Source organism: Schistocerca piceifrons, chromosome 1 (assembly GCF_021461385.2).
Source record: "Schistocerca piceifrons isolate TAMUIC-IGC-003096 chromosome 1, iqSchPice1.1, whole genome shotgun sequence".
Classification (NCBI taxonomy): domain Eukaryota; kingdom Metazoa; phylum Arthropoda; class Insecta; order Orthoptera; family Acrididae; genus Schistocerca; species Schistocerca piceifrons.
In genome coordinates this window covers 388,080,363-388,152,451 of record NC_060138.1, presented here as the reverse complement: position 1 = coordinate 388,152,451, position 72,089 = coordinate 388,080,363, and the positions used below count along the sequence as shown (strand labels likewise).

Here is a 72,089-nt window from a genome sequence, read left to right as displayed (position 1 = left end):
ATACCCACAGCCTTCGTCCTTCCCATGTCCGGAGCGCGGACACCCTTTGTCCCTGAACACAACCTGCTTCAGGAGCTATTACATCTGGTGTTTAAGCAATTTGCGGAATATTGTCACATATATAACTTGAAGATGTCACAAGAACTAAATGTACCACTGCATGAGAGAGAGGGAGAGAGAGCTTTGCAGAAGATGCGAGAATATTTAAACAATTATATATTTTATTCAAGGGAGTACCACCACCACCACACTTCAATACTGAAAAAAAATTAAAGAAACATCGGGACACAATTACGAAATCTCCCCTGAGCACTTTTGTGGGAAGTAGCCTTTTCTTTGAGCACGAGCTAAATGCAACTGAATGTGTTTCTAAATACACTTTCAAAGGATCAATGCACAGTAGTTTACCCCAAGTTTTCGATGTATAGCGCCACACTTGAACACAGGTTCTGAAAATATCGAATAACATTTGTGAAAGCATCCCTGAGAGACTTCGCACGCTTTCGTGGGACATATCCTTGACTTCAAGCAAGATCTGCTTCAGGATGTACTAAATACAACTGAATATCATATACTGCCACACTTGAACACTGACTCTAAAAAGATCGCGGCACATTTGTGAAACCACACCTGAGACACTTAGCCCACTTTTGTGGGCATCAGATCCCGAAAGCGATATCAACTGCAATATCTGATTTTACACGCCAAAACAGTAATGTTTGGAATATCCCTGTAACTCTAAACAGGATGGTTACAACCTTTTTCGAGTTTTAGCTGCTTGTTTGAAGGCACTGCCAGAGACAGAAGGTTTCTGAATCCTGTAACTGCTATGGTGATCCTCACTTTACTGAAACGGTGAGTGGGCTTAATTTATATTTGCTGCTGCTGAAGTCAGGGACATTATTTTTCTCATTTCTCGAAGCACACACTGGTGTCCAAGCACAGATGGGAAAATCAGAACAATTCCACAAACAGAATTCGAAGGACTGTCTTTTTTTTGTCATCAGTCTTCGGACTGGTTCGATGCGGCCCACCACGAATTTCTCTCCTGTGCTAACCTCTTTATCCCAGTGTAGCACTTTCGACCTATGTCCTCAATTATTTGCTGCATTTATTCCAATCTCTGTCTTCCTCTACAGTTTTTGCCCTCTACAGCTCCCTCTAGTACCATGAAAGTCATTCCCTCATGTCTTAACAGGTCATCCAGTCCCTTCTCCTTATCAGTGTTTTCCACATGTTCCTTTCCTCTCTGATTCTGCGCAGAACTTCCTCATTCCTTACCTTATCAGTCCACCTAACATTCGTCTGTATCACCACTTGTCAAATGCTTCGATTCTCTTCTGTTTCGGTTTTCCCACAGTCCATGTTTCAGTACCATACAATGCTATACTCCAGACGTACATTCTCAGAAATGTCTCCCTCAATTTAAGACCGATATTTGATGTTAGTAGACTCCTCTTGGCCAGGAATGCTCTTTTTGCCATTGCTAGTCTGCTTTTGATATCCTCCTTGCTCTGTCCATCATTGGTTATTTTACTGTCTAGGTAGCAGAATTCCTTAACTTAATCTACTTAGTGACCATCCATCCTGATGTTAACTTTCTCTCTGTTCTCATTTCTGCTACATCTCATTACCTTCATCTTCCTTCGATTTACTCTCTGTACTCATTAGACTGTTCATTCCGTTCAGCACATCATGTAACTCTTTTTCACTTTCACTCAAGATAGCAGTGTCGTCGACGAATCGTATCATTGAAATCCATTCACCTTGAATTTTAATTCTACTCCTGAACCTTTTTTTTATTTCCGTCATTGCTTCCTCGAAGTACAGATCGAACATTAGGGTGAAAGGCCACATCCTTGTCTTACACCCTTTTCAGTACGAGCACTTCATTCTTGGTCGTCCACTCTTATTATTCCCTCTTGGCTGTTGTACATATTGTATATGACCCGTCTCTCTCTACAGGTTACCCCTACTTTTTTCAGAGTTTCGAATATCTTACATCATTTGACATTGTCAAACGCTTTTTTCCAGGTCGACAAATGCTATGCACGTATCTTACAGACGAGAAAGATGGTTGGAATTTTCCGTAGATTTTCGATGTCCTAAAGATGGTCTGAAGTCACAATGACTGATGAGGGACAGCATCGCGCCAGCCTTAACCAGAAGAGGATGGTCTGCTTAGAAGTGTCTCTGAATACTCAAATGTAGAAGACATCACAGACTCTCAGACGTCACTGAAACTTTCTGTAGATTCTTTGCCCCCCTCTTGTTCGCACCAGTCAGTAGAGGCTCCTGAGCCCCACACAACAGATGTCTTGTGACTCTGTGACGTCATGGAACTTCTTGTGAATGGAGGATTCTGATTGGTCGTTAACTGAGTTTACCCGCCAAACTGCTGTTGCTGTTGTTGTGGGAGCACTGCTCGCCATTTTCTGCAGACAGATAAATTACGATAGTTTCAGCGACAAAACTATTTTGTACAGATCGAAAAAAAAAAACACATACAGCAATCATATTGCACTGGTAGTTAAACCCTGCAAAAGTGGTATACACATCATAAAATACAGAAACTATCGCCAAAGACACTTCCTCAATTAGACTGCTCTGCTACTGTCCAGGAAAGCTTGAATTTTTCAGTGTGAATCCGATCTCCAGCCGGGATATATCACCAATACCATACCATTGTAGTAAAAACAATTTCTATCCTGCACCATACAAAATCATCACTTCTGCATCCTGCATGTAGCTATCGACCATCGGCCACCAGACACTTGTGCATATACTGTGAAGACAGGCAGATCCCCCACCACCACAAAAAAGCACATGCACCTTTCGTAGTCCTCACAGCACTAAATATTTCCCGCGAGGTCGGTCGATCATTCACTGCCCCTGATGTGCGATCAGAGCGGCCTCAGTGGACTGTGGTCACTCTCTGATCTGGTGTACAAAGGCTGGGGTGGTTCCCCTCAGCACAAAGGCGTTACTGTTTCTGGCGCCGACCTGCTTGCTAGGTTGCTGCCATGCTTTATACAGCAACCTCCATACATAGGGATTCCAAGAACATATATATTTTCACATGGTTCGCCAGAATATCACACCATTTACATGATAGGTTTCGATATCAAGCACACAGCAGTATTGCTTGCGTAGTAGTATCGCTTGCACAGTATAATTCTGAAGATAAACAGTGGAAATGATGTCTCTAGAAACCCGCAACTTTAGCGAGGTACAGCAATGTGGAACGTGCTGTGAACCACTGAGCAACTAGAAACTTATCTCGTCTGCAAAGATCTTTACGTGAAAATTCAAATATAGAGGAAATTGGTAATTTGATTCGTATTTTTTTAACGAATACCGATGATATAAAAGATTCCAAAACATTGTTCTACTTCACAAAGTCAACTAAGGTGTTTCTTATGTGTAGAGAACCAGCAAACGTATCTTCCACCTGTCTTTCACAATTTAGATGCATACAACACACATCACAATCGATGTACTCTGAATCAAATAATGACAGGGAATGTGTAGAAGCGGTCAACTAAACAATCTGCATGGGAGACAGAGGGAATAATTGTCCGGCGAAAACACATGCCCATGTAATCTTCTCAAATTTGCGTGAGGAACACATGCGATCACGAAGACTACCCAACACATAACGAGGTTTAGTTCGCTATTCACTCGCCTAGAGGGAGACACGGTTAGGTCAGCTACATTCCTGTAGCTCAGCAAGCTTCTCCAGTTACTGTGTTATAGGTGAGGGAGGATTATGGTTGACTGAGAATGGTCACATACAGTAGATGCTGTGCTATGCGACGAATCAGTTTTAAAAGATGCAACGCTATACTGATGTCATAAAAAAATGTACAGAATCCTATGACCAATACAGTGGCTTTTCAGATCTATCGTGTTACCCTTTCTGGTAGAAATATCGTCCGCGATTTGGAATCAAGTCTTTCCATTCAACCACATATCTGCACTGGATCCTATGGAGATGTCTTTTAACGATTACAGCCACTAGTGAATCATATTCATGGCACTCTCGTATCTTGAAACCAGTCACCTTTTTCGACCCTATCTGCTAAAGCGAAACTCCAATCTGGATTTAGACAGTGCCTATGCATCTTGTAACTGTTCCTCAGTCTTTACACCTTTCTCCATGCGATCACTCCAATTTAAGTCGGAACTCAGCAAAAGTTAGAGAGCGCTTTATCTACCACCTTCTGCAATCCATGTAGAGACAGGGCGAACTGAGTTAATGCGACAAGATCGTGTTTTGACCACTTGGTGGAAAATGGGAACACGTTGTCGTAGCTCCACCAAACGTGTACAATGCATAAGGTCAGTGCCAAATGGAACTTTCTCCTGCAACACGAGGTAGTAGTAGAAAAAGACAGTGAGAAGCCTTACAGGAACTGGGAGAAGGATGAGAATTTTGCTACTGCTTTGTGGTATGTCTCCAAACTACATACAAGTACTGCAGTCCAAAGGGGACCTGCATCTTTCAGGGAGCATTCACGCCTGTCATCCAAACATTCTTTGTATTATCCTTGTTTTGGACCATCCAACAGAGAATAAAAAACTACGAACTATAAAAACTCCACTAACGAGGTCTGGTAGAGAACTCGATAAGATATTACCGTGTCCCTGTCTTCCTATATATACATCAAAAACAAATGCCGTCTGCATGCTGTCTTCTAGTATATGCTCCAACCCCATTAAATACACACGTGTTGATCCACTCAATGATCAAAGTCGCTTCTACAGATCAGTGTAATGTGTTATCGGTTGTACTGTAGGAGGACCATATCTCACAGATATGCTCCCTGTGTCCCTGTGTAATAAATTGCTTTTTTTGCTGTAATACATTCAATCTTTGTACCCCGCCATACATTTTGTTTTCTTCCGCCACGACTCTGAGGTCTGTGTCAGGTTCTAAACTGACATTAACATGTTTTGATCCATTGGCTCTGACTGTAAGCTGGACATTGCACGGTGTAAATTATGTTACTGCTGCTCCCACAACACACACACACACACACACACACACACAACAAGAGACAGTCATAGCATATGGAAACTGGAAGGGATGCGACGATGTGGAGCGTTTCCAAGAGCTGCCAGAAAATGAATGACTACTTCTACTTTCAAACTCATGTTTCACAGTGGCGGGATAGCTGATGGCTCGGCGCTGCATTTCGAATGATTCCAGATTCCTCAAATTGCAGTCATGTACGCGATCACTGTTTTAGTGCTAGCCATTCCCGGAAGGTGCTGCCCCTCCACCAAGACTCATCCTCCATTTCAAACAAGCGGAGTCAGGCAATTATTATGTGGTAATCAACAGTGCATCAGTGGACGTATGGGATAGAAAAGACACCATCGATGTACTCTAACAAGCATCACAGTTGATATTGTGATCAATTTCAGAAATTTTTCCAAGACAGTGTCCTACATATTTCTAGTACTTCAGTCATTTACAATTACGACTGCCCATCTTTCCCAATGTGGATGGGAGTTACAGAGCATTCTTGCATTTTTAGAATAAAATTAGAGACTGAAAGAGATCTTCGCACTGTCTTTGACCAACCCTCCCTGCAACACTGTCGCTGATTCAATCTGCAGCTGACCAGAAATGACCGCTACATTCCATGACTTGTGAAGGAGCACAGCGAGCCGAGTCCGTAACTGCTGTTCTGCACCAGTCTTACTCACTGCGCACATCCAAGAGCACGAAACTCTCCAGATGCGCATAAGTCGAGGAGGTTAGCACTCTTTATCGGTGTATTGTAGATACAAAAGTGTAGTGTTGATAGAGCAGATGGTTAAGAAGAGGAAGAAATGTATGGTTTTTATGCATTATGGAGCTCTGGACGGACGGAGTTTGAAGAATTTTACGTAAATCAATTGCGCTATCAATCCTTAAGTATCGTTCTAGTGTCTGGGGTCAGTACGGAGAAGGTATTGGCAAGACAGACATAAACACATGCATTTCTAAGGCTGCACGGTTCTGCACTTAAAACACACTACAATGTTAGAGCGGTGTGGTTTCCGACCTATTAGTCATGTGGAATGCAACTCTATTAATATTCCAATGTAAGAAATTTTTTTCCAGAGCATGACATACATTCTCCTTGCGAGTTTCTCTACGATAAACTATGGTGATAAACTGCAAAATGAAACAACTACAGCCTTAAAGATGGTTCAAATGGCTCTAAGCACTATGGGACTTAACATCTGAGGTCATCAGTCCCCTAGACTTAGAACTACTTAAACCTAACTAATCTAAGGACATCACACACATCCATTCCCGAGGCAGCATTCGAACCTGCGACCGTGGCAGCAGCGAGGTTCCGGACTGAAGCGCCTAGAACCGCTCGGTCACAACGGCCGGCTGTCCTTAAATACATAGAGTCTTTGTGATACATGCACAACAGAGCTTTCCACAGGTGTACAGAACCCACTGTTCACATCCGATCATGCTTCAGAAATTATATTATGCTCGCATCAGTCCTATAAAATGATCGTTGGGAAAGAGACATACGCATTGATACCACAGAAGCTCTAACATGGCATTGGGATAGGATGTGTTACAAATGCGGAAGAGGTATCTAGCGACGGCATGAAGGTGTTGCAAATACTGGCTTCATACCACGTTCGTTAGCTGACTCACTATCTAAATTCGGTGATTTTATTAGGAACTTACACCGCCGGCGACGTTATGTACTACGAAAAAGAAAAGTAGAAACATCTGAAGATTCCGATCACCATTCAGCCGCAAAAACATCATCACATGTACAGGCAGAGCTTAGCACTTCGTCCAAAACTTCCACAATAAAGTAAATCGACTGATTGTTTTAACTGACAATTATTTGGAGACATTAGTGTCAGGAAATATTAGTGATGATATAAAACACACGCTTCTCACAGCTCCAAGGAAATCTGAAAAAGGTTATATCTTTCCTACTTCCGAGTACAACAAGAGGGGAAGTGTTGAACGCAGACAAGTGCAAGATAATCACTTTGAACAGTATCCATGGCTCGTGTTCTCACAAATTAAAAAGGGACTTCTTTGCATTAACTGTTTAATTTTTTTGAATAATAAAATGGTTGGAGGAAAGAAATCCATTATCGCCAAGAAACTCGTGACTGAACCACTAACACCGTTTACCAAACTTACTGGTAAAGATTGTAACTTTGTGACCCAATCTCAGCTCAAGTATCACGTTGAAGTGCCAAGAGATGAAAAATTATTTTTGGCGATACGAGACAACCGCGAACTTGAGGTCATAAATCAATTGTCAAGACAGAGAATGGAACGCATTAGGGAAAACAGAGACCGTCTTGTACCTACAATAAAAACAATCAATTTCATGGAAAGCAAAATATTCCTCTGCGAGGGCGTAGAGATATGGAAGTCTATTAGAAAACGAAAATGAAAGTGAAAGTATAGTGAGTAACGAGGGAAACTTCAGAGCTCTTCTACGATTTAGAACTGATCCTGGAGACTTGCAACTAAAACCACCTTGAGACCACTAAAGCGAACACCACTTACGTAAGTAAAACAACGTGTAACGAACTTATTTCATGCTGTGAAACAGTGATGTTATAGAGAATACAGGAAGAAATCAAAGATTCTCGTTATTACAGCATAATCGTCGATGAGACTACGGACATAGCGCACATCGCCCAGCTGAATTTAGCTGCAAGATATGTTGATGGTGACAGCAAATTAACGAAAGATTTTTGGGTTTCTTTGACATCCATAAAGACAATGATTGTAGTGGAGACATTGACGATGAACCTCAAGAGAGTCAAGATGAGGAGCGTAGCGTTACTGGTGAAGTATTAGGTACTACGATTCTAAGGAGAATGGAAAGCCTTTCTCTGTCACTGGAGAACTGTGTGGGTATAGGCTGTGATGGCTGCTCAGTTAATATGTCAGAATTGAAAGTAGCTGTCGCTACAATAAAAACTCACCGTGTCGAAGTCATCAGCACAACCTCGGTGTCTCTCACAGTTGAAAAGTTACAAGTGTGAGAAACTCACGTGGTACTATTAAAGAAGTAGTATCGTTCTTTACGTCCGCCCTCGTGGTCTCGCGGTAGCGTTCTCGCTTCCCGAGCACGGGGTCCCGGGTTCGATTCCCGGCGGGGTCAGGGATTTTTCCTGCCTCGAGATGACTGGGTGTTGTTGTGTTGTCTTCATCATCATCATTCATCCCCATTACGGTCAGAGGAAGGCAACGGCAAACCACCTCCATTAGGACCTTGCCTAGTAAGGCGGTGCGGGTCTCCCGCATCGTTCCCCTACGCTCTGTAAAGAAGCATGGGATTTCATTTCATCGTTCTTTACAGCGTCTAGTAAGCGGTTCGCAACACTGAAGTCACCTAAGACACTCGCTGCAGTCACATTGTCAAACGACATGGGTCGAGTGACATGATGCTGACATTCAGTTCGCAGCTGATCTCAGAAGTTTCCACAGTTCTTAAAGAAATACAGTGTTGGAGGTATGGAACAACGCCAACAGCTTTCTCTAATTGCGAATTTATTATCACACTGTTTACACAGAATGACATTATGAGCATTACATATCCAGTCAGCAAAATCTTACAGGACCCTAGCTTGGACGTCGCGATGGCAAAAGCAAAATTATATTCGACGCTCAAGGTGTACGACGGCATGAGAGCTAATACTGATAGCCACTTTGCTCGTATTTTTGAAGAGGCGAAGGCAGTTTGGAAGAGTTAGACGTGGAGATGAGTGTTCCTCGTCTTACAGGCAGACAAAGACATAGGGAAAACTGCGATAATAATGATGATGATGCTATTACATATTGGAAAAGAACTGTTTTTATTCCAACACTGGATCATGTTAGGGCTGACGTGGGAGAATGTTTTACTGAAGAAAATATTTATCATTTAAAATTCAACATACTTTTGCCCTCACAACTACTGACGGTAATGAATAAAAATTGGAAATTTGTGGTAAGGACTATGAGACCAAACTGCTGAGGTCATCGGTCCCTCGGCTTACAATAACTTACTCTAAGGACAACATATACCCGTGCCCGAGGGAGGAATCGAACCTCTGACGGGGGGCAGGGGGGAGGGGGGGGGGGGGAGCCGCGCGAACCGTGACAAGACGTCTTAAACCGCATGGCCTCCCAGGGCGGCGACGGTAATAATCTGGCACATAAATTGGATCAGTGTTTAACTGAACTACTGTTCGTTGAAGAAGAATCACTCTTTGTGATTAAAAGGAGACTAATGGGAGAGATTCTTCAATACAAGCAAACGAGCATAAACGTCCTTTAATGATCGTTATTCTGTTATGCAAGCGTTGTCTGTTTGTCCTAGATCTGACAATCCTACTTTGCACACTCTGTACAAAATATTTTCTTGTCTACCTGCATCTATTGATGCAGTTGAGAGAAGTTTTTCAACATTGCGGCGTACAAAGACATGGCTGAGGTCGACAATGAAGGAGGCTCGACCTAATGGCTTAGCCCTGTTGAACACTTACCCTGACATTGATTGTCCTGTTGACAATGTAATTAACCAATTTGCCCGGAAGAATAGGCGCATAGTATTCATAATTTAAGGAAGAGAACCACGACTGTAATTTTTTTATAGCATAGGATGGCAGTGTCTTGTATATGTGTATAATCAGTTTAAATAAAACTTTCTTAAACTTTGCATGCGACTTGATTATCTTTTATTGCGGTAAACGTAAAGGTAGCTCAAGATATCTTGAGTGCTCCCTCCTTGACGTTTTTCTGTATCCGCTACTGGTGAATACAGGGTACATATAATTTACACAGGGCAAGAAGGGACCTGTTTTATATGTATTGAGAGTGGACACCTCTGTACAAATTGCCCATGTCGTTCAAAAATGGCTCTGAGCACTATGGGACTTAACATCGGAGGTCATCAGTTCCCTAGAACTTAGAACTACTTAAACCTAACTAACCTAAGGACATCACACACATCCATGCCCGAGGCAGGATTCGAACCTGCGACCGTAGCGGTCGCACGGTTCCAGACTGAAGCGCCTAGAACCGCTCGGCCACACCGGCCGGCCCGTTGACTCGGCCTTGGACTGATAACGGTCATTTTTAAGTAATCAGCTGCATAGTTTTGGTAATCGATAGATGCGGGCCTACACCTTTCTTACCTTGACTATGAACGGTATTAGTTCCGAGCTTAGACTTGCGGCGTTGCGACAATTTATTCACGATTCAGGTGCCGGCGAGATATTTTTGCAAGAAGTGTTACTGAAAATTTTTCTGTACCGGCTTTTCTACTTTCTTCAATGTGGCTCCTAAACTATCTACTGGTACAGCGTTATTTTGCAGATGGGAAATAACAGTGACTGTTTTCGAAGTTCTTGATAACGGCCGAGGACTGGGCTGCAGTTTTTGTGACCTTATTTTGACTGTTCTTTATGTCCCTTCAGAACTTGGTCCTGCCACAGATAGTGCACGTTTTCATATGGAAGATATAGCTAATTTATTTCGTAAAACTTCGCAGAAATTTCTGTTAAGCGGAGATTTTAATTTGCTTTTCGTCCTCGAGATCAGATCCCTAATTTTGGTTTCAGTATGGAAGTAGACGATTTGGTGCGTTCTTCGAAAATACGAGATGTGTGGATTTGTCAATATCCTACTCTCGTCAGGTAACGCATTTTACAGCTACTTTCTGCAGCCGACTCGACCGCTTTTATCTTTCTGACTCTTTATACCAACAGCTGTTAGCGATAGGCGTGATACCCGCTTGTTTCACTGATCACTGTGCCATAGCTGTAACTGCAATGGCTCCCGTGGGTGTTGAACACATCCCTCTTAAAGGATCCTTCCCTCGAGATTATCGTTCGAGAGGTTGGGCCCGTTGCTTGCGTTTGGAGGACCGTTATCCATCTTTTATGGAATGGTGGTCGGGGCATGCCGAACCATTCCTCCGGGAAGCGTTAAAACGTTACGGCGCTGAGACGGCGAGAAATCTCCGTCGGACCCAGGAATTTTATTATTCCGTCTTGCGTCAACTTTGACGGTGCCAGACAAGCTCCCTTACGGATTATGAATGTCCATCATGTTAGTCGAAAGCAGTTAGAGAGGCAATAACTGGAAGGACTCAAGGTACGATCAAAATCCCACTCCTTTCCACAGGATGAACTGACCTCTTTACATCACCTTATCCGGTTGCAGACGCGTCGCAAACGATCTTGTATCACGCCCCTTACTCACACCGATGGTCACATCATGACATCCCAATGTGACATTTCCGCAGCGATCTATAATTACTTTACCGGACTTTGTGATGAACCTGCTACTGATGCCATTGTCCCTGATGGGTTTACTCCTCTCCTCGATTGAGTGGTTACTCTCGTATTAAATGATGACTTTTTAAGTGACTTTACTTGCAGTGATATCGACTTATTGTTGATTCGCCATCTTAAAAACTTCTGGACTCGACGCTATTCCTACGGAACTTTATATACATTTTTGGTCTCTTATATGTGATAACATTACATCACTGGTAAATAAGGTGATCCGGGGTGTTTGATTCCTGACCCCTTTGAGATTGGTAAAATCGTTCTAATTCCGAAGACGTCCAGACGTTGATCAATTCTGTCCGATCACGCAACTTAATTTCGATTACAAAACTGTCAACTTAATTTCGATTACAAAATTGTCGCCCGGGAGGTAAATAGCCGTTTGTCGATACTGCTACAGAAAATTCTTGCTATCCACTAGTGATGTTGTATCGTAGCAAATTATTACGAGTTGTCACCTTGCACTGAAAACGTAGCTTGCCGTGGAACCGGGAGGAGAGGAGATATTGGTTCTCACGCTCGCACAGCTCACGTCGGCTACTGGGCCGAGCGAACCGTTTACTTGCTTAACGCTGCGTGCAATACGTTACACATACACTCTATGAATCTGAAGAAGTACTGTTAAATATTAATCCATCTTTTTCATACTTAGTGTACCACATTCTACGAATAACAGAACCATATTGCTGAAATTTCAAATCAATAACTTCACTACCTTCGCAGATATAAATTTTTACCTAAAACACATAATAAACGTGCTGGCATTGTGAAACCAGTTTGGGAACTGTAATGTATTCATCTATAGAATCAATTGAAACTATAACCAAGAGGACAGGTTCATATAAGCTAATTTTCTGGTTTTTCTTCAGTTCCGTTGCCGCGGATTTCTGACGTAATTAACAGTACAATGGAAAATTACTATTTCATTGTGTTTTCGTTGTGTGTTTTGGAGAGACTGTGAGAGTGAATGGAGGACACAAGTAAAGTGAGACTGTGATATTTTATAAAAACTATGTATATATAAGCGTGAGAAAGTTGTGTAATATGTGAATATGTGACGTATGTCCGAGTGAGTTAGATTTTGTAAAGGGCAGCCGGAAGGGGCATTGAGTATTAAATGTATTAGTAATTTATTTTGTGGAAAGGAATAGCATCTTGTTTTCATTAAATTTTATCTAATTTCGGAATTACGAAATTTCTAGTCTAAATTACGTGTGGTAATTTGATTGACTGACATTAGTAATAACGCCAGCATAAAAGTGTTCGAGATAATCTGATTGGCTGCTTAACATACTAGCCAATAGGAATTCAGCATTTCCCGCGCGTTTTCCTTTAAGACAATAAAACAGCTCCTTTAAGACAACAAAACAACTCACAGGAAAGTTTAGACATTTTTAACACGAATCATGAAAGAATCCGAACGCCCGCTAGTTTAACCTACTTTCAGCTATTGCCGATTGACTGGATTTCTGTGGGCTTTGTGTGGTAGGTATTTATCTGACTCTTCATCTACGCTGCATTTATCGGCTAAACCAGTATCTACCAACGTAGAGTGAAGGGGCAGACAACTGAAACCTATCCAGGTAGGAGGACTAATTGTTTAAAGGATAGCGAGGGAGCAACCCTCCCAGCTGCACTGTGTGCTTGTTCGCTCGATTGAATTCTGTAGTCGAATGCCGCGACGTTGTCTCGGTTGCTGCAGCGATTTCTGCCTCTTGAGCCTTGCTTTTTATTGATTTTAATAAGGTATTTGATCGGGTCAGTCACGGTTTCTTAATGCAGATTCCCAAAGCAACCGGTTTCAATCATACTGCGTTTCAGGTATTATCCAGTATTTTTAGTGGTATTCAAGTATTTGTGGTAGTGAATGGACGGAGCTTACTGCACGGGAGCCCCCCTCTCCAAGTCGCTTTTTGTCTTGTACTTAGAACCCCTGCTTCGCTGTATTGCTGTTCAGTGGCTGGAAGATATTAGAAGAAAGTTTCTCGGTAGAAGCGTATGCAGATGATGTTACGGTGTTGCTACGTCATGTCGATGAAATAGTGTTGCTCCTATTGCTCCCTCTCTGGGCCCCGCATTAATGCACGGAAATGTATCCTAGTACCACTGAAGTGTTTTCAACACGTTGTCTTTCCTTGGGCAAAATCGCCACAAATCGTTGAGAATTCCTTAGATCGCCACCCGATGAAAATGGCTGCACTGAAATGGCGGGAGGTGACGGATCGAATTCAAGCGGCAATTCGTTAACAGACACCCCTCCTTCAGTCTTCTTCACAAAGTGCGAATCTCAGAATCCTACATTTTCAGCAAAGTGTACTATGTTGCACAAATATTCCTGCCGTCACGATGACGGCGAGCAAATTGATGCAGATGTCCGGTTGTTTCTTTTGGAAAAAATCATATTTTTCGACTTTAGGTATGAAGTGGTTGCAAATACCCGTCCGCTTGGAAGGTTGAGACTCCCCAAAACATAAAAAAATTAAAAATTAAAAAGAATAAAATAAACAAAGTGAAATAAAAACCACCCTATTACCATGTCCATGTGAGGGACAAGTACACTGACAGGCGGGTGGAGGCCTCGGGTTTCGACCTCTGCCCATCTTGTTTCCATCCTGCCTGAAGCTAACTGTTCAAATGGTTCAAATGGCTCTGAGCACTATGAGACTTAATTGCTGAGGTCATCAGTCCCCTAGAACTTAGAACTACTTAAACCTAACTAACCTAAGGACATCACACACATCCATGCCCGAGGCAGGATTCGAACCTGCGACCGTAGCGGTCGCGCGGTTCCAGACTGGCCAGACTGCAGCGCCTAGACCCGCTCGGCCACTCCGGCCGGCAAGCTAACTGTATCCGTTCACTTCTGTAGATAAAAAAAAAGTAGAAAAAAATAGTAGGGCGATAGTTTGCGATACAGAAAAAGGAGGTCAAGGCGACTGCTCACGTCATGTGGAAGATCCGGGTTCGAGTCCCGGCCTGGCACAAATTTTCATTGTCACTAATGCATAAAAGTTTAGCCATATTTGCAAATATGAATCTCGTATCTCCGAAATTTCGTAGGTGGAGTTCGGTTTCACCCTATGTATATTTTTACGATAGTGGTCAAAGCGTTCTACAGCGACCGCTACAAGAATAGCTCTGGTTTTTGCACCTCATTGGCGACTTATTCAAATTTTGTTTTAATCATGGAGTTAGCTATCTCAAAATTTATTCAAAATTTGTTTTAACTAGGGGGTTAGTTCCCTCAAAATTTTTGAGACACTGTCGTTTCTAGCGATAACCTGCAAAAAGGTAACATGATTTCGATGCAAATCCTACTCAGGATTCATAAACGCTTTCAAAGATTGACGTACTGCCATTTTATAGTATTGGATATGGTACGCTGTGCTAGGAGTAGCTGAAAAAAGGATTTTCATGTAGAAGTAGGAGACCTACCGAGATCCATTACGGACCTCAGCGTGTATAAGACTGGCGGAAGGAACTGTTTTGAATTTAAAAGAACTTCCACGGCACTGGTCTAGACTGTTGTAAGGAAGCTACAGAAAACGTAAATCACCATTAAGGCAGGGAGAATTAAAACTATGTCGAAAGGATAGAGTCTTAAAATTTTCTTCTTTTAGTACTCCGAATGAAACAGCCTGTCTTGATACCATCACCTTCGTCAAAAGTGTCGTCTTCTCTGTCACAATTTTCAATTTTTCATTGCGTATGCGGAGTACATACACTATTGCAGAAGTTTGTATCCTGCCGTTTATTCTCCTCTGACCACGCTGGGACTTCCTAGGTGTTTTCTCACACGAAACAAATGGTTAAAATGGCTCTGAGCACTATGGGACTCAACTGTTGTGGTCATCAGTCCCCTAGAACTTAGAACTACTTAAACCTAACTAACCTAAGGACATCACGTACACCCATGCCCGAGGCAGGATTCGAACCTGCGACCGTAGCAACAGCGCGGCTCCGGACTGGAGCGCCTAGAACTCACACGAAACAGATGCTATCGGCCACCTTACGTATTCACGCTCTGCTGCTGGCCTTTCGAGATGTGGTCTGATTCCTGTCGACGGCATTAAAATAAGTAGCAAGGTGCAGAAACGAAAACGCAATGAGATGCCTAACCAGATAATTAATTTTCACCTGCTTTCTACTCTGTGGCTTGTGCCTTTGTAGATTAGACCATTTAAAAACAAACTGTATTCAGAATGATGCAGCAGATTCGGATGGAGCTATTCCGACGACATTTATTTCTTTAAACATGCCTTAAATTTTATGCGGAAAGCAGGTAGCCTCTGATAACAGAGTGTATTATAGATACTCTTTAAGAACTTAGTATATGCCGCAGGTTTAACAAAGAACACGACCATGACTAGTCTGTACTGAAATATCTCTTCCTTTTCAACTCTAACGCTCGAAACATAAGAATGGTGCAAGACACATAATGAATCCCGATACTACCGCATATGTTAACTCTTCTGAGGGCGTTTTCAAATATAAAATTATAGTGTTCTGAATCCTGAATTCGTGCCAGCACACACTGATTTCGCAACTTTTGGTAAAGTCGGTGGTCATTTAATGTTACACATTATATCGATACAATACCATACCGAAGTGGAAATTACTTCATTTTGCTCGGATAAGTACTGGATATAAATGCAAGTTTTTGAGGTTCAAAACATTTCTAGATGCTGATGTGGACTTTGACCATAATTTATTCGTTAGGAGATACAGTCTGCAGCTGAACGACTTTCTAAAAGAGAAAAATTTAATTGAAATATTGTTGAGGGCTTCAGAAAGGCCTTAGGCAACGAGTAATTGAAACTGAGGAAAAGAATACAATAGAAGAGGTATGGGTAGCTTTAATAGAGGAAACAGTTAAGGAAGCAGAGGAAAAAATAAATGAAATGGATATCCTCAGAAGAAATTGTCGGATAATACACGAATATTAAATTCGATTGACGAAAAGGGAAAATATAAAATGCAGCAAACAAATAGGCAAAACTGAGTACGGGCTGTTAAAAAATGAGATAGAGCTGAAGGGCAAAGTGCTAAAATTGCAATAGCTGGAGGTGAAATGATGCTGTACAAGTATGCTTAACTGTAGGAAAGAGAGATGAACACGAAGGAATACTACAGAAACATTAGGCGAAAAGAGAATCATCTGTACGAACATCAAAAGCTAAGATGGCATCATAATTACTAAGACCCTTAGGAGAACTATCCGTGACAAAACTGTTCCAGCTGGTATGTAGGATTTCAAATGGTTCAAATGGCTCTGAGCACTGTGGGACTCAACTGCTGTGGTCATAAGTCCCCTAGAACTTAGAACTACTTAAACCTAACTAACCTAAGGACAGCACACAACACCCAGCCATCACGAGGCAGAGAAAATCCCTGACCCCGCCGGGAATCGAACCCGGGAACCCGGGCGTGGGAAGCGAGAACGCTACCGCACGACTACGAGATGCGGGCTCTAGGATTTCAGAGTATTTTCAAGAATATTACCGTAAAAATCAGAAAATGTACCTTGCATTTTAATTTCCAACGTTATCTTATAATAAATTCTCTCACGCTTGTATGCAGTGCTTCAAGTGATTTCCTCTTTGTTGGAGGCACTGCTGGAAATCTGTGGCTTAATCTAAAACAAAATTTGTCGCAATTTCGTTTGAATCTCTTCTATGCAGTCAACACGCCGCCCTTACAACTTCGATTACATATTCGGCAACAGGAAGAAATTACTAAGAGTTAGATCATCCGAATAGGATGGATGGTGAATAGTTGACATGTCTGTTGTAAGAAATCCGCCACAAGACGAAAATGTGTGCAGGAACATTATCATGATGCAGCAAACAGTCTTTGTTTTCTCATATCTCAGGCCGTTCGCGTCTAACATCTTCTCTCAATCTCCTCAGATCATCTCAGTAGCATTTATCTGTAACTGTTTGATCATATGGAAGAAATTCCTTATGGGATACTCCATGAAAGTAAAAAAAAAAAAAAATCATTGGCACTTACTTCATATTACTGCAAACCTGGCGCATTCTCTTGAGTCACGGAGAGGATGATGTCTTCCACTGCAAAGATTTCTGTTCCTTTCTTTTGGGAGTCATAACCACACAACCATCATTTATCGGCAGTTTTAGCTCTGCACAGGAAATATGAATCATCTAAAACTCTTGTTTACAGTTCATTTCGCATCTGAACCTGATGGCCACGTTGGTTGGCATTCAAAAGAAACAGAACGAACTTTGGTGCAATTCGTCTCATGTCAAATTCACCAGCTAGAATGCGTTGAAATGTACCGTATTCCAGCGATCTCAGAAATATCACGAGTTGTCTGTCTACGGTCTTTGTGGATTATTTCACTCACTTTCATGATTGTTACTGGAGTTGCGTATGAGGACGATCGACCCCACTGTCTGTCACTGGCTACCGATCATCTTTAAATTGCCTAAACCACTCAAATGTTCTTGCTTGGCTCAAAGATTGCTCACCAAACGTCCCCCTCTGGTTAGGGCCATACGAGCAGAGTATTTCCGCAATGGAAGACACACTGCTGTGGGACCAAGAACCAATAGCCCATGCGACAAGCTGTGGAACGATAAGTGGAAGCAAAATACCGTGTCATATTTTGTGCCTCTAATAATTGTTTTATGTAAATGAAACAAAGCTACAGCTATCTCTATAGTTAGGTTCTCAGTAAAGTTTTTGCTTTTTGCATAAAAAATTAAAGACCGCTATTTTTGTATTCACTTATGTTCTTCGCTAAGCAATCTTTACCATTCGATATTTGATAAACTTTACCATAAAAAAACTTATTCTTTCACATCTTCTAGTCTCACAATATTATGGAAATGGAAGAGGATGCAGATGAAGATGAAATGGGAGATGCAATACTGCGTGAAGAGTTTGACAGAGCACTGAAAGACCTGAGTCGAAACAAGGCCCCCGGAGTACACAACATTCCATTGGAACTACTGACGGCCTTGGGAGAGCCAGTCCTGACAAAACTCTACCATCTGGTGAGCAAGATGTATGAAACAGGCGAAATACCCTCAGACTTCAAGAAGAATATAATAATTCCAATCCCAAAGAAAGCAGGTGTTGACAGATGTGAAAATTACCGAACAATCAGTTTAGTAAGCCACAGCGGCAAAATACTAACACGAATTCTTTACAGACGAATGGAAAAACTAGTAGAAGCCGACCTCGGGGAAGATCAGTTTGGATTTCGTAGAAATACTGGAACACGTGAGGCAATACTGACCTTACGACTTATCTTAGAAGAAAGATTAAGGAAAGGCAAACCTACGCTTCTAGCATTTGTAGACTTAGAGAAAGCTTTTGACAATGTTAACTGGAATACTCTCTTTCAAATTCTAAAGGTGGCAGGGGTAAAATACAGGGAGCGAAAGGCTATTTACAATTTCTACAGAAACCAGATGGCAGTTATAAGAGTCGAGGGACATGAAAGGGAAGCAGTGGTTGGGAAGGGAGTAAGACAGGGTTGTAGCCTCTCCCCGATGTTGTTCAATCTGTATATTGAGCAAGCAGTAAAGGAAACAAAAGAAAAATTCGGAGTAGGTATTAAAATTCATGGAGAAGAAATAAAAACTTTGAGGTTCGCCGATGACATTGTAATTCTGTCAGAGACAGCAAAGGACTTGGAAGAGCAGTTGAATGGAATGGACAGTGTCTTGAAAGGAGGATATAAGATGAACATCAACAAAAGCAAAACAAGGATAATGGAATGTAGTAGAATTAAATTGGGTGATGTTGAGGGTATTAGATTAGGAAATGAGACACTTAAAGTAGTAAAGGAGTTTTGCTATTTGGGGAGCAAAATAACTGATGATGGTCGAAGTAGAGAGGATATAAAATGTAGGCTGGCAATGGCAAGGAAAGCGTTTCTGAAGAAGAGGAATTTGTTAACATCCAGTATTGATTTAAGTGTCAGGAAGTCATTTCTGAAAGTATTCGTATGGAGTGTAGCCATGTATGGAAGTGAAACATGGACGATAAATAGTTTGGACAAGAAGAGAATAGAAGCTTTCGAAATGTGGTGCTACAGAAGAATGCTGAAGATTAGATGGGTAGATCACATAACTAATGAGGAAGTATTGAATAGGATTGGGGAGAAGAGAAGTTTGTGGCACAACTTGACCAGAAGAAGGGATCGGTTGGTAGGACATGTTCTGAGGCATCAAGGGATCACCAATTTAGTATTGGAGGGCAGCGTGGAGGGTAAAAATCGTAGAGGGAGGCCAAGAGATGAATACAGTAAGCAGATTCAGAAGGATGTAGGTTGCAGCAGGTACTGGGAGATGAAGAACCTTGCACAGGATAGAGTAGCATGGAGAGCTGCATCAAACCAGTCTCAGGACTGAAGACCACAACAACAACAACAGTCTCACATCGCAGCTCGGTAATGAAGTGGCTCTTCTTTTCGCTATTATTCACTGTTACCGGGATACTTCGAAATTAGTTAAAGCATTGCACACATTTTAAAGAGTTTACTGTGAAAAATATAGTCACTGACCAGTTTATGTTTGGTGCATTTTAAGACATGAATTGCTGTGTACGAGATGTAGTAAACATTTTGAAATTGTTTTTAAAGCTGTAATAAGAGGTCATACATAAAATACACTGCCTGACAAAAATGAAGCATTCGTGAGGGTGGAGGAAACGATAGGAAGCTTCACGGGCTAAGAGCGCTTATGTTGTTATTTCAGCGACTAGATCTACATCTACATGACTACTCTGCAATTCACATTTAAGTGCTTGGCAGAACGTTCGTCGAACCACAATCATACTATCTCTCTACCATTCCATTCCCGAACAGCGCGCGGGAAAAACGAACACCTAAACCTTTCTGTTCGAGCTCTGATTTCTCTAATTTTATTTGATGATCATTCCTACCTATGTAGGTTGGGCTCAACAAAATACTTTCGCATTCGGAAGAGAAAGTTGCTGACTGAAATTTCGTAAGTAGATCTCGCCGCGACGAAAAACGTCTTTGCTTTAATGACTTCCATCCCAATTCGCGTATCATATCTGCCACACTCTCTCCCCTGATACGTGATAATACAAAACAAGCTGCCCTTTTTTGCACCCTTTCGATGTCCTCCGTCAATCCCACCTGGTAAGGATCCCACACCGCGCAGCAATATTCTAACAGAGGACGAACGAGTGTAGTGTAAGCTGTCTCTTTAGTGGACTTGTTGCATCTTCTAAGTGTCCTGCCTATGAAACGCAACCTTTGGTTCGCCTTCCCCACACTATTATCTATGTGGTCTTTCCAACTGAAGTTGTTCGTAATTTTAACACCCAGGTACTTAGTTGAGTTGACAGCCTTGAGAATTGTACTATTTATCGAGTAATCGAATTCCAACGGATTTCTTTTGGAACTCATGTGGATCACCTCACACTTTTCGTTATTTAGCGTCAACTGCCACCTGCCACACCATACGGCAATCTTTTCTAAATCGCTTTGCAACTGATACTGGTCTTCGGATGACCTTACTAGACGGTAAATTACAGCATCATCTGCAAACAACCTAAGAGAAAACTGCTCAGATTGTCACCCAGGTCATTTATATAGATCAGGAACAGCAGAGGTTCCAGGACGCTTCCCTGGGGAACACCTGATATCACTTCAGTTTTACTCGATGATTTGCCGTCTATTACTACGAACTGCGACCTTCCTGACAGGAAATCACGAATCCAGTCGCACAACTGAGACGATACCCCATAGGCCCGCAGCTTGATTTGAAGTCGCCTGTGAGGAACGGTGTCAAAAGCTTTCCGGAAATCTAGAAATACGGAATCAACTTGAGATCCCCTGTCGATAGCGGCCATTACTTCGTGCGAATAAAGAGCTAGCTGCGTTGCACAAGAACGATGTTTTCTGAAACCATGCTGATTACGTATCAATAGATCGTTCCCTTCGAGGTGATTCATAATGTTTGAATACAGTATATGCTCCAAAACCCTACGTCAATGATATAGGTCTGTAGTTAGATGGATTACTCCTACTACCCTTCTTAAACACTGGTGCGACCTGCGCAATTTTCCAATCTGTAGGTACAGATCTATCGGTGAGCGAGCGGTTGTATATGAGTGCTAAGTAGGGAGCTATTGTATCAGCGTAATCTGAAAGGAACCTAATCGGTATACAATCTGGACCTGAAGACTTGCCCGTATTAAGCGATTTGAGTTGCTTCGCAACCCCTAAGGTATCTACTTCTAAGAAACTCATGCTAGCAGCTGTTCGTGTTTCAAATTCTGGAATATTCCATTCATCTTCCCTGGTGAAGGAATTTCGGAAAATTGCGTTCAATAACTCCGCTTTAGCGGCACAGTCGTTGGTAACAGTACCATCGGCACCGCGCAGCGAAGGTATTGACTGCGTCTTGCCGCTTGTGTACTTTTCATACGACCAGAATTTCTTCGGATTTTCTACCAAATTTAGAGACAATGTTTCGTTGTGGAACATATTAAAGGCATCTCGCATTGAAGTACGTGCCAAATTTCGCGCGTCTGTAACTTTTAGCCAATCTTCGGGATTTCGCGTTCTTCTGAAATTCGCATGCTTTTTCCGTTGCCTCTGCAACAGCGTTCGCACCTGTTTTGTGTACCATGGGGGATCAGTTCCATCTCTTACCAATTTATCAGGTATGAATCTCTCAATTGCTGTTGCTACTATATCTTTGAATTTGAGCCACATCTCGTCTACATTTGCATAGTCAGTTCGGAAGGAATGGAGATTGTCTCTTAGGAAGGCTTCTAGTGACACTTTATCCGCTTTTTTAAATAAAATTATTTTGCGTTTGTTTCTGGTGGATTTGGAAGAAACGTATTGAGCCTAGCTACAACGACCTTGTGATCACTAATCCCTGTATCAGACATGATGCTCTCTATCAGCTCTGGATTGTTTGTGGCTAAGAGGTCAAGTGTGTTTTCACAACCATTTACAATTCGCGTGGGTTCGTGGACTAACTGCTCGAAATAATTTTCGGAGAAAGCATTTAGGACAATCTCGGAAGATGTTTTCTGCCTACTACCGGTTTTGAACAAGTATTTTTGCCAACATATCGAGGAAAGGTTGAAGTCCCCACCAACTATAACCGTATGAGTGGGGTATTTATTTGTTACGAGACTCAAATCGAGTCAAATTTTACAAAGAATTTGGCAGTATGAGCCCACTTATCAGTATGACGTTGCATCCCTTCTGGCCTGGAAGCACCCTCTGATTTGGTTACAAGGATGTCATAAAGCCATTGTATCATCTCATGAGGAAGTTGGCGCACAATTATTGTAACTGACTGTGATACTTGCACTGGGACGGAGCTGACATCTTTGTTGGTCCCACATACGTTCTATCACGGACTGATCTGCGAATCTTGCTGACAAGAGGAGTACCTCAACCTCATGTAGAAAGTTCATAGAGACTCAAGTCATGTATGGACGAGCATTTGGCTGTTGAAAAATGGCACCACGATACTGTTACGTGACAGGTAACATATGAGGATCCAGGAGGTCCGTGATGAACAAAAAAATGGCTCTGAGTACTATGGGACTCAACTGCTGAGGTCATTAGTCCCCTAGAACTTAGAACTAGTTAAACCTAACTAACCTAAGGACATCACAAACATCCATGCCCGAGGCAGGATTCGAACCTGCGACCGTAGCGGTCTTGCGGTTCCAGACTGCAGCGCCTTTAACCGCACGGCCACTTCGGCCGGCCCCGTGATGAACATTTATGCCGTCAATGTTCCCTGACTTACTACCAGTCGTGATCTGAAGTCATTCTCGATGGTTCTCCATACCAAGACGCCAGGAGTAACACCACTGTGTCGCTCCAAAACATTAGAAGAACGGTACCTCTCCCCAGATCGCTGTCGTACTTGCCACCGATGGTCATACAGGGTTGTAGAGACCACGATTGATCGCCGGAAACAATGCGCTGCCATTAATTCGCATTCCATGCTTCCCATGCGCAGCACCACTTCAAACGCAGCTCAAAATCAAATGGCTCCAAGCACTATGGGACTTAACATCTGAGGTCATCAGTCCCCTAGACTTAGAACTAACAAACCTAACTAACCTAAGGGCATCACACACATCCATGCCCGAGGCAGGATTCGAACCTTCGACCGTAGCAGCCGCGTTGTTCCGGACTGAAGCGCCTAGAACCGCTCGGCCACAGCGGCCGGCTTCAAACGCAGCCATGTGTGTTGTGGTGTTAACAACAGCTATAAATGGGCCATAATTTCATTGTCCAACTGCTGCTGGTCTCAGTCCAATGACACGGGATGACAAAGAACGTTGCAAGAGTTCATTACTTGTTCTCGGATGGTAGGCGAAGATGTGAAGGGGCAATACTGTGCTTGGTGCACAACATGGCGATCCTGTCTTCTAGTGGTCAGAGGTGCTCGACCGCAACCTGCCTTCTCTCAGGTTCTCATGCTGTCTAGCATCGGGCCATTATCACATCCGAATGCCCGCAACTACGAATATTGCACGACTCGATCAGCCAGCCATATGGAACTCCACAAAGAGATTCATTTCAATCTGTGTCAGATGTTGATAACGATGTCTCACACGACGAACCGGCATCTCCACGTCCTTCACTATGACCACATAGTATCTGACGCTGTGAAGTCTCTTATATATTTAATAGGACTGGTAACAGCACTAAACACGAGCAACACTAATTTCCATCTGTCACAGAGGACTGTTACTTTAATCATTTACATATCTACCGATGCTGCATCCTTATGCGAAGTTACACTGAAATCCGACCACTTCTTCTTGGCCCTTCATTATTTTGTCAGGCAGTGTGTATTGGCAACAGGTTGCTAGGGGCCAAGACACGTCACATCCGAGGCTATGGCCGTGCGCAGTTTGGAGTTATGACTGGCATTTCTTTTTTATATTTTGTTTATGAAGTCAGCTGCAGTCACACTTTATGTTAACACTGCATCAAAATTGTTTTAATGTTTTTCTTAGTTTTAAAGCTAGAGGGACAACCGCAGAGGACATGGCAGAGTTAGCTCTGTACTGTAACTTGTATTCTGTATAATTATGCACGTGAGAGATGGTCTTCAACATGAAAATACATTTACTGTGAAAGAATTTGAGTGTGGCACAAACTGTTACGAACGGAGAAGAAATGTGTCAGCAATAAGTAACAGAGATGCTAAATTTTTCTAATTGAGGCTGGTCAGTTGCGGTGGAACAACAGCAAAGAAATGGAATGGTACGTAAAGCAGAATTTCAGGGTTCGGATGTATTTCTCTCTACACATACATTTTTGTTAATTTGATTTTTCTATCTTGATTGTTATTTTCCGTAGCTGTTCCTATCAATTCGTCTGAAATACTGATGATTGTTTGGGCGCAATATTCGGATTCTCCGAAATTTTGGGAGCGCCTCATATGAGACAAGTGAAATACCATTTGCCTTCAAGAAGGATGTAATAATGCATGGAATTAAAAATAAAACTTAAAATACACTGATTCAAATAAACTACATCCTTCTAAGTTTATGATAGCGGCTATTACAGTTATTAAAAGCAAGCAAATTTATTGTCGTTTCTTCGTTTTTCCAGTAGTTTGCTGCGAACCATTTTTTAAGATATTCGTTATGGTTGCAGCTCTTGTTGCTATTGCAACTTTCCCCGCTTCCCCAGGCGGATTCGGTTTCTTCAAGAACCAAAAGTCTGTCGAGAAGTCTCCTGAACTTTGGGGGAAGTTCTGTCAGTTCCGAACGCAGGCTTACCAGATATAACTGAATCATGAGACCACAAACTTGTCTATACACCAACCAGTGTGTCTACAATTTCGAGTCTTGGAGTCCGTGTATACGAAGCTGGTACACGAACATTTTCACAATCAATTGGAAATGTGATTGTATGACCTTGTACTTCTTTGCCTGTTGAAGATGTGCCGAGACACATTTAATGAACTTACAAATTGTTTATTTTCTTCATTACTGGCCAGGTGTTTCGTCGTGCAGATGTTTTGCAACTGCCTTTCAGCCAACAACAGAAGGACGAGCGGGCGCTCCTTCGCGGGGTGCTACTTAACTCGGTAGTCATGCAAGACAGAGGTTTACATAACGCGAAAATGTGCCACGGCGCGTCTTGCGCTGGCTGCTGGCAGATACTGCAAGCGACAGCTTTTGCAATTATCAGAGGCACTCGTATCTCCAGGGAACGTGCGTTGTGCTGCTTCCTATGAAAATATGACAACGGTACCAGGACAGACGAGATTACACGAAGCGTGAATAATCAAATTAAATGACAAAAGGTCGTTGAGAAATTATTACGAAAACGATAAAATTGATTTTTATAATTGGTAATTAGTGACAGGAATTCCTTAGTCATAGGGCAGATAAGATGCTTATAAATCGCAATACATTTATGGCGTTTTATGTCTCCTTAGGGGCGACTACAAACGTGCTAATCCATTTCAATAAAGTACTCGTAAAATAATCATTTGTATTGCTTCAGCAGCCTGTTCATCATCACGTCATTTTGTAATAACCCGTTTATATGCAAATGACCGACTGTTACTGCATTTTGTGAAACTATAGAAACTGCTGCAGCATTCTCTTAGAAATGTTTGTTAGACAGTTTCTTGTCAGATTTCACGACTGGACGAGAACAGCCTCATTCACGATATTTTAAGAAAGGCAGATCTCCTCTTGCTCGTGCACTGAACGTCGTTTTCCATTGACGAACGGAAGGAAAGTAGTGTCGGGCTTGACTCCCTGATCTAATTTCCGCAGCAGACCGGAAATACCAAAAGTGAAATAAGAAAGTCCGCTATTCATATCTTGTAACAAGTCAGAAACGATATTAAAATCATTGCACTTTCGTTGTCCATTGCGTAGATGTTAGATTTGAAGAAGGAAGTGACAACACCTTCAGATGACCTTTGTGTTGACAATTATTAAAAGCACCGTGGCGAAGAATGTGCGGGTTTACACTGAACTCGTATAATGCAATAAATTACCTTCAGTGTTTTCCATTAGCATTTATGTTCAATAAAAAGTGTGCAGCGAAGTTACAAACACAGAAATTACTCGTTGGCAATCTCTTCCTCTACAAATACACTACAACAAAAAAGCGGAGAGGAAGAGAGAGAGAGAGAGAGAGAGAGAGAGAGAGAGAGAGAGGCGGATGGGTAGGTGCTGAAGAGGAAGGGAAGGAGGTGCAGACAACATGGAAAAGGCGAAATGCTTAGTCTATTCCTACGATATTATTATACAATTTATTTCCAATTAATGGGTGAGTCATCACTAAGTGTAAAATATTTCTGGTTTTTATCAACATAATGTATTATCGGGGACAGTTTCTTGCTAAAGCACAGCAAAAACTAGGAAAACGTTCTGAATGGTTGGCAGAGAGAGATTGGTAGACCGAATACATAGCCTCTTATTGAACCGGTGTACGTTTTTCGAAGCTTGTAGTGATAGGAGGACTTCCAGCTTCCTATTCGAACATTATTTTTCGACCTGCAACGCTTGCTGCTTGAAGGAAGTATATTTCTCCGCTATAACGTTTTACAACCAAATCAAATCGAGATTTTGAATGACTAGGCGCTGATTAAGATCGGGAGAAACCGCTCCCCTTAAATACGATACAAACGTCATGACTGTCTTACCATATATGTTCCGTACAGAGAATAGAGGGGTAGCCGGTCCATCGTCTTACTTCTACCGACAAGAGCAAATTTGTGTCCTTATTCGAGGGCACACAGTGAGTAATGTGGATAAAAGAAGTCAAAGATCCACGTAAGCTTTATATTATTTAAATAATATGCTTTATTGATGAAATTTTCTCGGGTTATAAGCCAACTCACGGCATAGCTAAACACCATGGCCGCGCGGAATTAGCCGAGCGGTCTAAGGTGCTGTTGTCATGGACTGTGCGGCTGGCCCCGGCGGAGGTTCGACTCCTCCCTCGGGCATGGGTGTGTGTTTGTCCTTAGGATAGTTCAGGTTAAGTAGTGTGTAAGCTTAGGGACTGATGACCTTAGCAGTTAAGTCCCATAAGATTTCACACACATTTGAACATTTTTTAAACACCATGCAGAGCTACTAAAATCTCTCGTGGGTCAGTGTACTCACCACATCAAGTACTCGACCGAGTTTGTGAAAGTGCTTCAGGAGATACGCCTGGACAAAGGTGACCTCCTAGACAGCTTCAATGTCACGTCTCTATTCGCGCGGGTACCACTGGAAGATTCTACGTCATTACCAGACAGTCACTTCGATAGCAACACTGCTATTTTCTCTCACGACTCGGCTTTACCGGAGAACCTTTCACCAACGAAATTCACCTTCACTTCCATATAAGATGCTTTATTCACCTTTAATGGCCAACCTCAATCTAATGGTGATTTTCAGCTGTATTTAGCAACATAACTGCACTTCTGGCAGAATACGTAAATAGCATACATTTCATCATATAGACATGTAAATACTAAGTTTTTACTGTGTTGCTTTGTTGTTTCTCTTTTGGGTTACTCACGGCTGTAAGCATTAGGGGTGTGACTTCCTCTGTAGGTATTTCTTCTCGTTCATACACTCATATTTGTCCGTCATTATATTACTTGCATTGCGTACACTTGAAAATGATAAGTTGAAGTGGCTAACAGTGGTGGATACTGCATCTGATTCAAATAGTATACAACTTCAGCGGAATCATTTATAGTTTTCACTGAATGACCTTGACAGTGGCGAGATGTAATCATAGTCAAATGATGTTATCACTTCACAAGTGAAGAAAAGAAGGAAGAGAAGTTAGCGGTCCGAAGTCTAGTCGGTCTCGAGGTTATTGTAGACTGTACACTAGATCAGATGGAAAAGGATGTGGAAAAGAAGCATCCATAGCGTGTAGAAGGAGGCATGGGAAATCTAAACCATGATGAGCAGGTGGAGATTTGAATCTTCTTCATCCGAAATCGGTCAGTCCCATCAGTTACTTCCGGAAATTGGTCAGTCCATCTTAGTCCAGGGGTACTACCACTGCTACTGTTTATTTGTTGATGCTCCTCCTCGAATAAATGGAGTTTCGTGACATGCGTCTGTGGAGTAGGTCTCAGTTTGGAAGTGATCATAGGATAACGATTCATAAAAAAAATTAGGCGTGATATTTAAAGACAGCTAGGTAATGAAGTTTGCAACAACGTGGCACACTTTTCCAGTAGTACCTGTGTTGTACATAGGGAAACAATAAGCAGGCTTGGTTGTCTTCAGTCGCCTAAAATATGCGCTGAACGATAACTGACTCGCGTGCTACACCTAGTAAGTGTTTATATTGGCCGTTACTTCACAGCACACTAAATAAATCTTAGTTTCATTACTCACATTGAACAGTCCTAGTCTATCCAGGCATTTCTGGCTCCAGTAATGTATGTGCATAATCCAAGTCCGTCCAAGAATTTCTGGGTTTGGTAATGTATGTGCATAACAATCACATTAAAAATAATTATAATTGTAGTATGTGCAGTCTGCTGGCGCATAGCGTCACATAGTTTCTATAGTTCAGAAGAAAACATCAAACCTGACATCTCCTTTTGTTTGTTCATGGATGACAGTGGTGGGGGAGATCGAAGTCGCAAATTGTGCTGAACGCACTTGCCGCCGGCATGTCTGGAATTATCCTGGATTTGATTGAGCATATTATTTGTGCCAGCCGCAGGGACAATCGAATTCTCCACTTCGTAATGCAGTGTCTTAACCAATGCGAGGTTACATCACCTTTGACAGCTCTAGACATGGAGAAGTAAGGTAACTATTGTTAAGTGCATTTCAAATGTTTTAATTGACCGTAATTATTCGTCGTCATCTCTTACTTACCTTTGGGACGACCTTAAATACACTGACAGAAATGGAAAGTGTTATTCCATCAAGGAGATTTGAGGAGATATTCGTCACTTAACGGTATGAAAAGATTAAACTTTTATTTATTATGGAACTGATACCCATCATCATCCCCATGGGTACGAATACAGCCTTGTGTTCGTTGGTGCCATGGAGGCAAACAGCCTCCAAATATTATCTCGAGGAATTTCTGGCTTTGCCTGGAACACATCCTATTCACTTCATGAAGATTGCTCACTGGAGGCTGGTATGAGAGATTACGTCTTCCTGTCGCTTTCCAGACATGTTCTATGGTTGACACGTAAGGGATCAGACAGGCCTGTTAAGGACCCATACTTTTCTCATTTGTGGTGTGAACCACTGGTATCATGATCATGAAGAGTCTGACAACATGGTTTATTGTTACTGACACTATTATAGAGCATTCCTTTAACAATCGCCAAACCAGTCCTGTTGTCGTATCCAATAGCTTCCCACACCGATTCCAAGAGTTGGAGAGGTATAGGTCTCGAGAATCGCTACTTCCCGTCCATTAGATGGTCTGCAGACACGTGGGAATTAATCTGACCACCAAAAAGAGAAAAGAGACTCATCTCTCTTCACTGTAGAATCACTCAATTTCCCAGATCGCTCTAACTGTGCCAGGATTCTGCAGTAAATGACGCATCGAGACTACAGATTTCCAATTATCTGTTCTTTACCATTCTTGATGAGACTCTCCTTGTAGCATCTGCCTGGATTCCAGCTATTATCATCTGTGTATTTTTCGCAGCCAATCGAAACACCCTGCGATTTTTTTCATGGTGTAGTCCTTCTGGGAGGACCTACGTCTACTCTTCTTGCCAAGGTGTTATTCTTGATGAATATCGTCACCAATCATTCTACAGTCATTGCAGTACAGCTAACTGTCTGTGTGGACTGTTGGTTTGATGCTCTCATGTCCCCCACGCCAATGACTCGACCTTTCACAGGGTCCTGTAGATAGCGATAGGCAGTTCGTGCACATCCTCTGGGCTTGCTATGCTCTGATCCCCCACTTAAAAAGTTCCAGAAACGTTAGACACACCCTATAACAATCATGCGCATACCCCATTCTTCATCTGTAAAAGCGGTTTTTTTCTGTACTGAAAACATATTAGCATAAGAACGAAATTTTAATCAACGTAGCCCAAATACTGGAGTACCTATTTGACTGCGTGCGGTCAATGTATTAATTGTGTAACACTTCCTATTTCCGTCAGAGTAAGTCATGTAATCCGCTGAGAGAAGCATCTTACAAACTTAAAGACTTCGTTCGAAGGCCCCACCACTTCCTCTTCATCAACTGCAGCAGATAACCGTGATTCCTATTCGAGACGCTCTAGCGAATTGCGGAAGCAACCGACTTTATAGCCCGCCGTTCGAAGTGGAGGCAGTGCAAACGTGAAAGGGAACAAGCGACGTAGTCGCAGCCGCGGCGTGATTTGTATGTGGCTGAAGAGACGGTGTGGTCGGTCGCGAGACCCGGAGGAGCGGTGATGCAGCCAGCAAGGGGTGTCGCGGGCCACGGCGGGCGGCGGGAGAGAAAGTGAAGCGCCAGCCGGCAGCCGGCAGCCGGAGAGGCGCTTTTTCCCGGGATCGGGGTCAGCGGCGCCGTGCTTTATAAGAGCCGCGGCCGGCGCGCCCGCGCACTCAGCTCGAGTACTCCCTCACTCGCCGCGCCTCTGGCTGCTCCGTCGGCGCAGACACCAAGCAGGTGAGCTTGCCGGACGGCGGCCGCCGCCCACTCTCTGCGTCTAACTAGCGTACCACAGTGGGAGCTGTCACTCTCAGTGCTACTGCAGATTCAGTCCTTTACACGGCGAAGTGATAAGGATGGAAAAACATTTCCATTTTGTCTTGGTAGATGTTACGCATCAACTGGTATTACAGTTCAATGTTTGTTTGTATATAAGTAAGTTCTACATTTAAAACTGCAATTATAGTAACAATATGACTAGTTCAATCAACTTTTCAAATGTTTCATCGCAGTAGTTGTCACCTGTAGCTTCGATGCTGTATGAGTTATTGATAAGGTCGTTTGTACGTATAATACAGATTTGATCCACCTGTGACTTAGTTGTATTCTTGTTGTTGAAGACGAATGTCCTAAATCAGTTCAAAAAATTTCTGCCGTACAAGTCTTCCAGACAGCTGTGAATTTATGATTTCATATGTGTCATGTTTCTTGAACAGAGACTATAAAATGAATATCAAGTTTAGATTACTAAAGCGTCGTAAAATTTACGACTGCACTTGGTATCAATTCGCAGTTCCCTCCAATCTGGTTTGTCAGTATAGACTCTAAAACAAGACATTTTATACTAATTTTGTATGTGACCTGCGACTGGCGACCTTAGCATTGTAATTAACTAGCGCAAATTATTACTTCCTTTGAATAAAATACGCAGTAGTAAAATTTACGATGGTTTAGTAACAATGTAACACTTTACCCCTTTTATTCTGAGGTTAACGAAACTAAAACAAGAGTAATGCAGTGTAATCGAGTGAAATCGAGGGATGCGGAAAGGACTAGGTAAGGAAATGAGACACTAAAGGTAGTAGATGAGTAAGGTTTTTTGGGCAGCATAATAAATTACGACAGCTGACGTTGAAGCGGTATTAATTGCAAAGTGGCTGTAAGAAGAAAAGCGAATCTGGTAAAGAAGAATAAGTTAACATCAAATACAAATTTAAATGTCCGAAAACCGTTTCCGAAGATATTTGCCTGGAGTGTAGCCATGCAAAGAAGTGAAACGTGGACGATAAACAATTCCAATAAGAGAAGAATAGGATCTTTTGAAACGTGGTGCCAGAGAAGAATGCCGACGATTATATGGTAAATCGGATTACTCCTTAGTGGTTATGAATTGAACTGTGGTAAAAATAGCTTCAGTAAGTAGGTTTAAATGGACGTAGGTTGCAATACTGAGGGGGAGGTAAGAGGTTCGCACAGGGTAGACTAGCGGGCAGAGCTGCATCAAACCGGTCTTAGAACTGAAAACGACGACGAGGACAAGATGTTTCCCTATCTGATGGTAAATGACGTTTTTCCGCGCTTGTCCCTGGACTGAAAATACTACTGTCTTGCACAATATTTCACTGACTGATGAAGCTGTCTTCATCAGCTGTTGTGAGCGACTGTTATACATGCGCACTGTCTACAGTCCGACCAGACTGTGAGCAGTGTTGGCAACTGTATTCCTTTACAGTATGATGTGTGGAATAATACTAGAACAGTCTAGGTAACTTACAGGAAAAGTAGACTCACCCAACCAAAATGAGCAAGCGAATCAGCTGTCAATGAATACAATCTGGAGTAGATTCGTACTGTTTGAGAAAACAGCACCCTCAGTCAAGCTTGTATTTCGATTAATAAATGTCAATGAAACTTCACGTGCACTATTCACATTTTTACACAGAAATGTGTGCCTGAATCTTTTTTCGCACAATATGTTTGCAAAGATAGGTTCAGAAAAAATTGATGCCAAATAAATTTTATTGAATGTAGTATGAGTTTGTAGTTGCCAGCATTCAGAGAAGCATTTAGGAATTCCTGGTACCCGCGCAGGGATGATAAAAACGAAGTACATGCGCTGACCACAATACTCATTATTGAAGAAAGCATTCGATACATAAGTAATTGGGGATCAGCCTAGTGGATGTCTACCAGCTCGGTATGGACGTGGGTCAACAGAGTATTTCATATATCTAAAATGATGTAAAGAAACCATGTGGGCTTTCGAGGATACGTACGCTTGTTAGGGATGAAAAAGAGGAGGCAATATTATAAGTTTCCAGCCGCAAGTTTAATTTGGTTCTTCGGACTTCCCTTCGTTACAGATGAATGTGTTCAAATCAGCACATGTGTCAGCAGAAGAACTCTTCACTTTTCTTTCATTTAATGTGAAAGTTCAAGAAGCGTAGTATGAAAACTGCTGGACGAAAGCGTTTTATTGCGGTAATCCTCGTATAATGTCTCAATTGAGAAGCACGTTCGTCGTCTGGCGTACTTTCGTTTCCTCACAGGGGCAATAGCCAAAGCTAAAGTAAGTAATCCGGAGCCCCCTTCTCCACCCCCACCCCCCCCAAAAAAAAGAATCATAGCATTACTGTAAACGACACACGTCTAAGCACTGCTGGTGGAAAGTAATGGACAAACGGGATAATAGTTATGGTTTTACGTTCCTTCGACGACGAGCGGAAGTTTGGGTTGGTCAACAAGGTGTAATGAACTCTACGGGTTTTTTTTAGAAAGGAATCGTCCCGGTATTCGTCTCAAACGATTAAGGTAACCCACGAAAAATCTACAGCATGACTCGTGGACAGAAACTGGAACCCCGCTTCCCTCGAATACGAGTCCAGTGGCTTATTTGCTGCACTACTTCGCTCGTTGCGTCGTCTGGAAAGGGAGACGAAGGAAGGCAGAAGTTTATCCCCTTTCAACATCAAGATAGTATGTTTGGCAGGAATTGCCTGTGGGTTTCTTGAAGGAATGATCACGACTTTCACATGAAATGATTTAAGAAAATCAGAAATCAGGATTGATGGATGGTAACTTGCACCTCGTTTTTCTCCAATACCAAGCCAGTTCGTCAACTTCCTCTTTTTCTATGACGATTAAATAATTTAAACCCCATCAATCCTCCATAGTAGGTCAGTTTGTTTCGCCAAGGGTACAATATCTGGTAGGTACTTACTAAAATGTTGTTTCAGAGGTTCTTGATATATTTTCGTAATATGTGACTATGCAGTTATCACCTGCATGCAGCCTTAAGTTTCTGTGATTACCTATTTGGATTGTAAGGGTATAAAACGAAACGATTCGCTGCCCTCTCATTACTTTCACTCAAACATATAACAGTGTATTATGTATGAGACCTACATTTATGGAAGTGAAACTTGAACCATTATGGTAGCACACATAGGGGCTAGCCCAAGCGCTGCAGCATAGCTGGTCGCCGAGTCAGCACATAATATAATGCGTCAGTGTGTGCTTCCTGGGTAGCAGAATTTTTTCACTCCATCTACTTCGTCGTCATCAATTTCGATGTTACATTTAAAGTTAATTTTATTTCTGATACTCTTCATTGCTTTCGCCTCTCTTCGGTTTAGCTTCAATCCATATCCTGTACACATCGAACTGTTCATTCCAACCCCCGGTCCTATAAGTTTTCTGCACTTTCACCGGGGATGGTGATGCGATCAACGAATCTTATCATTAGATAAGTAAGAGAAACAAAGGCCTCTACGCTACCGGTCAACTGAAAGTCTTATGAAGTGTTTTAATCTTTTTAATCAAATCTGCAATGACAATTCTTGACTAACTTGCAACCTTTCCTGAGAATGTCACTCTTCTTCATTAAATTATATGTTAATTATGTTGTTTCGAAATACGAAAGAAATCTATAAACGATTAAATTGAGTCAACAGTCTCTTAGAGAATATTTGACTAAAAGAAGGTCGACACATGCTCAACATGGACTTTTCTTCCCCCTTTCTTTTCCCTTTTCTTTCTTCCAGGTTATATTATCTTTTTATTGAAGTCACTATATCTGACCACATATTCTTTTTCTCTTTATGGTTTGATTACTATATTTTCCTAGAAAACGAATAATGATTGAGCACAGGACACAGCAATGACAATATTTTCAAATATATCCAAATACCGTTACATGAGATTTCAAAGCGCCAGGTTTCAGATGCTATGAGTCGACGAACAGTATCTTCTATTGATTACCCGCGGTACTGTGCAGCGAGAGAGAGAGAGAGAGAAAGAGAGAGAGAAATCAGTATTGAGCGAACAGAAATAATCCCTTTCTTCACCGCTGGTATAGCTCAAACATAGAGTTACACTCTACCAAAAGTATAGTTCGGTCATACTGCTTCAATACGTAAATGACGCAGTAAATGATAGGAATGCCGGTAGTATTGACAGCATTGGTAAGAAATACGTATAAATGAAAGCGTGAGAGAGAAACTGCGCGCCTACGACTTCTCTTTGTTCTTCCTTCGCTCATTTGTTTATTTGTTTGCTTTGCACATGATTAGAACTGCACATCGGTCAGTGCTAGCCCACTGTGTATTCTAAATCCTCATAAAATATAAATTGCATTATATAAGTACTAAAAATTAGTTTGTCGCGTAAATTCTGTACTTTTATGTAATCAAAGCAATTACCTTTGATGCAACTACAGTTCATCTGCACAAATATAAAAACCTATAAAATTATTGTTGTTTTTTGTACTCATCTGAACGTTCATCATCATGATCAAAGGCAAGAGTTTCCTGTATTTTTGATAAGTTCAAAATGGTTCAAATGGCTCTGAGCACTATGGGACTTAACTGCTATGGTCATCAGTCCCCTAGAACTTAGAACTACTTAAACCTGTCTAACCTAAGAACATCACACACATCCATGCCCGGGGCAGGATTCGGACCTGCGACCGTAGCGGTCGCGCGACTCCGGACTGTAGCGCCTAGAACCGCTCGGCCACTCCGGCCGGCCTTTGATAAGTGCGAGAGTTGTTCATGAATACTGGAAATATGTTTTACATAAGCTCGACAAAGCATTGAAGCTATTTTCGATATATTTTTGTTTCGCGGTTTTTAATTTTGTATCTTTTTCCGAGAAAATTGCATTTTCTAATGATATATGATAAATCTGTATTTTTTCTTACTTTTACTACATCCCACTGTTTGACGTCACAAATCCATAATTTTCGAATAAAACCTGAATTAAATACAAATTCTGCTATACATAATGTTTATTTTTACGTTACATACAGGAGGATAACTACGCAGAACAAAACTGTTCTGTAGGTTACGCAGCTCTTCATATATCCTCTCTTAGTTAGTAGACGGTTCACCGTTTCCGGCTTCTGGGGAAATGTAGCAAGACACTGACCGCATACGCACACAAAAGGATCAAAATTAGGTAACGTCATATTGGATGTGCAACACACCTAACGAACAGGTAACGCAGTTTCTGATCTTAACTGACCATAGGCACTAGGAAAACTACCGCAGTCTACGCTCACTTTTGGCAGCCTACGGCAATTTTACAACTCTGTTGAAACACCATATAGGCGAGTGGTCAGGCACCCCATAATTCATAAAGATATGTAATTGATTTTGCTTTGATACTCTCTTTTCCAGAAGTGTAGTACTAACAGATTGAAAAATTCTATGTTTACCACTAACTGAATCGTCATTAATATCTTCTCGGTGTCTTTCCGCGCATTGGCTCGGTGTGCATTGCTGAATCCTAACAGTAGTAGTATCAACCAGCACCCGAAGAAGTACAGTGGAATTAAAAGATTAGGTGTATGTTCAGGAAAAGCTTACAACAGATGTTGTTTGAGTTCACTGTTATGTCAGACCTTAATGTTACATTGAACATCATTGTCACTGGGTACTGTATTTCACGTGGGCGTACCGCCAACATAATCCATACACAGGGACATCTTAAGTTTCCTAGTTTATTTAAGGTGCAGGAGGATTTCATAGAAAAGTGTCTCTGATTCGACAGAATTTATGGAATTACAATCGGAGTCACTGCAAAATTATTCTCTCTCACTTAGCCTACTGTCTGTAATCGGAGATGACAGACCACGCAATCAATAAAGTTCCAAAACAATGCCAGATCGTAGCCATATGCTGTTGTGTTTGCAGGGGCGTACCGCCAAAAGTCGCACAGACATACAGCGTACGGCTTGGTAAGACCAAGAACTTCGCACTTAGAATGCTGACTTGTGAAGGCGGATTAGACACGGTTCACGTCAGTCTCAGGCATGAGTGTAGGTTTTAAAGTGACCTCATTGTGTGTGCCAAGTCGTGTGGTTGGGCGACCACCCCTCATTATAGATGTTCGACGTCATAGGCTGGGCAGACCAGTGTGTCTGAACGTACAGTGCACCGAACACTCCTAACGATGGGCCTCCGCAGCCGACGACTCACGCATTTGCCACTGTTAACACCACTACATCGGCAACTACGACTGAAATTGGCAGACTGAAATGGGCACTTGACCATCGGCATTAGACGATGGCGCAGTGGCAGAGCATTGCATGGTGTGATGAATACCGTTACCTTCTTCATCATGCCGATGGGAGGGAGTGAATCCGTCGTCTTCCGGGAGAACAGCTCCTTGATACCTGTACTGCGGAGCGGAGACAAGCAGGTGGCGGCTGCATTAAGCTCTGGGGAACATATACGTGGGCATCCATGGGTGCGGTGGAGTTCGTGCAAGGCACCACGACGGTCAGGGAGTATAGTATACTGGTTGCGGGCAACTTACGCCCCCTAATGACGATCATGTTTCCCGACAGCAGTGGCATTTTTCAACAAGATAATGCGCCACGTCACAAGGTAAGGAGTGTGATGGAGTGGTTAGAGGAACACAGTGACAAATTCCAGTTGGTCTGCTGTCCCCACAACTCGCCAGATCTGAACCAGATCGAACACATCTGGGATGTGATTGAGCGTGGCGTCAGGTGGACATACCGTCTATTAGGTAGGTGCTTATAATTTCTCGTTGATCAGTGTAATGGCTCCGTTATTTAATGAAAGATGACGTCATTACTATAAGAACCTTTAACTTACGAAACAAAAAAGGCTCCATTAGTAATCTATATCTCGCAACATTCAAACCCTTAAAAACATTGGCGTATGTGTAAATAAATGAAGAGTTTTCTCATTTTAGGCATGTCGCAAGCGAGGAGACACTAGTATTACCGGCATTACCATTCATATCCCCACTACGTATCCTTGCCTTTTCCGATTCATCCCTCATCTCTTTCGTGGTCGCACAACGACTGTTTCACCCAGGTTAATATTCGAGAGCGAACTTCAGCGGATGACGGACTTGAGTCTCATATTTAAGAGAAAACACAGTGACAAAGAATGGACATTTTTGAAAACTCACTAAAAGACACTTTAACTAGAAAACTTCTATTGCTATCGTATCGGCCGTTGAAATTATTGTCGCTGACGATAACGTTCCTCTGCTACTACGGGCTTTCATTCGACTGGCGTGCGTGTTTGTGTTGCAATGCACATGTTCAGCAGGAAGTAAAAACCTGAGACAGAATGGGCGGTGCATCTGGAAGTGATTATGCAACGGTAATTATGCTGCCCACTCCCTGCAGCGCTACTTTCACTGTAGCTGAGTTCTGCGAAGCAGCACGCAACCAGCCGGTAGGAGGTGGCCAGGTCCTGACGCTTGTTTCATTGATTATCACCACATTTCTGCAATAACAAAGTCTTTAATCATGGTCGACTGAGTGATAAATTTCTTTCATTGTCAACAAATAACCGTCTATGGTACATAATGAAACATGCGTCTTCCAAACATTCCACGGAGAGAAAAAGTCAGTATTTGCACATTTCAGTAGTATGCAATACATTGAAAGGATTTTTATAAAGTATTTATTTATTTAAACTGAACCGCTCAGTTGCATCGAGCCATCTCTTACATCGGACTGGGGTTTCACACACACAGTATCTTATTATGTATCTAATAAATAACAATTTTGATACGACAAATAGTGTTAAAATTATTTGGGAGTCCTTAGTAATAATGTAAGTAAATAATGCCGACTATGAATTAATACAGTTAATACTGGCAGCACTTCCACTACCGCCGCTGCGGCTTCCACTAATAGTGATAATAGTAATAATAATAGTAATAACTGTAGAGATGTTTTGGATTTAACTCAGGACACTCGCGCACAGTTTGATGATCTACAACTATTCAGCGCCACGTCTCTTGCATTTTTCAGACTAATGTAGGCGATAAAACTACGAGCATGTTATCACAGCATGTGAGCTTTCATGGCACGGTATGTTAGGCTACCGAACTACGCAGTTGTTATCTCAGTTAACGCCACCTCATGACAAGAGGTCAGCAAAGTCGAATACGGTGGGCGTCTATAATAATTCAAATCTTTTAAGATCTTTTCTTCACTGAAGTTTTAGAAAAAATCCTCGTGAACAAAAATTACAAGTTGAATAATGACTTTTGTGCAACTCGTATTGTTTCTCAGGTATAAGAGGTACATCCTTGTCAGCATCAGCACAGTGCAACTATTACTAACAATGTGTCAACAGAGCCTATAATCCTTTTCGCGCGTTTTGCTGGAGAGCTAATGTGTACCCTTAACCTAACAAGGGACGAATGTTTTCCGCAAGACCAGTTGAAGCTACTAGTGACACTACAACCCCGCAATGTACGCGTTTAAATGAACATTGCTGGCTGAGAGCGATCGTTTGATCGCCACAATGGGAAGGATTTCTTCCTTCGTCGTATTAGCAGTCTACCTTTACGAAATATGAGTTTTCCTTCAGGTATATTTATTTAATGTGGATGCCCATGTTGAATGCAAACACTGCTTTTTTTACGTTGTTAATAAGAGGAAGAGAAAACGTATTTCCCTTGAATATCACCAAGTAGCTCACGACCTTACTATTTCCATCCGACTAGTGAATTATCATCAGGAACACCACAGGCCTGCACTACAAGACACAATGCGGAGAGGCAGTAGATTCAAGCCTTGTTAAGAGTGCAGTACAGTCTTCAGGAACTATACGCCTTCACATCTTCTTCCCTTGTGGTCAAAACGACTCCGACGAAAGTTGCTCCCATCAGTGTAGACTAGCGAGAATCAGCAATTGAGACCTGTATTTCTTTGCCTGTTTGTGCACTCACTGCACACTGAGTTCCTAGAGAACAAGCACCAGAAGGTAATTTGGCTTTACTCCCCCGTCACAGGCGAAAGAAGTGGAGGGGATTTCAAATCCCGGTTTTTAAAACCAGATTTAGATTTCTAATTGGAAGTAGCAGTACCAGAAGGAGAATAAAAACATCATCAACAACAGCAACAACAACAACAACAAGTAGAAAGGAGAGGAGGAAGAAAAGTTGCGGTTTGGCGTGTCGAGGTCATTTGATGGGGCGCTAATCCGGTTGTGAGGAAGGTGGCGTCGGCTGTGAAAACTATCCCACAATTTCCCTGAAATGTTTTAGGGGAACCACGGCAAAGCTAAACCCGAATACTCCGCTTCTTTCAGAAACGAGTCTAGTGTATTGATTATTGACTTCTTCCAACGTTTTCAATAGTTTCAGGTGAAACGTGGAATGGCATCTAAAGATCTAATGGCTGCCTTCTCACTGTGTACTCATGACTGAATGTGATTTTTGATGACGAATAAAGACTTTATTACTACTCCAGAGCAATACACCGTCATACGTTTTAGCAGAAACCAATCTGGGTGCGCCTAACTCGGACGTTGAGCTCTCCCACGCATGCATTTTTGTTGACGTTCGCCTCTGCCATCAATAGGGATTTTCTTCAATTAGTCAACCCGCGATATGCTTTCATCACAGAGGCGTGAAAACAGTTAAGGTGCTTCCCAATTTCTTTAGAAATAGTGAGCACATTTGCATAAGTCTCGGTGATTATCTCTAGTTACAGTTAAGATAAATCCTTACTCTCGCATGATATAAGATGACAAAATGTATTTAACCTGTCAGTACCCTTGTAGACCTACTCTGGAAGTGCTCAACATGTGACATATGAGGAAGTGGACATAATAACGAGACTCAGCAATGCGGAAGTTTGCCAGCATATCTTTGCAAAGGTGGAGTTCAAACTATGTCACGTGGAAACTAGACCGATCAGTGAGCAAAGCGTGGGCCGCTATATTATGAAACTAAGATGTTGAAAATCGATATGTTCGTCCAGAGTAAATCTGGGCGAAATCGCTATATTATGAAACTAAGATGTTGAAAATCGATATGTTCGTCCAGAGTAAATCTGGGCGAAATCGGTGATCACGCTAGGCGCGTCCTCGTTGTAAGATCGACTGTTAAAATTTCGCAAATTTAAGAAAACGTTTCCCATTTTTATCACGGTAAACATTCATGATAGGCTATTCAATGGCATTTCTGTGATTTAGATACCAGTACATATCAGTTACGGCGTTAAACGCAGGGAATACTTTTCTTAAGTTCGGAAACTTTGACAGTGCGATTTAATACGCAGCGAGTTCCCGGAAGAAGGCTCCAGCAAAAAAGCTGTATCAGAAGATTCTTGCAAAAATTGTGCAGTACCAGAACCCATCAGCTCTTAACTTTACCGACAATGATCGCCAAAGCCTGTACTCTTATGTTTTTATTAAACTGCTTCCTAAGCACCAAGAGCCATACGCGTGATAGTGTGACAGCACATTCAGAGAGTTCTGCTGTTGCCCATGTTGTACACAGGAATGACAAAAGTCCTGGGATACCTCTTAATAGCGTGTCAGATCTCCTTTTGCCCGTCTCAGTGCAGCAACACGGCATGGAATGGACTAAAAAAAGTCGTCAGAAGTTCCCTGCAAAAATGCTCAGCCATGCTGCCTCTATGCCGACCATAATTGCGAAAGTATTGTCGGTGCAGGATTTTGTGCACGAACTTTCTCGATTATGTCGCAAAATTTTCGATGGGTGGCCAAATCATTCTCTCGAACTGTCCAGAATGCTCTTTAAACAAAACGCGAACAGTTGTGGCCCAGTGACTTGGCGCATTGTCATCCAAACCAATTCCATCGTTGCTTGCGATCAAGAAGTTCATGAATGGCTGCGGATGGTCCCCAAGTAGCCGAAGATAATCATTTTCAGTCAATGATAGATTCAGTTGGACCAGCGCGCCCAGTCCATTCCATGTAAACATAGTCTGCACCATGTGATTTCGTAGACTTTCCCGGCCTAATAACTTTGATATTCTTCACGAGTTTGCAGCCGGAGCATGTCTTCCTCTGGACGACGACATGAGCCGGCTGCAAACCCGTGAAGAATATCATAGTCTACACTATTATGGAGCCACCGCCAGCTTGCACAGTGCCTCTTTAACAACTTGGATTCATGGCTACGTGGGGTTTGCGCCACACTCGGACTCAACCAGCTGAAGTCGGGACCCTCTGACCGGGCCACGGTTCTGCAGTCGTCTAGAGGCCAACCGACAAGATCACTAGTTCAGGAAAGGCGCCAGAGGCGATGTCGTGCTGTTAGCAAAGGCACTCGCATCGATCGCCCGGTGACATGGTCCATTAACGTCACATTTCGCCGCACTGTCCTAACGGATACGTTCGTGGTACGTCGCACATGAAGTTCGGCGGTTATTTCACGGAGTGTTGCTTGTCTGTTAGCACTAACAACTCTGGGCAAACCCCGCTGATCTCGGCCGTTAAGTGAAGACCATCGGCCACTGCGTTGTCTGTGGTGAGAGGTAATGCCTGAAATTGGGTATTCTCGGCAAACTCTTGACACTGTGAACCACGAAATACTGAATTCCCTAACGATTTTCGAATGAAATGGTCTCTGCGTCTGGTAGAAACTATCATTCCGCGTTCAAAGTCTGTTAATTCCTGTCGTGCGGCCATAATCATGGTTGGCTCAAATGGCTCTGAGCACTATGGCACTTAACTTCTGAGGTCATCAGCCCCTAGAACTTAGAACTACTTAAACCTAACTAACCTACGGACATCACACACATCCATGCCCGAGGCAGGATTCGAACCTGCGACCGTAGCGATCGCGCGGTTCCAGACTGTAGCGCCTAGAACCGCTCGGGCACCCCGGCCGGCCCCATAATCATGTCGAAAACCTTTTCACATGAATCGTCTGGGAACAAATGACAAATCCGCCAATGTACTGACTTTATACCTCGTGTACGCGATACTACCATCATCTGTATATGTGCATATCGCTACCCCACGACCTTTGTCACCTCAGTGTACACTACATCTACATCTACATTTATACTCCGCAAGCCACCCGACGGTGTGTGGCGGAGGGCACTTTACGTGCCACTGTCATTACCTCCCTTTCCGGTTCCGTTCACGTATGGTTCGCGGGAAGAGCGACTGCCGGAAAGCCTCCGTGCGCGCTCGAATCTCTCTAATTTTACACTCGTGCTCTCCTCGGGAGGTATAAGCAGGGGGAAGCAATATATTCGATACCGCACCCAAAAACGCACCCTCTCGAAACCTGGACAGCAAGCTACACCGCGATGCAGAGCCGCTCTCTTGCAGAGTCTGCCGCTGGAGTTAGCTAAACATCTCCGTAACGCTATCACGCTTACCAAATAATCCTGTGACGAAACGCGCCGCTCTTCTTTGGATCTTCTCTATCTCCTCCGTCAACCCGACTCTGTTCATTAGTTGTACGAGTATCTTAGAAGCCGCAGTAATGCGACTGGTTCGTATAGAAACGTGTTGTTATTTGCAGAACGATGAAGGCGATGTTAGCTCTGGCGCTGCTGCTGGCCGCCGCCGCGTGCGGCTCGCCGCAGCACCCGCCGCAGCAGTACCGCCAGCCGTCGCCGCAGCAACAGCCGCAGCAGCAGCCCCAGCAACAGCAGCAGCTGCAGGGGGCCCCCGACGGGTCGAGTGCGCAGGGCAGGGAAGGCTCCGTATTTACCAACGAGGCCATCCGCCAGGCACAGGACACCTACCTCATCCCCAAGGACGCCACTATACAGAAAGTACAAGAAGGTATCGAGCTGGCAGCCTACGAGCACATCCCCGGCGATCAGCGCATCAACCTCTTCGAGATCCTGGGAGCACACGTGCCCCCAGAGGTAGTCAATAACTTGCAGGCGCAGGTCGATCAAATTGGCAAGCAATAAGCTTCTTCGTCAGAGAACATACTGTTCTTTATTTATTAGTACTTCGGTATCTCACCAGACTGTCGAGAGAAAATGCATAAAGGACCCTGCACGTTTTCACCAAAAAACATTGTATGCTGTGAGTGGACACGAAGACGTTGTGTGAATCTCCTTAGAATCGAGAACTACTCTTCAACCATACACCACGATTTCATTTACCCTAAAATGAATCTCACTGCTGATTTACAGGACTCACTCCCCTTTGTCATATTTCCAGGTATCCCCTTTCAAAATCCGTACACAGGCGACAAATACGACTGAAACAATGCTGTAGAAATTCAAAGAAAAACATAATTTGTCAGTCTTCCAGTATTTTACAAGCATCTGGATACAAAATCACCGGGGAAATTTTTAGTAGAAGCTAGTTCATAAGCACAATTCTCTGTTTCAAAATGCACATCTCGGCGAAGATTTCATCGTCATTTAAAAAATATGTACTGCTTTTTTATAATTTGAAATACATTTTTATACAAAAATATAGTGTCTGCCGAATTGTATTTTCCACTTGAACTCCTCACCTCCAGTAAACGGCCTTCGGGATGACGAGTAGACAGAAAGAGAAAGTGAGACCTCAACTGGCTGCCCGGCGGGTTTCCTGGCCGTGTGAAAGTGAAAGTGAAGGGTCCGAAGGTCACAGCCCAGCCGTCGGATGCTGCGCACTCCCACCAGTCGAACACAAACGCAGTATGTGGGACACCAGCAGACGGATATTCATCTCAGCTGCTACACACATACACTAGGAGTTGTTCGAATTGTGAACTGACGACAAAGAAACTCGGCGCTTGTAATAAACGCAGCGTCTAAGTATTTCGCCGCTCAACGACTCAGATGTGCACCAGCTCATCAAGAGCATGCTTCAAGCAAATAAAAGAGCAGCATACGTCAGGATGCGTCTAGTACTAGGTAAATACCTCCACTTGATCTCGATTCACTGTCATCAGTTCTTTAAAAGCGACGGAACCCAAAGGGAAATTATGAGCGTCTTCCAAAACACATGATGCCTCATTAATTTCTTTACGAGAACACCGGCACATCATCTTAGTCTAATTATTGGAACTAAATTAATCACTCGGTCGACATCACCGACAAACCGCCTCAGATTTTACGTATAATGTGGAAAATGTCTCAACATACTTGACTTACGAAATTTCGCTGATTAAAAGTATATGGGATAACCTCACTCATCAGCTCACTTATCCGTACTCCTGAGAGGTAAGCGAAATACAGAAACGGATCATAACAACATAGCAAATAATCCATTATAATCCATCATTCATCATCAGTCCATCATAAACGCATTCTACGTTTACATTTATACTCAACAAGGCACCCTGCGGCGTATGGCGGAGGATACTTTTTGTGCCACTGTCACTTTCCCCCTTTTCTTTTCCATTCTCGTGTGGTTCGCTGGAAGAATGATTGGTGCTAAGCCTCTGTGTGGGCTCGAATCTTTATTATTTTATATTGAGGGTCTTTTCGTGAGATACATGTAGGAGGAGGCAACGTATTTGTTGGCTGTTCGAGGAACGTGCGCTCTAGGAAATTTAACAGTAAACCTCGTCGTGATTCACAACCCCTCTCTTGCAGCGCCTGCCCCTGGTGTTGGCTGAGTATTTCCGTCGCGCTTTCACGCTTACTAAATGAAGCGGTAACGAAACGTGGTGTTCTTCTTTGGATCTTCTATATTTCCACTATCAGTCCTATCAGACATGTATCCCATACTGACGGCCAACATTCAAGTATTGTTCGAACGAGTGTTTTGCAAGTGACTTCCTATGTTGGCGCACTACATTTGCTGACGATTCTTCCAATGAATCTGTCTGGGATGTGCCTTACTTGCGATTAATTTTATGTTGCTCCATTTCAAATCGCTCTGTACGCATACTTCTAGATATTTCACGGGAGTACCTGTCCCCAATCATTGTTCTGCATTTGTGTAATCATACAATAATGGGTCTTTCTGCCTATGTATTCACAAAACATCTCTGTTCCTTACGTTGACGGGCAATTGCCGCTCCCTGCACTAAGTGCCGATACTCTGCAGGTCTTCTTGAAGTTCGTTACAATTTTCTAGCGCCGTGACTTCTCTGTATACAACACCATCATCCGCGAAAAGACTCACGGGATTTCCGACGTTATCTACTAGGTCATTTATTCACTCTGTAAAAAAAAAAAAATCGTCCTACAGCCCTCCCAGGGGCAAGGCCGAGGTTATTTTTATATCTGAAGATTTCTCTCTTTCCAGAACGACATGGTGTGTTCTGTTTACTAGAAACTTTTCAATCCATTCACACAGCTGCTATCATATTCCGCACGCTCGTATTTTGTTCACTAGACGGTAGTGCGAAACAGTACCGGAAGTTAAGGAACACAAGATCTACCTGGGCGCCTGTGTCTACTGCTTTCTGGGTCTCGTGGACGAACAGAGCGAACTGGGTTTCGTTGAAAAATGTAAACTTTCACAGCCGGAAAAGTCACAGTTAATAAAATGTTCCGGATTATTACGTCGTGGTCGAATCGATTTCACTTTAAAACCCAGCGTTTCGTCCCCATGTGCAGAGAACTTTTCAAGGGGGATCGTAACTGCCTTGAATGTCCGATTCATGCCCTGACTCTCTACTGACTGCAGCAAAATTCCGCTTCCCCGCGGCGTGTGAGCCGTAATGTAAATCGGACATACAATGTAGCTTCGATCCCCCTTGAAAACAGCCTCCGCAGTTGGGGACGAAATGAATTTTAAGGTAAAATCCATTTGACCACGGCATAATAGCTCGGAACATTTTGGCTTCACACGATCGTTGATTCCGGAATCCATGTTGGTTCCTACGGGGATTTTTCGGCCTCCATAAGTGTCATAAAACGTGCGCGAAAGACATATTCAGGAACTCCACTATTCAGGAACTCCACAGCTGACCGAGGTCTGACTTTCGTGCGTCTGTTCGATGATCCTTTTTAAAAGCAGGAATGATCTGTCTTTTTTCCAATCGTCGGGAACACATCGCTCCTCAAAGACCCACTATTCACTGCTCCTAGAAAAGGGGCAATTTCTTCCGCATACTCTGTGCAGAATCGTACTGGTATCCCGTCACGTCCGGTGGTTTTAAAGTCGTCCCTGGATTACGGCTTGGAGTGAAAATGTTACAGAAACTTGGGAATGACGTCGTAAGATACCTGTATTTCTCCAGATTGTAATTTTTTTTGGTATCAAACTGTAATTCTCAGCATGACACATTATTGAACGTATTAACAACTGTCAAGGGTGGTAAGCATTCACCGGGTCCAATGATAGTGTCTTGAACCCAACATCCCGAATCTCTATCGAATTTGCTGGCTTTTCCAGTGGAATATTTACCTGCACTTCATTATGCATAAATTATGAGGGTGTGAAATGCAGTATCAGCCATTACCTGTTCATTATAAGCATCTGTCCGCTGTTCAAGAAGAAGTTGCAGATGAAGTGCAAATTGGGACTGGAAAAGGTAAGGGCAGGAAGCCGATACTGATCTTTCAAAGGAACGATCTCGGCATTCTCCTTATTAAAAAAAAGTACAAAACTATGGAATAACTAAATCTGGCTGCCCAGAGGAAGATTTGAAATCGGCATGTTTCTTCTAATTTGCTGTTCTTTTGTGCGATCGTACAGCTCGATTCTGCATATGAAACAACAGGTTCCACGTAAGTCCATGAAGAATGCATGCATGTTCAATTTCGTTCTGACAATTAATGGAATGACATACGTCATCCACGTATTTGAACAATGAAAGACGAACTGCAGAGGCTGAAAATTATGTAATGTAAAATTGCTAAATTCCGTCCAAAGGCCCTTCAAGCACATTGTTATCGAACGACCGCTGTGTCCTCCTCTACTAAAGGCGTCTTGGATGCAGTACGGAGGGACGTGGGGTCAGCACACTGCTCTCCCGTCCGTTGCAGTTTTCGTGACCCGGAGCCGCTACTACTCGGTAAGTATCCTCTCAATTGGCACTACGAGGACGAGTGGACCCCGCTTCAGTCGTCCCAACAAGGAGAAATCCCTGGAAGTACCGGGAATCGAACCCGGGTCAGTCGTGCTGGCCACTCAGCTACGGAGGCGGAATCTCATGAAGACGAGGAAAATACCTTAACAGAAGCACGACAGAAGCAGTTTGTCGAATGTCATTATGTGGGTTTGGCGTTATTAATTCATCCAGTTTCGCTCAGACAACATGGAGTGCTTCAATAGTTGCCGATGATCTCGACAGCAAAAATTAAAAATACTAGTACAGATTTCTTTGTTCACTGTCAGCGTATCAGTTGGGTACAATATGACTGTTTGCATATCTCTATATGTTTAATTTTGAAAATCTAAGAGGAGATCCATTTTTAGATATAACAGTTACGGTTATGAAAAACGAAGTGGCGACAATACGTACAAATAGGCTTTGGAAGAAATGGGCGAGGGCGGGGGGTGGCACAGAGCGAGACGACAATTTTAACATCCGAAACAGCTGCGTACGCAAAGAAAGTAATGTTCTCTGTGTTTCGATTATCAGGTAAAGAGTCATCGACAAGAAGAGACAAAAATTCATATGGTCTTGAACAATTAGTGGGAGTTAGTTTGCCTCGTTGAGCTGTTTCGCTTGTTTCACTTCATGTTAGGCGTTCAAAGGAACTCTCTCTAATAGAGTTCTGTAAAATAGAAAACTTTCGGTCATGAAATGCAGTATTAAAAGCCAACTGGTTATCTTTTCGTTTATGAACCGCAGAAGGTTGTAGACAGAGCATACTGAAGTAGATAAAATGCTGGCATGAGATATGTATATAATAGCGTTCAACATGGAACTGATTACAATTTATACAGAACATTACACAAATAACATTGTATGTAGTCTAAAGAAAGAGCGTAAATTTATTTGTCATGAATGAACAGTTCACTGATAGTGTCATAATGTTACCGATAATACCAATAATGTCCCTTACGATAACTCACAGAGGAATATTTTTCCATCTATATCGAATAACAACGAGACACTAACCAGCCGATCGGGAGGAGAAATTTTTCGAAATATTTAAAGCACTTCTTGTTTATCTCTTAGTAAAATATTCATTGTATAATGCAGTTTCGATCCAACGAGAGTACTGTAATAACTGTTATTTAATATTCGATGAAAAAGTTCCCACGCATTTTGGAAATATAAACTGTTTGGTACTACGACAGTATTGAGATATTGTGAAAGGAGAAATTACGTAAAAAACGAAATACAGCTGTGGATCCGTTCATCATAGCGGTAGATTACTTCTATTTACACTCAAGAAACCCAATTCACCTAGCAGTGTTACTCCATTTGAGCGACTCATACTCTTCTATAATTCGTGATGAGATTAGAAATGGCTCTGAGCACTATGGGACTTAACATCTGTGGTCATCAGTCCCCTAGAACTTAAAACTACATAAACCTAACTAACCTAAGGACATCACACACATCCATGCCCGAGGCAGGATTCGAACCTGCGACCGTAGCAGTCCCGCGGTTCCGGACTGAGCGCCTAGATCCGCTAGACCACCGCGGCCGGCGATGAGATAGAGAAAGTTATCCGTTTGTTAATAGTTTGCATCTCTACCAGTAAACTTCCGATTCTTTAAAGAATCGAATTCCCATGTAGAAACCAGTTTCAAACGTCTGAGTACTTTACAAATGAGTTAAAGTGTCATATATATGACGTTCAGCATGTAAGCGAGAAAAAGTTTAGAAATGGTTCAAAATTGCGGTTAAAGTATGTTGGAAGTAATTAAGCGATCTCATTATCAGTTATTGGACGAGTATAGTGTGGATAATTTGAGCTCTGTTTTAAACAAAAGCTAATTTTTCACGCATCAAACTGTTTATGATGTTATATCTGCTGAGCTATGTGTCGTACAATGAAATAATGATGCTGGCACGTTCAGACATATATGTGGATACTATCTGCCAAATATGCTGCGAAGAGAGTTAATAGTAAAGAAATAATAATCTAAAGAGTCATGCTCGATGCTGAAGTTTTTCTGCATAAACAGCGAAACTGTAGTAAGCGAAAACCTTTCTTCCTTTCATCATTTTGCGTGGGGAGCGGTGTCGAGGAGAAAACATTTCTAAAAAGTTTGAAATTATGAGTAAAGTTTGTTGGAAATCTCTAAGTGCTCTCATTCGCCAATACTAGATGAATAATTCTGGACAATTTGCGCACCGTGATTTACGTTACCTCCAGACATAATACACATTTCCTAACCGTAATACCTGACTGGTCGTGTTAAACCTTTAACATAATATTATAGCTCTTAATGTGTAGATTATAACAGTATTTACGTAATTTCGAATTTCTCAATTTGGTCAGCAGCTGTATGAAATATTGAAAATCAAACTTTTGATTCCCTTAACTAGCCGCCTGCAGCTGGGACCACGTGACTGTGTCCAGGATTAGTCACTTAGTAATATAGAGACAGAATTTAAAAATAACTTTAGATGTGTACACGTCAACATTGCTTATCGGGCGACGAAAGAACACTGCAATTTTAAGAGTCATCACCACGTGATGCTAATGACATGATGTTTAGAAAGTGAGATGATGCTTGCTGTAACGATAATTTTCGCTTTTAATATCAAGACCTCGTGATGAGCTCATACAGTAACAGACTTCTTTAAAGAAGTATCCTTACAATGTAACATTGTGTAGGAAGAGAAACGTAAAATTTGAACAAAATCGCTAATTTACGTTGCTTTCTAATTTTTTGTAGTATGTATACAAAGGAAATAAACTATTCAGTTGGTGTTTTTGTCTCGATACCCATATTTATTTTTCTAGAGCTCTACGTTTCGTTAACAGGGAGATCACTTCACACAATGAGATTGCTGAATTGTAGTATATCTTCTGGAGGAAGGGGTATGCTGGTAGTAATTGCACGGCTGAGTGCAAAGTAAACATTGCTGAGCTGTAGACTCCGATTACGTTCGGCAGAGGACGAGCTGTGCTAAAATCTCCCGATCGAGCATAGCCCTGGCGGCGACGCAAGGCGTCTGACACACCGCTGGCCAACGCAGGTCCCTCAGGCTCATGGCACGCGCCACTTTCTCGGCAGCCGCCTAACCTTTCCCTGGCACGTAGCACACGCAACTTACCAGTCGCTGCACTTTCTCCAACTACGTCAGGAACATCGTGGCAGCTCTACTCTCACAGTGACACGCCGATAGACTTCTAAACTGGGCAAGCAGCTGTCTCACTTTTTGATCGCTGACAGTGTAGCAGCGCTTTTAGTGCAGTCTTACTTAGACAGTTGTCTGCCACAACTAATTGTATTTGTTACCGTCGTGGTCATCGTCGACGACGTGAATGGAGGTCGAAATAACGGGGAGCTGTCACATTCTTGTGTATTTTTCACACCGAATATTGCACCCACCTAGCGACAGCAAAGGCGAGAAGTAAATGGTGGTGGCGTAAAGCACCTGATCACCAGTCTTGGCGACAGTGTCCTGGTTTTAATTCCAAAACCCTCCTTATTGTCTCATGAAGAGAGGGCATGTGACACTATCGGTAATGAACCGCCCGTCACACAGGGGCGTTGAGCTCGGCGGCCCCCTTGTTGCTTGTATGCCCGCATTGTGTTTATCCTCTCCCTTCTCTCATCATCTCCAACTCTAATATGACACCACAAAGAAACTAACCCACTGAAGTCACTTACACTTACCAGGTACAATAAACACACACAGCTCTCACACGTCACGAAGGAAATGATAGGAAAAACCTTTCCAAAGAAGTGGCTGAAGCTGCCCTTCGGGATCTCCCAGCCAATCATGTCCCAACTTTACTTTTTATTAACAGCGTGTTTATCTGTCTGTCTATCTCTCTCTCTTAATATCCTAGCGCTTTCGAAAACTTCCGATTAAAATGACCTCAAAATAGCATATAACGCTACTCCATGCGTGTTATTATTTTTGCTTTTTATTTTGTACATTAGCTGGCTCATCCAACACTAATTCTATCATCTTCAAAATTTCTACTCTAAACAAGCAAAGCCAATACTATGTTTTGTTTTCCTCTTTCCGTTTGGTCGATGTTGCGAGTTCTAGACAATCCAACTGGCCAGAGAAATTCGACTCTTCAACCGAAAGTCGTGAGCTGTTAGCAGATTGTCATGTTATACATGTATATATATGCGAGGGTTTGAACTTAAATAGTGGCAACTATTTATTCACAACCGATACAAAAGGGTTACATGTTTGCACCTGTTCAAATAATTTACGGGTTTGCTGCCGAGTGACGTCGTCGACCACCGCCGATATTTCGGCAGGAGCACACCCTGCCATTCTCAAGGCAAACTGCAAGGAGGAAGCAATGTGCAAGGGAGTTTAATACATCGGTTCACAGAGGAGAAACAAGGAAGGTACCACACACAGAACAAGTAACCGCAAGGTCAACACACAACCAAAGATAACCAACATCAGAAATATCGATAGTGACTATTGATCAACATGTGAGGTAGCCCTAATTCTGTCCCTCTGTTTTTTGATGAGAGACAGAGCCGGACTCCAAGCAGCATTTAGACAAAATCCACCATCTCTGTTTATAAGTTTGCTCGATAGTTTGATTTCAACAGCTTCCTTAATGACACTATCCCAATAGTTGGATGTGCAAGCCAGAATCTCCGTGTTGTTGTATTCCATAGGATGACCGGTGTCAAGGCAATGTTCTGCAGTAGCGGATTTGCTCGGCTGCTGTAAGCGTGTGTGACGCTTATGTTCAATACACCAGTCTTCCACAGTCCTGATTGTCTGACCAATATATGTCTATCGTATTCCTTGCAGCTGTGACATGTCATGGCACAGTTTGTGATTCAAGATATTGTTTCTACAATAAGAACAACGATATATGGTAACAAATTATTTTGTTAATTGACTTCATGGTTCAATATACAGTCTTCTTTATATATACATTTTTATGCAAATTTTCCATGAAAGTCTTACTAGTTGTAAATGCTCCTTTTTTTCAGATGATATTGCACTTTTTTACAGTGTCTGCTGCGAAAGAAATATATACACTGAAGCGCCAAAGAATCTGATATAGGTGTGCGTATTCAAATACGTAAATAGGCTGAGTCTTCGTTGGTCCCGTTCTTCAAGATCTTTCCCCGGCCGCAGCGATGTCGGAGATTTGTTGTTTTACTGAATTCCTGGTATTCACGGTACACTCCTGAAATGGTCGTACGGGAAAATGCTCACTTCATCGCTACCTCGGAGATGCTGTGTCCCATCGGTCTCCCGGTGACTATACAACCACATTCAAACTCAGTTAAATCTTGATAACCTGCCACTGAAGCAGCAGTAACCAATCTAACAACTGCGCCAGACACTTGTTGTCTTATATACGCGTTGCCGACGGCAGGACCGTATTATGCCTGTTTGCAATTCTCTGTATTTGAATACGCATGCCTGTACCAATTTCTTCGGCACTTCAGTGTGTGTCTGTATGTAAGTATAAGTATAGAACTTTGTGAAGACTATGTAAATTTATTTTAATACTTAGTCTATATTCGGAGAATGTCTAGCAACTACATTGACATCACTGACATACACACACTTTCGACACGTTACCAAGTCTGACGAACAGCTCAAGAAAACGGGTCACGAGGATGAAGAGTATGGTGATTATTTATTAAAATTAATTTACAGTGGGCTTTGAAAAAGTTACAGACTGGACTGAAAAGCCACGAAACTCGCTATTAGCCCATAAATACAAGTTGCACTGACCAAAAGAATATACGAATGGTGCACTTTTTGGTCGCAATAACATAACAAGGACAGTACCCTTTGTCCAGTTTTCATTTGACAGAGCTCATATATTTTCTCATGCAGGAGGTAGTATAAATAGCCATATAAGAGTGTTGGTTGCACTGGACAAATTTTGTATATTTTTCACTTGAAGTGTGGTCTATAACATCAAACCTTTTTCAGACATCATTCTTCCTCTAATGGAGGATATTCGCAACTGTATACACTATATCACTTAATTTTCGTCTTACACTCTCCACTGGCTCACAAAACCATGTGATCCCGACAACTGATCATTTCGCCCTGTCTGGCTATTTTACAACACCATGATCATTCAGTCAGCTTCTGTATGAAGTTACGGCTAGCCTCACTCCAGCATGCTTCAGTACAGAGAACCAGCCACCGTTCGCGGGCTCGTGATACTCGTGGAAGGAAGCTGGTTAGCACTGATGTAACAGTGGTGCCTTGATTTATAGCGTTTCCAACCTCCAACATTGCTCCGTTTCTGATCTTTAGTCTCCTAGTGTTTTCATTGTTTTCGCCGGAAATTGCATTGCTCATCAGTTTATAAAAACGTTCTCAAAATCACACATAATTCCAATCATTTTTCTGTATTTATATAAACATAATTCTTCAACCAGCGTGACTAGTCAAATTTAATGGTTTTGCCGAAAACTGTATTGCTCATTAGTTTATAAAAGTCTTTCTCAAAATCGTGTATCATGGTCGATCTTTTTTTGTATTTGTATAAATATAATTCTTCGTCTAGGATGCCTGTTCACATTTGGTGGTACGAGTGATTTTAATTTGTTCTGTTTCAAATCACGCGCTATTTGGACATGCCAGATCTACCTCTAAAACACAGCTATCATCAGAATCGTTTGTTTCATTTGAGAGAGCCAATCTGCCAGTTCCATTACCCGTTAGTCATCGAAAACCTGCAGCAGGAAGTTGATATTTCATGGTGATCCAGTATGAATAGTTCTCGTCTAGATATATAATTTAACTTGAAACGACAAAATTTTTGTTGGGAATTTCACGCATTCATGGGGTAATTGTTTTGGTATGCCTATAGACTCGTCGGCAAAGTCCCACACGAACCTCACGCTCATAAAATAACAGCATGTCTACATCGGTCAAAAGTCTGAGTTCAATACATCTGCTAATGAGCTTGGTGTCCCACACTAACCCAGGTGCGGAGTAGTAAAATACGGATCCAGCTTGTATGTTGGCTTGCACACACTTCAAAACTGCTCAAACGTGTCCATATATAGCCCTACATACTCCCATAATCTAGAGCTTTCGCTGACTTTCTCCATCGAAACTAGATATTCATATGGCAAGCCCCTTTCTTCTTCAACAGCTGAAATCATCCTGACATGGGGGTAGGGTGAGATACATATTCTTCTCACATATGATCTCACAAAGTTTCCAAAGTGATGCAAAAATTGAAATGAGTCCACAGAGTGTAGCATTAGAATCTTTGTGGTTCTCTTCGAAAATTAAATATATTTTTCTGTGCCCTCAGCTAGGACAAGAACCTGGTCATTTCACAAATAAAAACAAACCAATTGCTCAGAAAGAAAATGAACACCAAATCTGCTTAAATTGTGGAAAAAACGGTATGTGATGTGGCAGCTGATATCTCAGTTTGCATGATACCTCTGTATTCTTCAGTAAACTTACTGTTGATGCGAGATGGAAAGCCCACTGGCCTCGACCACTTCCCTCCCCTCTGGAGATACTTTGGGAACCCGCGCTCCTACCTCAGGGTACTTCACTATGCTCTGTTCTCTCGCCAGTGCTGACCCAGATTCGCTAATGTCCAGCAGGGACATCCTTGTGGGCTTTGCACCTCGAGGAGTCTCGTAATGCTTTTGTCGGAGACTTGGCTCAGATCAAATATTCCCAGAAGTGCAGTAAATCTGAGACATAAGAGATGTAACACATGAGGGGGTGGAGTAGGGGCGTACATATGCTCTGATTTATCACCTACTGTGCTACACACAGGAAACAGTAATGAAGACAAATAAGTAGAAAATGTGTTCACAGAGATCAAATTGCTTAACAGAAAGTGTCCGATACATTTTCTCTATAAACCTACTAATGCAGGTGGGTTTTCCTACTTTAAAGCTGCTCTTTGAAGACTTGAATCGACATAGCCATTCCAGTGCGAAATTTAAGCGGATATGTTCTTCTTCAAACATGTGGCTACTTTAGCTTGCCCCTACCCATCATAAGTAAAGCAGTCACAATCTCACAGATACGAGAGCAATTCGGTCCTCTGAAATATCTGCACCTCGCATGTTTTTTCCATGGCATTATTTTCATGACATATTCAATTGAATGTTCCAGAAAGAAACCGCTGCTGACTACATAGCGAGTCTTCAAACTCTTTAATTTGCCTGAACTTGCAACTTACGTGCAAGAAATAGTTTGGGGGACGTCTTCTATTCCCTTCTCGGACGTAAACGAAAACTCGACAGATTTACTAACAAGCGTACTCAACTATAGGACAAGTAAGTTCCTCTAAAGACCGGGAAGGAAGAAGGAAACCTGCACTTTGGCTAACTGAAGAAATCAGACAGCTCGTGGACCCCAGAGGCTCTGCATATCTAGCATAGGAACTGCGCCCCACTCCTGGAAACTATGTTGCTTACAAACAGAAGCGGAACAGAGTCAGTTAAACTACGAGAAATGTAAAACTCAGGCAAGCCCATACATTAACCGACAACAGAAATAGATCAGCTATCCTACAGAAAAACTTGCATCGTCTTGGTATACGCAAAGTAAAAGCTACAGTCGATCCAGCTATCAGCTGAACCGGTATTTCACATTACCTACGATCATAACTGAGTCACAAACGAAACACAGACTCATTGACTATTTCATGCGGATAAATGACTGCAGCCACGAAAAATTCTCTTTAAAGCCTGTTACTTGCAGCAGCGTCAAAAAAACCATTTTGCATATCAGAGCAGCATCTATTGGACACATCACAGTTCAAATGATGAAGCTTATTACTGACTCATTAGTTCCCCTATGACAGATATCTAAAACTACTCCTTAACGACACGTTTTTTTCCCAGAGGCATGGAAACAGGGTCTAGTTCAGCCACTACCTAAAAAGAACGTTGCCACAGTCCCCAATGAGTACTGACCTATTTGCATTCCTCATGCACTGTCCAAGGCCTTGTAATATATAGCCAACAAACAACCTGCTAGATCAATACCAATCAGATTTCCGTAAACATCGCAGCACCACTTCTGCTTAATAGAGTAACTGAACACCTGGACTTGCCATGGATGCGTAAGAAGCGACTGTTACGTGCTCATACTTCAGCGAAGCCTTTGACACTGTCGACTGTTTGCTTGACAAACTTAGCAGCCTACATTTCTCACCAAGTACAGGACAATGGTTTCTCTCAATACCAGACATCTCGCCAGCAATGCGTCATGTTATGCACCGTAAAGCCACAATGGAGGCAGTAGTATAAAGTGTCCTTCAGGGCTTCGGTATTAGAATCTAGCAGCGCGAAGTAGCCGCGCGTTTAGAGCCGCCATGTCACGGATTGCGCAGCCCCTCCCGCTTGAGGTTCGAGTCCTCCCTCGGGCATCGGAGTGTGTCGTTCTTAGCATAAGTTATTACGTTAGATTCAGTAGTGTGTAAGTCTACGGAACGATGACCTCAGCAGTTTGATCCCATAGGTATTCACACACATTTGAACATTTTATTAGGTTCCATACGCTTTTCGTTGTATGCGAATGATATGTCATCGGTTTTGTCCTGCTGCAGATACCACTTGTAAGCTGATGACCTCCAGTTGTATCTAAGTGCAGAACTAATAATCCTGAATACAGCTATCGTAAATCTCAATACCAACCTATGGGCACTATCAAAATGGGTGCTGGATATAGGTTAAAAGCTCAACCGATCCAAAACCAAAGCAGTACTGGCTGATGATTCAAGGCTCATCAGCCCGAATTATCGGGAATCCCTACCATCATTAAGTCCTAAACGGGACAAATATCAACTTCTCTCCTTCAGCAAAGAGTCTAGGAGTAATAATAGATGATAATCTAAATTGGACTGACCATGTAATTGCGAAGTGCAAGAAAACATCAGCATCTGCCCATGAACTATAAAAATGTAAAAAGCTTTCCTAATTGACCTGAGAATGAAACTTGAACAAACACTTATGCTTCTAACTATTGGTTACAGCGATGTTACCCTGCAAGGCCTTTCTCAGGAAAGTTTATGGCGTAGAGATGGATCGTTCGTGAACTAACGGGTCCAAAGGAACGGTTCACCATGATGAACGGAATGAGCGAGGAACGAATTCTAAGAAACGGTCTTTCACCACTTCGGTCGCGGCTTTCTACTTACAGTTCCCGGGAACGGGGGAGAGTCGGTCTCGTTCCCTCAACGGCACGTCGGCCGGTCTCGTTCCAGCCTCGATCCCGCAACCGTCTCTGGCTCGGTCTCCGTCTCCCTCGGTCGACTCGTCCTTCTTCGCGCGGCCACTCGTCTTAGTTCCACTGCCGACTGCTCTTAGTTAGTTTCGTATCGAGTTGTTGTTCGTTTAGTTCCCTTCTCACGCTCATTCTAGCTCAGTTTCAAAACTTTTTTTAACTCTGGACTTCTGGTTCTTTTCATATTCTATTCAGCGTCCACGACCGGTAATTAAAATGTATTTTATAATTACTTAAATTACGTAAAAGTTACGTTGCATGTAATAGATAGATCTTTTCAGTTAACAAAAGGGCACATCAACTTACTTTACTATTTCGACCAACAGCAGAAGACATACATATAAAAAGACAAGTTTTTTTTGTTATTACACATGCAAAGGAAGTCGGAACAGAATACACGAGTGGCCTTTTTCGTCTTTTTTCGATCCAAGGTAAAACAGCATGTTCATTGTTATGGAAGGCAGATCGACTTACAACCGAATGAAGCTCGCGCTCAATAATCGAGTGTCTGGTCTCATATTTCGTAAAGAGAATATGATAACTTCTACAACATTATTTCAATGGTACAGGGTGGCGCACGAAAAATCGGCCCCGAGTACTAGACTGCTCACTGTCGCCCACCAATCATCATAGATTGTTTCGAAGTTGTTGTTTGCATTAGCTTATTTGTTATTTCTTTACTGCCTAATTATTACATGTTTATATATCTGCTCGTAGCGGTCAACAAATCGTAAGTAGTTGGCGAGCAGTGTGTACTCGGGAGCGGTTTTTCGTGCTCCACCTTATATTATTTCGCTGCGATCGTCCACATAACGCTACAATTGGCTAAACGAGAGTTTCCCAGGATCACGAAAATTACATCTACAAGTGTGTGAGAATTCTGTTATGAATAAAAACTCTGTACTCCAGGTGGGAGGCAAGTGCCCCTCTTGGGGCCTTCAACCTTCAGTCACCTATGCTACTAATTTTAAGTTTTTCATAAGAATCATATACCATACACAAATGAACGGTGAACGAGTAAAAATGAACGTTTCCCGAAAAAGAGCGATCACCAGTGAATGAACTAGTTCCCAAGGATGAGTGAGTTTGTTCATTTCTATCATGGCGCCTAGAACAAGTTATGAATGCTTGTGTTCGTTATACATTATGTGATCAAAACTATCCGGACACCTCCAGAAACATAAGTTTTTCATATTAGGTGCAATGTGCTGCCAACTACTGCCAGGTACTCCATATCAGCGACCTCAGTAGTCATTTGACTTCGTGAGAGAGCAGAATGGGGCGCTTCGCGGAACTCACGGACTTCGAACGTGGTCAGGTGACGGGTGCCACATGCGTCATACGTCTGTACGCGAGATTTCCACACACCTAAATATCCCTACGTCCAGTGTTTCCGATGTGATTGTGAAGTGGAAACGTGAAGGGACACGACAGCACAAAAGCGTACAGGCCGACCTCGTCTGTTGACTGACAGAGATCGCCGACAGTTGAAGACGGTCGTAATGTGTAATTGGCAGACATCTATCCAGACCATCATACAGGAATTCCAAAGTGCAGCAGGATCCACTGCAAGTACAATGACAGTTAGGCGGGAAGTGAGAAAACTTGGATTTCACGGGTGACGGCTGCTCATAAGCAACACATCACATCGATAAATGCCAAACGATGCCTCGCTTGGTGTAAGGAGCGTAAACATTGACGACTGAGCAGTGGAAAAAAGTTGTGTGGAGTGACGAATCACGGTACACAATGTGGCGATCCGATGGCAGGGTGTGGGTTTAGCGAATGTCCGGTGATCGTCATCTGCCAGAGTGTGTAGTGCCAACAGTAAAATTCGGAGGCGGTGGTGCTATGGTGTGGTAGCGTTTTTCACGGAGGAGCATGCACCGCTTGTTTTGCGTGGCACTATCACAGCACAGGCCTACATTGATGTTTAAGCACCTTCTTGCTTGCCACTGTTGAAGAGCAATTCGGGTATGGTGATTGCATCTTTCAACACGATCGAGCACCTGTTCATAAAGCACGGCCTATGGCGGAGTGGTTACACGACAATAACATCCCTGTAATGGAATGGCCTGTACTGAGTCCTGACCTGAATCCTATAGAACACCTTCGGGATGTTTTGGAATGCCATCTTCGTGCCAGGCCTCACCGACAGACGTCGATACCTCTCCTTAGTGAAGCACTCCGTGAAGAATGGGCTGCCTTTCCCCAAGAAACCTTCCAGCACTTGAGCCTGCGAGAGTGGAACCTATCATCAAGGCTAAGGTTGGGCCAACACCATACTGAATACCAGCATTACCGATGGAGGGCGCCACGAACTTGTAAGTGATTTTCAGCCAGGTGTCCGGATACTTTTGATCACATAGTGTATCTTTGATATTCGACTCTTTGATCAAATTTCGCCGTCATATGCACAGATATCCTGGCTGTGTGTAGACAGGCGCAGAGATTTCCATGCTCTCTGTCTTCTTCAATACCTTATCAATGTAACGGTCTCCCATATCACCTTAACGCTGTTTTCTGAACAACGATGGCAGATACACCTGGCCCTAATCAGATCGGGTTAAATAAATAAATAAAATAAACAGATGCTAAATATATGTATGTGCTGTCTGTCTGCCAGGAGTTCAGTGTCTCTAAATTAGGTGAGCATGCAAGGCTATATATGGACACAGATGAATGCGTCCTTGCACACATGTTTGAACAGCTCCTGGGAGTATGCATGGAAACATATAGGCTGGATCCTGTATTCTAGTACACTATCAACCTCATAAACACAGATGTCTAACTTGAACTTTCGACTGATGAAGACATGGTGAGGTTTTTTGAGTACCGTATGCGTTTCGCGGGGGACGTTGCCAATGTGTCTATAGGCAGATCAAGGCAAGCAGCCCACGACTGCACGAAATGTCCAATAAAACGCCTACCGATTCAATTTATATAATGTACCTGGATGTGAACAATTTATACTGGTTCACCATGCAACAACATCTACCTGTTAGAGGGTTTCGATGGCTGACCAGTGATGAAATTGGCAGATTGAGTTTCTCAGATGAAATGGAAAATTCTAATTTAGGCTGTGTTTTAGAGACAGATCTGGCATATCTTAATAGTTTGTATGACATGCACAGTGATCTCCGTTATGTCCAGAGCACTGAATTCCACGAAACAGTTCCCTTCCAAAGCAGCTGACAACACTGTGAGATAAAAATAGGTATATACGTCATTATGGAAATCTCAGACAGTAAGTTTGCGGATGGTACTGATTCAAATCACTTATATTATTAAATTTTAGCAGTCACACTGTTTTAAGGAATACATTGACGTAAATACAGGAAAACGATCATCCATTACATGTAGCTTTGAGAAAGACTTTGAAAAATCAATGAACAATGTAATTTTCGGCAAAATAATGGAAAAATTAGGAAACAGAACAATATTCATCTAGACAACCATTGGGTTAGGCGGTATAGAGCAAATGATTATACCTTCAAGCCAAATTTTAAGCTGGCTACCACCTTCAACGATGAATCTACGATTCTGCCGATGGCAAAGGTTTCGATACAGTGCATGAAACCTGTATATGTCAGTCTGTGTATATGGAACTTATCGAGACTCGACATGTTGTTTCTTTGTATGGATATTAGCAGCCTCATTTTCTGGGTGAAGAAATGTGATTCCTATGAAGTAATTAGGTGCCATCCTGATACATTTGACATATTCGGTTATGTGACCGGTAATCCTTACTGTATAAAGCGGCCTAACAATGAGGTTATCAGCTTAATGAGTGATGAGGTCAATGGGTCACAATTGTGGAGTTTATACGTCTCAGATCAAAAATGTACACATACTACAATGAGTCAGGCGCCACCCAAAGATGCTAAGGCTGTGTGGTGTACTGCCACAAGAACTCTTATGGTTGACAGTCATCTGGTGTTCCTTGATGACGATGCAGGGTTGATGCTCCCCATGTGGTGCATCAGTTGCCTGTTCAACCTAGAGGGCATGTGGTCTGTACCGTGGAGCAGCTGAAGGTCAGTCTGTTGTGCCATGACTACAAGTGGGTCATTTGTGAGAATGGTTTTGAGTCCCTGTTGCAGTTGAATTATTTGTGTGGAATAGTATATAAGTTTGCGTGAATTGTACCTACTGTATGTGCATGTGACAACTGCATATACCATACAGTTTTATCGTTTTCCTGCTATTAACCATTCACGTCAATACATTTTCATAGTGTCGTATATCCAGAATGTCACTCAAAGGGGTTTATACAGTCTGAACTTTATTACCTGTAAGAAAAATGAAAACTATGAATTGTTAAGTGACATAGCTGGTCGCAGCGTAGTGATGCTGTTTTACTGTTGAAGATGTTCAAAATGCTCCCCATCAACAATACAACGTCTACAGTGCTGCAGAACAGATCGACACACACATGTGTTATGGTTGCCATTGGAATAGATTCACAGGAAGACACAATCACCACTGTCATGTCGGCCTGCGTACGTAGCTTTGTGGCGCAGACAGTGTCCTTCAGAGTTTTCCATAGAAAGAAGTTTAATGGCATTGTATGAGGAGACCTGAATGGAAACTCATCACTTCCATGTCATCCTATCCACTTTTCAACAATGTTTAATCCAGCGATTGCCGCATGGCATGATGGTAATCTGATGGTGCATCATCCTTCAATAAAGAACTGCCCTATGAATCATGTGACAGACATATCACACCACAGTGATAACCCTGGAACAGCTCATTCTTCTGTAACATGGCGATTGGCTTTTGTACAGTACACACAGTTACGGTTATTGATAGTTCCATTCAGTTTAAACGTCACCTCATCAGGCGAAACAATGACATCAGTCAACTGTTCATTATTGCAAATCCATTCTCTAAATTCGACATGCCTATTCGAACTGCCTCATTTATCATGGAAAGCAACATGGGGTGTAGGGTTTACAGTTTACTTGCTTTAAAATGCGGTGAACACTTGATTTACTTACACCTGATTCACGTGCAGTTTGCCATATGGACATCTTGTGAAAAGCTTGTACCAATGCATTCAGCCCTCTTTCGTCCGCTACTGATTTCTTCCTGACACACAGTCTCTTCTTTAGAAGATTCACACTTCTTTCCCTCACAGATTTGTCACTTAATTTTGTTTCGGTTACACATGACGGTGGCGCAGTATTGAACTCTGCCTGCCATCATCTCTATACTCCTTTCATTTTGTCACATTTTCAGTAACACTTTGAGACCCACTTTCTGTACTCCAAGGATAAGTTTCCAGTCATATTGTTATTTATGTGTAGTTACTAAAAGCTGAAAATAGACGAAAGAAGAACAAATGAATGACAACGCACACTAGTCACAAGAGCACCATATGATCACAACCAAATCAGTTTATCATTAATACCTCCTCAGTTATTAAAGGTAAAACAATGTAAAGCCCTTTGTGGGACACCTTGTATTTTTCCCTACGTAAAACCTCATAACTGAACGGTATAGTTTTGACACATAAAAGAGCAATAACAATAGTAAAAAATGTGCAATAACAACTGTAATAAAGTGCAACAAATAAGTGCAATTTACTGTAAAACAGTGAAAAGAAATCTTCCAAGTCTTTCATGGGAAACTTTTATCAGAATGTGTCTATACAAACATGGTATATGAACATCCAGTCAATGAACTAAATAATTTGTTACCATTTATAATTACCACAATAACTTAAAAGTTAGTGTTATTATAATCTGCAGCAACTAAAATGTATAGTAGGAGTGGTGGCAAACAAGTTAAAACATGTAGCAGTTTGCTTAATGTGGCTTGCTAACGAACAACTGCAAATATGCACTAATTCAGCACCCATATCTGGCATTGTTTTAAAATACAGTACAGTCAGGCCAATTGCGTTTTTCGAATTTCCCAGTATTTTAATGTAGGACAATGGCTTATAACGTTATGGAGGAGTAATCCGTTTGTGTCGTGGTGTGCTAAACAGCTCACCCCTATAGGACTCTGTAATAATAAATCATGGTACCAGGAGCAGGTGTTATAAATCAAGCTCTATTGCATCGTCCATGGCTCGCAGGGGAGGAGGGAGAGGAAAGGAGAGGAGACATAGAGAAGGGGGTAATAATCATTCTTTTGTTTGCCCTAGATGCAGCCATATTGTGACACACAAGGAGAAGGGGAGGGGATGATTAATCTTTCCTTTGTTCTGAATGACACATAGGGTTATTTTGGATAATGTTTTTGTCTGTGTTGGAATATACCTAGCCCCACTACTGATACATGGTCAAAGAGCTGTTGTTATGAACAGGAGAACTAGATCTTTTTAAGGATAAATAGAAGTAAATGATGCCCCTGTCTAAACAGTATCTCGATCGATTCAGAAACTACTCTGGATACATCACAAATGTTAGATGTCAAAACGCCAAAAAGCCATCTTATTAGAGGTCAGAAAGGAAAAGTGAAATTAACAACACTGTAATATACTCCGCCCTGCAAAACTTGAGTATGAGCTAGAAAGAGCAACACAACATATTAACTATTTGGTGGAAATGAAAGGAAAAGTACTCAGTAGAAATGTATGAAAGTGCAGGAGCGTACTGTCAGAAGTCTCCCCATGCCGTCAGAAGTCTCCCAGTCGTTCACAGAAAGTTGGACGGCACATGATGTGAGTTCAGCGTGACTATAGCGTCAAATGGGGCTGGCCTCACAACTCAAGCCAGATGAAGGAATCAGGAAAGACAGTGCGCGTTAATCAGCCAGCCATTCTTTACAACATGGCATGGAGATATCGTTAGGATGATTCTCATAGGGACGAATCACCAGAAAACTGGAAGAAGGATGAAGTGTGACGAGTGAAGCCCAGGATTTTGGTATTGCTCATATCATTGTTTTACGTGTATGGGAACTGTTCTGGACCACTGGCACTGTTGTCAAAAGGGGAGGAGGCGATCAACCATGACCAACTACAGCAACAGATTGTGCAACAGGCAAGAAGATGGAAGATATCCATGTCAAATAGCAAGTGCAATTGCAACGACATTTAACAGGACCGCAATAGCACACAGCCTCACATTCCTCAATGGCACAGCGACTGCTTGGGACTGGTCTCTTTGCCCAACGACCAGTACTACATGCTCTGTTGACATCTTCGCCACCATTTCCGAGCACCAAGAGCACAGGGACTGGATCAATGAGCACAGGGCCATGTTACCTTCTTGGAGGAGATCAGGTTCTGGACATGCCATCATATAGCAAAGGGTGAGAACATATAATGCACCCAGGACACAGTACACTCACCAATCCACATTATTGCGACACTGTACTCCTTTCCCTTCTTTTCAGGGGTGTCTTCAGGCCTGACTTTATTTTTATGGATAACAATGTACAACCGACTCTGAGAGCGCAGGTGGAGGAGCTCTTGGAATGAGAGGACATTCGGCAAATGGTTCTGATTGCTCATTACGTCAACTTAAATATCATCTGAAGATTAGATGGGTAGATCACATAACTAATGAGGGGGTATTGAAGAGAATTGGGGAGGAGTTTGTGGCACAACTTGACTAGAAGAAGGGATCGGTTGGTAGGACATGTTCTGAGGCATCAAGGGATCACCAATTTAGTACTGGAGGGCAGCGTGGAGGATAAAAATCGTAGAGGGAGACCAAGAGATGAATACACTAAGCAGATTCAGAAGGATGTAGGCTGGAGTAGGTACTGGGAGATGAAGAAGCTTGCACAGGATAGAGTAGCATGGAGAGCTGCACCAAACCAGTCTCAGGACTGAAGACCACAACAACAACAACAACAAATATCATCTAGCATGTGTGCGATGTGTTGGGGGACGTATTGCAGCACGTCCACTTACACCATCCAACCGTGCTGGTGGAGGAATGGAACGCCCCACTCCAAGAACATTTTAACAAATTGTGTCCAGAATGGGAGCACGTTGCACAGCAAGCAATGGGCGTCCATGGTTATCACACATTCTAGTAAGACGCGTGCCCTGACTTTTGCAACGTTCAGGGGACCATCATAAATCACGGTGACTTCAGTGTAATTATTATGTCTGAATGGAAGTGTTATTTCTGTTTGTCTCATTTGGTATTTCTTTCAGGTGTCTTCTGTACAATGCCTTAATAGTTCTGTCTGTGTATGGCCCAAGTTTCATCGAGCTATGTCGCTTGACAGTGACACATCATGCAAAAGTTACTTTCATCCTATATATATCATCAAAATAAGCCATCAATAGTAAATCATCATGTCGAAAGAGAAAAAGCACAAGCTGGGGATATGGACTTATAGTTTTAAAACCAATCATTAAAGCATTCGTGTTAAGCAGTATGGTGGGAGCATAGTAAATTTAAATCTCGTTTGTCAAAAGGCCATTTGATTGTATGTCAAACGAGGAAAGAAGTTTAAAAGAATGACTTAAACATGACAAACTCACTGACATGATTAGCGTTAAACAAACAGACTGGTATTTACAAAAAAATCGTTCTTGGTACAAAGCGATCGTGTATCGGTGTAACTGAAGGTCTACAGAAGTGATTTTATGTGGTGAGTAGTTGCACAAAAATCATAGATGAAATCGGTAATATTCTCACAAACATCTAAATTCCTAAGGGTCGACTGACTGGAAATCCCTCAAGAGGGTTGAATCGCTTGATTAAATTTCTTTCAGTTGGCCTCTACTTCTGCGACTTGCATGTCCTTGACCTACCCCATTAAACCTACCTGACAAAGGGTACTTACAGTTTAACATGGGTCGTTCCTGGCATATCTCCACATCACTGAGAAGTGAAAGCTAGCAAAAAGGCAAACTAAAAAAATCTGTAGTCTGACCAGGATTCTATTCTGCTACCTTAGGGATTCCAGTCATGCACTTTACCACTTTTTTCCCCTTTCTTCTCTACCTGTTTCTTCGTCGTATTTCTTCTTCAGTTCTGTGTTGCTGTCACACTACATCTAACAAATTCAAAGGATGACAACTCTCTTTACAGAGAGTGGCTATTACACTGACTGAACATGCTGAGCTATGCGCTAGTCCCATAGACCAAAAAGCCTGACATTCGCAAGGGTAACTGAAAATACATCGCCTCTTACTCATCAAGTAGTTACAAGTGTAGAATATAATACTGTAATCTACCTTAAGAGATCTTGGACTCTGATCTTGTTGGCACAATATGAGGGACAATCAGTAAGTAATGCAACACTTTTTTTTTCTGAAAGTGGGTTGGTTTTATTCGGAATTCCAGTACACCATATTATTCCCCACTCTTTTCGCGACAAAACCCTATTTTTCAACACAATCTCCGTTCAATGTGACGGCCTTACACTAATGTACTGGGAGGACTTGTATGCCCATATAGCACAACTCTACTGGTCGACTTTGGAGCCAACGTCTTGCTGCATCAATAACCTCCTACTCTTCTACATACTTCTTCCTGTAGAGTGCATCCTTCGGTGTGCCAAACAGATGGAAGTAGGAAGATGCTAGATCCAGGCTGTAGGGTGGAAGAGGAAGAACAGTTCAGTGAAATTTTGTGAGCTGCTTCTAGGTACACAGACTTGTGTGAGGCCTTGTCTTGTCATGGAGAAGGAGAACTTTGTTTGCATTTTTGCGATGATGAACACAATGAAGTCGTTTCCCCAATTTGCTGTGGGTAGCACAATGCACTTCTGAGTTGATCATTGTGCTGTTAGGGGGGGACATCAAATGCTTTGAGAGTCCTAGAAGACCATTGCCATGACTTTACTGGCTGTGGGTGTGGCTCTGAACTTTTTCTTGGAGGAGAGGTGGTGTGGTGCCACTCCATAGACTGCTGTTTTGTTAATGGATTGAAGTGATGAACCCATGTTTCATCAGTAGTGCAGCAAGTGGCTTTCTGGGGCAGCTTGCATTGTTGCCAAATTTATTCAAGATGGTGGATAGAAGATGCTGGCTGCAGATGGCAGTGTTGCACTGACTTCATGGTGGGAAATTCAAATTTTGACAGAAAAACAGGACAGTTGAGCTACTTCCACTTACAAAAATCCCCTCACCTCTCCCCCACTCATATGACTTCGACCTGTACCCCTCTGCCCTCTAGAATTAGCAGGAAATTCAAACTTATCGGCAAGAAATATGTCAATTAGGCTACTTCCACTAAGGTAAGTCCCCCATTCCTATAACCTCACCAGTCCCCCTTCACCCTATTCCCCACTTGTGAACTGGTGGGAAAAGACTCACCCTATGGTGAGATGCAGAAGAGGAATGACAAAAAGTGTTTATTAATTTATTTTGGTGGGAAAATTGGTTCTTGGTGATGTTATCCTCCTAGAGGGTTGCCCTAAGCGTCCCACTGCCCTCTGCACCCATTTTCCACCAATCTCCACCCCCAGTTTTTCTGATCACACATGTGAATGTTCGCCTTGAAGTTAAGGTGGACTTTCCTAGTCTACAATACCGCCACAACAGTGTGCTCAAAGTATCCCATGTAAAAGAATCTTCCTGCACCAAGCAGCTCCCTTATTTTCCATCAATTTTCCTGCATTTTGGGGTATTCCATCATGTTATAAGTATTTTCCTTCAATTTTCGTAATTTTATCAGCTTTATGTTTCTTCTGCCCATGTGATAATGACCACTTCTTGCCATGTATTCTAAAATTGCTTGAAAATGTAGAACAGTTGTCAACATCTAGTACAACTGCTATATTTTTCTGTCTGTGTGTGTGCCTTTATAGGTTTCATGTGTGGGCTTGCTTCTGAATTTCTTTATACTCTGCATGGTGGTTAATTTCCTCCTGTAAGTTAGTGTACTATTTTACACATTGTGATAGCTCTCTACCTAATCTTTGATAGTTGGGACTAGTCAGACTTCAATGGAACAGTGCTGACAGAACATAAGGGGAATTTGAGAGAGTTAGTCGGTGTCTGTAACTTGGCTGGGGTATCAGTTCTGGCAAATGCTATTGTGCAAAAACATACATAACATAAATAAAGGGTGTGAGGGCTTTTAAACTGTAATTAAGCCTTTTGTTTCTCAATGAATGTGTGATAACGACGACGTGGAGGGAGGGTTTTGCTACTGGGAAGCTATGGTAGGCCATGCGAAACTACACCCAGATGGTATGAGTGTAGACACAGCATAATTTTTCGGACACTATACACCTATAAATGATAATTACGCTAATTGTCGGGAATGCCGGCTGGAGTGGCCGTGTGGTTCTAGGCGCTGCAGTCTGGAGCCGAGCAACCGCTACGTTCGCAGGTTCGAATCCTGCCTCGGGCATGGATGTGTGTGATGTCCTTAGATTAGTTAGGTTTAATTAGTTCTAAGGTCCAGGCGACTGATGACCTCAGAAGTTAAGTCGCATAGTGCTCAGAGCCATTTGAATCATTTTCTCGGTAATTTTATGCTGTTGGAACGTAGAGTTACGGTGATTAGTGTTCCAACACATCACCAGATGTGTTGGGAAGTGATCAGGCTGCTATTCACGTAAAAAATTACGAATGTCTAGCCTTGAAGGGAGGATAGATTTTATGTAGCGAATTGTGATTTCAACGCATTGGGGAATATATCCGACTATAATGGGTGATAGATTCATTTTGTAAACGGCTGCACAATATAGCAGTGCAAGGGTTCAACTGGATCTGCTATATTGTACAAACAGGGCAGGCAATATGGCTGTAACAAAATGGATACACAAAATGTCCCCTCATCGGCTCCCCTAAGCAGAGCCTCACATGTTTTTGGTTACACTATAGACTGCGATGTTCATTACAGTACATCAACCCAAATTGGTGATCTCTTTCCAACTCTTTCGTTCACAGGAGCACTGTTGATTATCACACAGTGCCTGGCGCCTCTCCTTTACTACACTTGTTTGAGGGAGTCTTGGTAGGATGCAGCACCTTCTGGAAGTGCTGACTGAAAATACCTGCAGTCTATCCTCGAATCTCAATGGCTGGAAGATTGAAATGTCAAGTAATTTTCTAGCGGTGAGGAGAATGGACACACCAAGCCTGTGTTAGTGTGAACATAGCAATTTTTTTGGACGGTGTACGCATATAAAAGACAATTGCACTGCTTTTCTGAAATGTGTATGTGATGGAGTGTAAAGTGACTGTGGTCAGTGTTCCGACATGTGCAGAGAAAATGATGTGGGCGGGACTATGTCTGGTCACAAGTGAAGTATAGAGTTGACGTGGAAAACAGCGATTTCAACGAATCGATACCCACAAAGGGTATGAGAGATTTTACGTGAAAAATTACGTGCAGTCATAAGAAGGATATAGATTTACATGGGAAACTGATATTTCCAGAGCCAAATCGTCAGGAGGAGATATTTCTGATATTTCGCTTTCGTTCATTGTTACATGTTACCAGATTGGCGCTATGATCATAATATTTAATCGTAATTACACTGACAAATATGTAGCTGGTTTCCTAGAACGACTCTGCCTGGCGTCCGGGCATGTAGCAGAGGTAGCTGGTGACCGGTACGAACGCCCACTTCCGGCTTAAAGTGCGAGCCGCTGCTTAGCCTCTTGAGCTGAACAGGTGAGATATGAGCGAGCAGTTGACCTAACCATGCTGCCCTCTGGACGGGTGAGTAGCGAACTAATACTCAGTATGTGTTGTGAGGCCTTCGCGATCGCGTGTGTTGCGTGTATTCTCTGATCTTTTGTGTAAATTTGAAAGTATTCCATATGGCGAGAGTTTTCTCTGGACAATTATTCTCCTCGATGTAAATTGATCAGTTGATTGCTTAGCGGTCGTGGTAACGGTCTCTCTGGCCTCTGGGCATCTGGTATGGCCAGCGTGTGATGAGGAAAGAGTGTTTCCAGGAACCAATGAGATTCAAACTTTGAACGAAAGTTCTAGAAACCCTTGCTCGACTGAGAGGTGGTGTGATCCATGATGTCACACTTCTTTGTTGGGGCAGGAGACTGTAGTGAGACACATCATTATATGTCTCTCTCCCTCTGTGTCTTTTGTCCGGCAGCTCCGAGAGTTCCCAAAGAATATTGACCAATTGTGAGGTATACTACCATTCTAGACATTTCCTGCCTTTATTTGATTGAGAGAAAATCGATTGTGATGTGTTATTTGCATCGAGGTGGTGAAACACTGGTAGAAGAGACATTCAATGGTTCTCTACACGTGAGAAACACATAGGATTATGAGTATTAAAGACTTAGTTGACGTTATAAGGCACAAGGAGGATATAGAATCTGTTATATCATTGACATCAGTATTCGTTAAAAAAAAAAAAGGAGTGGAACCACCAGTTTTCTCTATTTTCGAGTTTTCAGGTAAAAATCTTTGCGTACGAGATAAGTTTCTAGTTATGTAATGGTTTGCAGAATATCACATGTAATGACCTCTGTAAAGTTTTGGCTCTCTAGGGATATAATTTCCACTCTATACATACCGCTCTGTGGTTGATATAGAGAACAGTCACGTAAGTGGTATGATATTCTGGCAAACCATGTGAAAATACATTAAATTCTGGAAGTTTTCATACTCCACTCGAAAATTTCAGCATAAAAGTGTCACAGATCTCGTCGTTTGTTAGCGTGTAAAATCCGATATTGCAGCTGATATCGGATTCGAGATTGTTAAATTAATTCACGATTGACACATCAGGCCAGTGCATACAGAGGCACTTGCCTCGAAACCGTTTGTTCGTGGTGGATGACCGATCAACCTCATGGGGTATATCTAGCAATGTGACTATACAGCGCATGTGCTTCTGTTTTTGTGATCTATTTGTCTTCCCGGCATATGTATGAGTGTCTGGTAGTGTATAGCTATATGCAGGATTTAGAAGTGATGATTTTGTAAGGGGTTGGATATGAATTGTGTTTACTACAGTGATATGGTATAGT

General features: G+C 42.4%; 1 protein-coding gene across 1 annotated transcript; it reads left to right on the top strand.

Moving 5' to 3' along the window:
• The first annotated feature begins 30,909 nt into the window (after positions 1 to 30,909).
• LOC124800870 (hydroxysteroid dehydrogenase-like protein 2) lies at positions 30,910 to 44,388 on the top strand. Its single transcript, XM_047263029.1, has 2 exons — positions 30,910 to 30,961; positions 43,514 to 44,388. The coding sequence occupies exon 2, from the start codon at positions 43,518 to 43,520 to the stop codon at positions 43,911 to 43,913; it is 396 nt and encodes a 131-aa protein (XP_047118985.1). The 5' UTR covers positions 30,910 to 30,961; positions 43,514 to 43,517; the 3' UTR covers positions 43,914 to 44,388.
• Positions 44,389 to 72,089: the final 27,701 nt, after the last annotated feature.

Coding starts and splice junctions, on each gene's coding strand:
- LOC124800870 (XM_047263029.1), top strand. CDS start 43,518: ATGAAGGCGATGTTAGCTCTGGCGCTGCTGCTGGCCGCCGCCGCGTGC.